This window comes from Rhopalosiphum padi, chromosome 1, assembly GCF_020882245.1.
Source record: "Rhopalosiphum padi isolate XX-2018 chromosome 1, ASM2088224v1, whole genome shotgun sequence".
Taxonomy (NCBI): Eukaryota; Metazoa; Arthropoda; class Insecta; order Hemiptera; family Aphididae; genus Rhopalosiphum; species Rhopalosiphum padi.
This window is the reverse complement of record NC_083597.1, coordinates 91,619,034-91,691,122: the sequence shown is the minus strand read 5'-3', so window position 1 is coordinate 91,691,122 and position 72,089 is coordinate 91,619,034. Positions and strand designations below refer to the sequence as shown.

At 25.8% G+C, this 72,089-nt stretch overlaps 4 protein-coding genes across 10 annotated transcripts; 2 read left to right on the top strand and 2 right to left on the bottom strand.

Annotated features, from left to right (window-relative positions):
- Positions 1-25,779: 25,779 nt before the first annotated feature.
- LOC132927458 (tigger transposable element-derived protein 4-like) lies at positions 25,780-28,104 on the top strand. Its single transcript, XM_060992000.1, has 3 exons — positions 25,780-26,729; positions 27,144-27,449; positions 28,085-28,104. The coding sequence occupies exons 1-3, from the start codon at positions 26,048-26,050 to the stop codon at positions 28,102-28,104; spliced, it is 1,008 nt and encodes a 335-aa protein (XP_060847983.1). The 5' UTR covers positions 25,780-26,047.
- Positions 28,105-32,764: 4,660 nt separating this feature from the next.
- Positions 32,765-44,396, bottom strand: LOC132917255 (bumetanide-sensitive sodium-(potassium)-chloride cotransporter-like). Of its 2 annotated transcripts, XM_060977902.1 has the most exons (17): positions 44,311-44,396; positions 43,434-43,695; positions 41,614-41,864; positions 41,441-41,555; positions 41,227-41,366; positions 40,977-41,171; positions 40,660-40,891; positions 37,072-37,193; positions 36,298-36,433; positions 36,008-36,219; positions 35,703-35,941; positions 35,464-35,631; positions 34,760-34,863; positions 34,534-34,648; positions 33,341-33,465; positions 32,988-33,093; positions 32,765-32,924 (listed from the first exon to the last, which is right to left on the bottom strand). In XM_060977902.1, exons 1-17 carry the CDS (start codon positions 44,359-44,361, stop codon positions 32,795-32,797), a joined length of 2,703 nt encoding a protein of 900 aa, XP_060833885.1. In that variant the 5' UTR covers positions 44,362-44,396; the 3' UTR covers positions 32,765-32,794. The 2 variants fall into 2 exon arrangements, with proteins under 2 accessions (XP_060833885.1, XP_060833886.1); XM_060977903.1 differs by lacking the exons at positions 43,434-43,695; positions 44,311-44,396 and adding an exon at positions 43,125-43,240.
- A 4,028-nt stretch (positions 44,397-48,424) lies between these two features.
- On the bottom strand, positions 48,425-67,740 carry LOC132932121 (bumetanide-sensitive sodium-(potassium)-chloride cotransporter-like). 5 transcript variants are annotated; one of them, XM_060998342.1, is made up of 18 exons: positions 67,548-67,740; positions 61,478-61,541; positions 57,762-58,023; positions 55,463-55,713; positions 55,281-55,395; positions 55,078-55,205; positions 54,814-55,008; positions 54,383-54,614; positions 54,054-54,175; positions 52,954-53,089; positions 52,619-52,830; positions 51,276-51,514; positions 51,040-51,210; positions 50,850-50,950; positions 50,662-50,776; positions 49,650-49,777; positions 48,803-48,911; positions 48,425-48,718 (listed from the first exon to the last, which is right to left on the bottom strand). In XM_060998342.1, the coding sequence occupies exons 2-18, from the start codon at positions 61,526-61,528 to the stop codon at positions 48,589-48,591; spliced, it is 2,697 nt and encodes an 898-aa protein (XP_060854325.1). In that variant the 5' UTR covers positions 61,529-61,541; positions 67,548-67,740; the 3' UTR covers positions 48,425-48,588. The 5 variants fall into 5 exon arrangements, with proteins under 5 accessions (XP_060854325.1, XP_060854327.1, XP_060854326.1 ...); XM_060998344.1 differs by lacking the exon at positions 67,548-67,740 and adding an exon at positions 62,153-62,241; XM_060998343.1 differs by lacking the exon at positions 67,548-67,740 and adding an exon at positions 62,077-62,217.
- LOC132932123 (katanin p60 ATPase-containing subunit A-like 2) lies at positions 62,264-70,220 on the top strand. 2 transcript variants are annotated; one of them, XM_060998346.1, is made up of 7 exons: positions 62,264-62,369; positions 64,201-64,271; positions 65,783-66,170; positions 66,235-66,403; positions 66,492-66,792; positions 69,684-69,843; positions 69,904-70,220. In XM_060998346.1, exons 1-7 carry the CDS (start codon positions 62,319-62,321, stop codon positions 70,129-70,131), a joined length of 1,368 nt encoding a protein of 455 aa, XP_060854329.1. In that variant the 5' UTR covers positions 62,264-62,318; the 3' UTR covers positions 70,132-70,220. The 2 variants fall into 2 exon arrangements, with proteins under 2 accessions (XP_060854329.1, XP_060854330.1); XM_060998347.1 differs by lacking the exon at positions 64,201-64,271 and having other exon boundaries at positions 62,281-62,369.
- The last annotated feature ends 1,869 nt before the right edge of the window (positions 70,221-72,089 follow it).

Below are 72,089 nucleotides of genomic sequence, written 5' to 3'. Positions count from 1 at the left end.
TCATTTCAAAAACAAAGTTGTTTATATTACCACATTCAGGATACACCTTAAGTAGTATTGCTAATCACAATGACTCAAGTACAAATGTATTATCCAAACGACATTTTATTCCAATAAACTTAGACGTTTGAGTGGGATAATATTATATTTTATAATATAATTCTCTCTCTATATCTTTCTGTTTGTGCCACCACGAGACGTGATGGTTATCCGTGGGCGTCGGCGGGCGCCCAGACACAGTGGTTGCAACAGCAGATGTAATATTATATTAATCTGTTGGCCACGAGAACAACGTGAAAAGTCTCGTTGAAACACTTGCGAAGTAATCGGTAATGTTGCCTATAAAATATAAATGTATATTGTATATATAATATTAAAACAATACGTGTAGGCTTAAATGAAGGTGAAATGATTGCGAATTATACTGCATTACAATATATATATGTATGTTGACTCACCAAGCATGTTCACCTCCCCCTTAATTATTTTCCTTTAATATTTTGAAATTTTTAATGTATTTATATAGTTCAGGAATCTCGAGGGATTTTGTACTACTTAAGTAGAGACCTATAGCAATACAAATTTCTGTTTTTCAAACAAGAACCTTGCCTTTTTCTATAAATTATTTAGTAATTAGTAGATATTTTTTTTTAAATACCTAATTCAAAATTTGAACGATTAGTTATATCAGTTATTAGTTTTATCATATTAATAAACTCATACTATGGAAAATAGACCTTCAAAATGGTTTTACAAAAAAATAAAACAAATCATGTTATATCGGATCTAGTATTTATTATAATTGACCATTTTTATAATTATAATTTTCAAATTACCATATAAGCACCTATACAATATCAAACGTATTATATAGTGGACCTATTATTCTTAGACTCTTCAGTAAATAAAATTTAATAATTAAAAATTATATTCGTATTTTGCTTTTAATACATAAACACGCTTAGAAGAAAATATCCCCTTAATAATTTACAGTAAAAAATAATGTGGTTGTCATTTTTAAAGTTTGTATCTCTATGGGAACTTTAAGTATTTCGAGAAATCTCAAGAATTTTAAAATATGATCATTAACTATACTTGAAAATTCCAAAAATTCGATTTTGAACAACTACATTATTGAAGAAAACTGATGGTGAGCGTGCTTGGAGAATCACTTTGTCTGTATACATAAATATATGTTATTATAAAGGGTGTTCTTTTCGATTTTATCGTGCTAATTTTAGATTTTGGAAATTGGATAGATGGATAGTTAAGACACAAAAATTCATAGGGAAATATGTAAAAAAAATTACAAGTAGCCAAAAGGGAAAGTTTCTATTTTTGTAAGAGAAAAAAAAGTAATATTGCGTACAACCATAACTAATCGACAATAAAATTATTCAGATAATAGTGATAATACGGAAATGTATATGACTGTATGTATAATAGCAACTAACTAAAAAACAAATTAATATTAGGTAGTACACGGCTCTGCACAAATATATTAGTGTTTTTAATTGGATAGCGTTTACACACTTTTTATTTATGTATATACGACATAATATTATTGTCGGATGTGCCGATTACCGAAAGTAAAATCTACTGCTTTACCCATAATATAGGTCATGTATAATACATACTATGTGATATGCCATATAGAATTGTTATAGATTTGTATCGATGGTTAAACATTAATAGTAGGCATTTAGATTAACATATGTTATAAGACAGTAAAGTGATTCTATTTATACGGAGCCACGTAGATACCTATTTAATATTATTATTATAGTTGTTGTTGGTAAACGTAATATTCGGTATCCTACTGTCACAGGATTCAGATCTTCACAATTGAATATACTGAAATAATAAAACACCGTCGCTGCAGCCACTCTGGTGAGTATCAAATGGGTTCTACACACGGTAAATAGTTTGAGTATCGATCGGCAATTAAAAATGTAATACAAGTATAATACCGTTGTTACTAGTTACTATGTATATATATATATATTGCTCCATTTAACCATTATCAAACGCACGTGTGTACAGCGTATACACGTATATCATACCGTATAATATAATATATTATATATATTGTAAACAGACGCACTAGATACGACGTGTCATACTGTCATAACGTTATGACAACTCGGGATTAAATACTTAAATTATTCTGGTCGTAAAAATGCTCAACGACACGCGACGCGTCGCCTCCGATCGTTTGGTCTCGACTCGCTTTTCACGGCGTCTCGACGCTCCGTATCGTTTTCCACGTGCGCGCCATTTATGCCGTCGTTATAATATTATCATCATACTACGAATACTTAAAACTTAATCGGCACATAAATGCATACGGTGCACCGTATTGTGTTTGACGACGAGTTGCGCGAATAACGTTTTAAACCCGCGTATATTTGTGCACGACGTGCATTAAATGCCAAAAAGTATAGGTATATTATAACAGCTGTCGAACAGAAATATAAAAACAGTATAATACACGTATATGTTATAATATTATATTGTATGCTGCAGGTTTTTTACACGTGCATAATATGAATATGACAATATTTGGGCATTAGCATTCGTTGATAAGCCTTGTCCGAATGACAAATAATAACAATGACACGTTACTGCAGTTGCAGTGAAAACCGTGCGACGAACGAATACAGAAAAGCACACACTCTATACTTTATATATATACACACGATAGCGCTGTAAACTATTGTATTGTATTGAGGTGTTCTCGGTGTATGCATAGGTAATTTATGGGTTTAAGTATGAAATATAACCAAATACCAACACTGAAATATTCATATCTATACAGTAGAACATCGTATATACGCGTTATAGTAGGTAATAGTTGTATAGTTGTATGATACAGCTTGTATCGTTTAATCTATTTCGAACATATTACGTTCGATTTGACATTATATTTATTATAAAATATAAAAACATCACATGACAAATACTGACAGCGGCTATTATATATCTAAAATAATATGTATGCGAATATTCTGTATTTCTGTAGTAATAAGTGTAAGGAATATTTGCCAATAGTTTAAGATTTAACGAATTTATTGTAACGTTAATACAGCAATGTATTTTTAATTTTCAGAAAAACACGGTAATATCTCACTTTTACAAGTGTATTATATTATAGACGATGTTACTGCCTACTTGGTACTTCGTGAACTAGAATTTTTTCTTTTACAATTTACAGCGAAATTTGTATAGTAATTGCAACTACTATTTGCGATAGAACGATATAAGAGCTAACAGTCATAAAATATATTTTTAATATAGAGCGGCCTTAAACTGAAGTAAAGCGTTATATGTGTTACACTTCAAATTTCAAATTATTAAAGTTTCATACTAGGAGGTCGGAGAATATGCATCAATGATTAGTTTGATAATACACATTCGAAAATAAAAAAGGTTTACACAGATAGATGGTGAATAATTATAATTATACGTCTATCCTGTGTATTCCGATTTGTGATAACCTGTCTCATTCCGAGCAAATAATAATCATTTGTATAATACTTATTCTTATTATTAATTAAAACGTCGATTTGTTATGTCATTGGGTTGCATAGTACAGGTCAAGCTATATCATTTCCATTAAACTTAAGTGATAAATTACGATATCCGCGTGTCTGTTGACCGAAGAGTCAATAGGATAACAAATCTGTATCTGTATATTGTAGATAATTAATGCTCATCACTTTTATAAATCCAATTATATTGAATCACCTCATCTTAATTTGGTTTTAATATTGGTCTGTCATCGATAAAAATCAAATTCAATGCCATGATCGTCTAAATAAATCACAAACACGTTGAATTTAAATCTTGTAGTAAAAATTAACAACCGCAAAGTATATGTGTTGTAATTGTTTTCACATGAAAATTATAAAAAGTTTTAATTCGAAAGTGTGAAACAATTAAAATTCACACACGTTTAAATACATATAATTTATCATCATTTTTTTTTATATAGATTAAAATAGTACTAAAAAACTTGTTTTTTTTCAATAAAAACTAAAAGTTAACACTTAATAACAAATCTAAATAAATCATGAACGATACATAATAATTATAAATATGGTAGTTTACCTTTAAATCTTCATACATCCTTACAGTATTATAGTAGTATTACTATAGTATTATACCTACATATCAGTGAAAAAGTAAAAAATAGAATGCAAAATATACGCATCATTGAAATCTGATAAGGTTATGATTGAATTTCAAAAGGTAAATAAAAATATTAATTTACCGTATCAAATTATAACGTTTGTAGATATATATTGAATGTATAAATATATTTTAACATTGAATAAGGTAAAAAAATGCAATCATCTAACTATGTATTGACAATATTGAATATACCTACGTAGTAATGCAGTGCATTATGTATTATTGTATTACAAGTTGTTATTGTTAAATAATATTTGAATATGAATAAAATTAAAACAACAATTTTTGAAATTAATATATTTATATGGTAACTTCAAACATATAAGTGAACATTACCACTGAAAAATATTAATAATAAATAATAAATATTAATAAGTATATAATAGTTAAAAATTATTATATGCGATATTGCCATGTTTTAGTGTTTAGTCTAATTCTGAACTCATATTGTATTATTAGATAATAAGTATGATTATTATTTATTAGTAATTACTCTATTACTCATTTAAAATTAGAGAAACGGTATAAATGCTTAGCTTTTAAATTTTATGCAACGAATAGGTTCAAAAACGATTAAAGATTTTTTTGGGATCCACATAAATAACAGGGGGTATAGAATTCCGAAAATGTTTTTAAATGTTCCTGATAGGAGATTTTGAAGAAATTCTTAACTTATTCCGTGGTATAAAAAATACCATCAAAATAATTTATCCTTCTAAAGTATGTATATAATGTAATATTGATGAGTTATGAATGATATGTTAGTTCAAAATATGAGTTTATTTCTCAAACTGTATGTGAGGTAAATTTTGGAATCTTATTGTATATATATAACTATTTATGTAAAATATATGTGGTTTTATTTGATTGAAAATTTATTTAGAATATTATCACAGTCTATATCATTGGATACATTTCTCTTCATATGTAGAATAATATATCAAGAATAAAGTCAAGTTTTTACCAGTCTCATATAATATTCATGATCACTGAAAGAACATTCGCATGCAGCTGAACTGATGAGGATTTAGGTGATATAGGTTAGGTTAGGTTCTGAGCTCTATTTTAAAAGACTAAATAACTTATCTTAGTTTATGTTAATAACTTAAAACTACTATAAAAAAGATAAAAATACATAATCAAGAAAAAAAAATCACTTATACATTTTTTATACACGCAGTTTGATAATAATTATTGGATTTATTTTCTAAATTACAAAAAAAAATTATAAATATAAATTACCTAATTTGGTAATGAGGACGCTAAGTCACATAATGGTTGATGGAACCACTCATATTTTTGTCAATGCTCGTGAAGTTTTACATTTGATCATCGAGACATATTATTACAAATATTTTTATTTTACCTAAATCGTTGATGTTTTCATAGTGTGTATGAACAAAGAAGAAATTTGCAACGTTTTTTTCTTTTTTTGGCTACCTTCAAGGTTGTTGGGCGTTTCCCCAAGTTCGAAAAATAGATAGATGAGAATAAAATACACAGCAAACGCTTTGAGACAACTTAACAAGTTAGAATGTCTGGTGGTATATATTTTTATAAAACTAAGAGTATATACAATATTACAAAACATATATGTACAAATATACAATATACATATACCTACATATACATTAAGCACACACAATTGTTTATGTATGTACGACCTTGGTAAGTTGGTGACATGGATTGCATGTTGCACATACGGCGTTGGGATAATTTTGTGTAAATTTTGTATTTTTACTATAATTATTTAAGTTGGATTTGAAAAGTAAATGAATGGCGATTGGCAGTTAATAAAATTTAACCTTTTCCCTGGGATTTTCAGTGATATACGTATAACATTTGGCATTACCTCTTCTATAATTTTTTATTTTTAAACCACATCAATTACGTGTAGTTAGTTCCTTGACGTCATGTTATTATAATATTGTTACTACTTTTTGCCCGTCGCTCTGCAGTTTTTTTTATTTATCATTACACGTTTTATTCATTGTGTTTTATCGCATTGTTGGTCTGTGGAAATGATTGTAAAAATTTCGCATCGGCGAACCGGGTCAAAAACCACGAGGAATGCATATCATTATGTGCATGCGTTTCTATATCTGCTCTGCAGCAGTGTGTATAATATAATAATATAATACGTGTGCACTGGCGGACCACATACATTTACGGTATACACACGCCAAGCTCTGCTATAGTTACATATAAACGACTGTTGCATTTTCGTGAGGAAATGTCCAACAGAAAATGGTCTATAAATAATATTGAAAAAGAAAACAGACTTATAAAGGTAAACAAAATAGGCATAAAAATTAGACGCTATAATAATAATAAATATAATTAAAGTATAAATTATAAATATACATTTAAATTACAATATACCCGATTATTTAGTATTTAATGCATTATACTTAATGGCTAATAATATATACGTAAGTATATAACATAATATTTAATCTGTGTATAGACTGTGATTATGAATTATGATTCAAAATGCAATACGCATGCATCTTATTTAAAATTCCAATATTGTGAATTAGAAATTTAATTTCCAAGTGCGTATCAGATTTCTTTATAATGCTATATAAAATTGTAAAATTATTTTAAAAACATACAATTTTTTTAAATAACACTCTTTTACTTTCAAATAAATTTCTATTTGTTTTATTCACTGATGACAGATAATCATATGCAAGTCTTTACATAAAAACTGTATTTGTGGTGGCTTACGATCTGAATATAATAAAAAATTTTACCTATATTTATATACAACGTATGAAGCCAATTGTAAATTAAGTTTTTTTTATGTGATTATTTCAATTTAAATAGTTATTATATACCTGTGAAGATTAGTTTATATTGTTGTACGAAGAAAATAACCGTGTTATAAAAATTTAAAAAAAAATGATTTAACTCTAACTTCTATTTTAGTTTTGTTTAATTATTCACAAATAATAATAACTAGGACAAAAATGTGAACAATACAATTGATTAAATTTCTGCTTGATAAAATTACATTATTAAATTTACTAGCTTCAGTACGTATTATACGTTTCAACTCACAATGATGTTCCATTATACAATATGATGTTTTCGATTATTCATTAAAACTTAATCCACGTTTAAATATTCCATATACTTGGATATACCCATTTTGTATTATGCAAAACATTAAAAATAGTGTTTAATAATGTTCTTCGCCAATCAAAGAAGATAAAGATAATACATAAAAAATTAATTATAGAGTTGTTATTTTCATCATTATCATTTAAGTAGAAATAAGTACCTATATAATTTCCATTGTATCGGTTTAGTGTACATCGTACACATAGGGCAGGTTATCATCGTTGTACAACCCTTATCAGGTAAGGTAATATGGTGTAAACATATAAGACCGTGTACATTATCTATAGCTATTAACATTTAACTGGTCGGTCAAGTCAGATCAAAATGTTTTTACCTAAAATTAGTCATATTAATGATATTGACAGATGCCAAATATTGCAATATTGTAATCATAAGGAAAATTTAGAGCGTATCGTGTAGGCAGTAAACACCATATCTATTATTAGGGTGCAGGTCATCCAATATGGTTATCATGGTGTAAACTATTAACTAGGTCATTTTTTTGTTTTTATGCTCTTTGAAAGTAATCGGTAATTCGATACAATTACATTATAATTTTTATATTTTAATGATAATTAATTTCGAAATCTGAACGTCGTAAATAAAATCTATAATGTTTCAATGATGTAGGTACCTACTGATAGCCGATAGGTTATTCAATATGATTTATTATTGAATAGTAGTATACAAGTCAATATATATAATTATATAAATATATAATATATATAGAATGATTCACTGACTACTGAACATGATGTTCACTGATCAGTGTTTACCCCCCTCCCCCCTTTTTACTTTTAATAATGCCTTATTTTAAATTCCTATTTTTGAAATTTGTAAGTGTACATATTTCAAAATATTTAAATATTTTATAACATTTAAAATGCTTTGGCATAGCAGTGTATTCATTTATCAAATGAGAACCAACCTTTTAATTGTAATTATTAATTATTAATTTTTAATTTATTTAATTTTAAAGCAGTTGAATCTTTTTAAAATGCTGTATTTTAATCAAATTTTGAACGTGTAATTTTTGAGTTATTAAAATATAGGTATGTTTTGACTAAGGATAATGGTTTTACGAAAATATAAAATAGATTTACCATTGGATCTAATATTTATTATATTAGAAAACTTTTACAGACTATACAATGTTTATAGATTAAATATTAATTACTAAATTCTCAAATCATCTTAGTCTTTATATCTTCCAAACTAATTATCATTAAATAGTCATTATAGACTTATTGTTCATACCTACTATTAATTAACGTTAAATAACTCAACAACTACTTGTTCAAATTTCGATTTAGCTGTATAAATATTCTTAAAAAAGTTATCTGCTTCAAAACTTACAGGAAATTGGGCGTTCTTTCTCTGAAAATGAAGTTGGCGTCTCCACAAAATATAAATTATAATATGGTATAAAAAATCTAAGTAAATATTTAAAAGATGGTCCCTATATATGATTAAGAATTTCAAAAATCATAATTTCGATACACTCATTATTGTATGGCTGTAGCTGTATAGGTGAATGGTGAATAGTTAACGATAGTTCTCGGCGCTTATATAGATATTACCAATAAGAGTTCAATAATCTTATATTATACTATAACTGTAATATAAGTCATTTGAGAGGATTAAAGTGTCATTAAAAACATCTTGTATGTATCGTGTTATAGTTTTATTTATATACGGTTAGTTATTATTATTATTATTATTGTTATAAGGAAATAATAATATGTACAATACTTGAAATGTTTTATTTTAAGTTTTCATCCCACGATTCCCACATGCGTTGGTATTCGATGTAAGTCGATTTCGAATTATCACGAAAACTTACAAGTATTATATGTCGGTCCCTAAATATTTTTGTACACAATGCGCGTGTTAACAATAACTGTTTATCCGAATGGCATGTTATAAGTTTTAATGTATATCGTTTCCATTCCATCTGTATTAATGTCATAAATATATTATGCGTCATGCAATATATAAATATGTATACATATATTATAACGGGGATTATAGAATAGTAAAAATGTCAAAATATTATCGAGTGTAAAATAATATAAATTATAACGGAAACGCATAATATTATGATGTCTGAAGTTACGTAGTGCCTGCATGTTTATGCACGCCGGTTGTTCAATTATTATAGTATTTTATTCCATATTATTACCTTGTGTACCGTGGCGGGTAATTTACAACATTGCATCACTTCAATCCAAATATCCAATATATTAACAATCGTCCAACACGCATCATAACATAATATAGTAGTTATATACGCGAAAAGATACACCAAAGCTTGGTGGTATCATATAATCAACCTGCACGCACATCTCAAGACTCGAACATATACATATAGAATTATTGGTATATACTAAACACCTATACATGACACATGGCTACGTTGTAAGTATACATATACACTTGCAACCTGTTAATATTGGAGGTTATCGTAATATTGCTGCAGTTTAGGTAGTTATATGTAATATGTACAGATAATTTACAGGAACAGAAAATATGAAGTCATCATAACAAGACTCAGAATCGGACACACTCAAATCTCCCATTGCTTCTTAATGCGGGTAAAGAAGAACCCCCAACCTGTACAGCCTGTGGTGTCCAAGTCTCTATCAACCACATTCTTACTGAATGCCGAATTTAGCATAATTTAAGAACAAGTAACAACCTGCCGGAAACATTAGGTGTAATTCTCCACAATCATCCTCAGTCAATATCCAACACCATCAATTTCATCATAGCCGCCAAACTTCAAAACAAAAATTAAACAATTAGAATAATTAAAATAAGTAGACAATACGTACGACAATACGACAATACGTATAATAACATGTAATAATTAAACTATATTTCAACCCAATGGCCTATGTCACCGAGGGTCTTAATAAAAAAAAAAAAATTACAGGAATTCGAATGCTCGCACAGACCAGGTGTAGCCGTAAAGATAATAGGATGTAAAAATAGTTTCGAAGCTAATACGCCATGTCCATTGATCAGAGACACAACTATAGTGGTGAAACACAGTGAGTTAGGGATGATGGTCGAGAGGGTGTCTATTATAAACGGTTTTACTTACTTACAGTTATACATAATTAGTATTTAACTAATGGTATATAAACTATATTTTATAATATCATAATGAGCGTATAGTGATAACTGATAATGAATAGAACTTGATTTTGATGTGAGATAGGTATATAATATTGATACACCAACCTCCTGCAGTCCTGCCTGTAATATTTTACAATATTAAAAAATTAAAAACAGCTCTCTTTTTTAGTGTGTATCACATATTCACATATTAGACGAGTTAAATTTATATAGTATATTATGATTTAATGATTATATGACGTACACATTTTAGCCATCGATACTATATAATATATAATATCGTCAATATCGATACTATTATATTATATTATAATCGGTGGCAAATGATAAAATGATATACAATAAAACAACTTCACTCTATACCTACGTCGGCGAACACTGTTAATAAGCCTTAGTATATATAATATAATATGTGTAATTTATGTTGTAAAGGGTAAAATTATTTAATGAATTTATGTGTACATTATAGCCATATAGCCATATAGGTATGACGCCAATGTATACGCGGAAAATAATAATCGTATCATATATAATATATTATAACATCATAATATTAAAACGAGATAATATATTACACTGATTAAAAAGTATTAAGTAGAACCTACGCGGCTACGCGTTATATATCACCGGGACTGATAAAATGTTTTATGATATTATAAAAAAAAAAAAACGTTTTGTTTGATGTGGCATAATACGGGCATCGAATAGAGGAAAAATAGCGGGAAAAAACAATTCCCAACCCGTTAGATAGATCTTCTAGAATATACGCGAAGAAATGAGCGAAAATGTAATCACAGTACCCGTATGTATAACGTGTGCGCGTGTGTGTAATATAAAGAATACTCATATACCGAGAGTGATTAGACGAACTTCTAGCGATTTCGCAGAACTTAAAGTTTCGTATGTGCCTGCAGCAATATTTAATATAATAGTAATATAATATATCTCCATGTATCCGGCATCTGCGCCGACAGCTGATGATGTCTATTGCAGAATCTTATCTTTATATTGTATTGTAGTGTACCACGACGATGAAGTCGACGGTGATAATAATATTGTCGTACATTATAGTGTATAATAATATATATATATATATATATATATAGTCGCACTTTCTCCGGTTCGCTTTCTATATACGCGTACGGGAATCAGCCCGAAAGACGGACACAATAATTATTATATTATATATTATTACGAAGAAAAAACACCGCGTAAAAAAAAAAATTGCGTCGGAATGGAGTATAACATACGTTATATGTATAGCTACTACACACGCCGGTTTACTGAGGTGTACGTCGGGTCGTTGGACGTGAAATTGTATTTCTCGGCGCGTTTTTTCGGGATTGTGGACGGAATACGACGTGGATGTCATGCAACGATCAAGATACGATGGTGCGTCGTCGCGGCTATCGAGTTTAATATTATTTTAAACATTATAATAATATACAAAAACCCACATAAAGTGTAACGTATAATGCGATCGGTATAATGTCGTTGTATCAATAATAATAATAATAACTGTCTTTCACAATATTGGCCACCGCAGTAAGTTGTTGCCGAGGGTTATGTTAAAATGTAAGAAAATTAAAAAAACATTTATTATTATCAGCATCGACGGGGACCTACGTGATCGGATGCACGTCATATGAATATAATGCAATATACGCGCGTCTGCTTAATTTTTATTTTTATTTTTTTTTTTCGTTGCCGTCTGCGCCGACAAACGAGTATACTCTGTCTATCATCTGCCGTCCCCTCTCTTCGTGGCGTCTGCGCTTTTAGCGCTTTACCACGAACTAAGGAGCGCCTTCGTAAAATACGGCCAAAAGAAATAACACGCGCGCATTATATTATCGTTATAATATATTGTTATCGTCATCGTCATTATTATTACTATTACTATTATTATTATTATTATGCGCCGGAAAAGAAGAATTCACGTTCACGGTGCAGGTGCATTGCTGCCGTTATTAACTAGTGCATCGATGCGATCATCGCCGGTGTACAGTGGTATAATAACTATGATAATGTCGCACAGAACGTTTATCATTGTATCGAACAGGTACTGTATACAAGTAACAGTAACAGTATGGTAACAGCGCCATGTAAATTAAAGTTATGTGCAATATCCTGTATCTATAAAGGAGGGGCTCGGATGTATATTGTATATACTCGTACCTATCTATGTAATGGTCTTCTTTATAAGAGTACACCTAAGTATAATCTCCAGGCGCACCGCCATTCAGCCATTGCGAATTGTGATAGTTTCCTTTTCTTCAAAACGTCATTGTATTACATTTTTGTACATAATATATATAAATAGCATGTAACATTTTATGGTTATTATTTTATTAGTTTTTGATATTTGATTCTTTATATCAAAGTAAATAACGATTTCCCGTTAGTACAATTAATAGTGTAAGTCCTACAAACAGGAATTAAGAGTGAGGACCATTTCTATTTCCTATCCTATATATGTAGGTGGTAATTGGTGTAACAAAAATTGTACATAGTATGTGAAATGTGCATGCAATTCAATTATATGATATATGTATACGCGAGCGTGACGTTAATACATTTTAAAAACTATTGCAATAAGGAAATGTTGTCTTTTTATATAGATAAATGCAGGTGCAAACGACAATATGATTAAATTATTATTACTGACCGTATTATCACTGATAATAAATTATGTATATATATTTTCTATTAAATTAAGTGAAAATGTATTTACGATAAATAAGTTGTGTACCAACCTACAAGGCATTAATTTTATAATTTTATGTGTCAGTGTCCTATATCCGTTTAAATGAATTCTTAAAATAAATAAATAATTTTCGTGTTAATGTCTATTCACCTAAATATACTATAATAATTGTAAATGTCCAATAAAGAAAATAATTGTGAATAATATGGTAAATACTAAATTGGCTAAGCAAAACTATACGATGAACTCATTCACTAGATCGATATATTATGCCAAAACGAATGACAATAAAAGTCCATTCAAAATCAAAACAATTTTTTTTATTTACTTCTGTGAGCATAAACTAAAATTGTATTAATAATGATAAGATTGTTTCCTAAATGTGAGAGGGTTTATTGTTGAATCTCTGTACATGCAAACAACAGCAAAAACACTGCATAAGTGCACAATACAAAACTGAAAAAGCGAAAACGATGTATACATAAAATGCATCCATTAATTGTTAGAATAAGAATACAAGTGAATACTAAGTCTGATATAGTGAGATACGTGTATTGCCAATTTGCCATATACAGAATAAAACTAAATAACGACTAAAATATAAAAGTTGAATACATTTCTCGGATGCCTTAGGGCTTAGATAAAGTTGAGTTAAGTGATTTGAAATTCGACATTTTTCTTGAACTATCGAGAATGTGATAATTAATTTTCTGTATACATTTTCAAATGAAAATTAATTATAAAACAATTATTAATGAATATTGCACGTTTTTTTTAAAATGACGTATACGGTGATCTTGATGTATGATATAATAATTTAATATACTAATAAAAACAAAAATGATAGCCTCACAATCTAATTCACGCCTTTATTTACAATATAATTTTTTTAATATTATAATGATAAGCCTTTTGACAATATATACGATTATAGGAAAACTATTGTTGTATTTTTATAGTTTTTAATAGTATTATTTCAAGGACATTTACTGATTTGGAAAAATAATAAAACTTAAAAGATTAAAAAAAAATAAAAACCCTATGTAACTATGTATCATAGTCACATATTATTAATCAATAATCACTAATGAAAATGGACATATTATAATCACGAAGAAACACAACATTTTATTGTATCATTAAGATTATATATATTTTGTATTTTTACATTTTAATTAATATTTTATTTTGATAATATGGATATAAAATGTAAATACTGATAGGTACATCGTAATATAATATAGGCATATTAGCTGTGTAATATTTTATACTAGTTATTACTTATTACTGAGTTCTTATATAACATTTTACCTTGGTCCTTGATTGTTATTTGTTAATTAGGTTATTTATAAATATTATGTTTTTAGATTACAATTATTGGTCGTTATTATTAATTAGTTATTACTTATTACATTAAAACCTATACTGGTTAGGTAAATTCAACGTAAAAAGAAAAGCATTATTCTTCTTTTTATCTGCCCTTCGCTCATAACTTAATAGGGTCGATCAAGTAAGAAGAGAATTAATATTATTTATTTAAAAATAATAAATTTAAGGTAAATTTACAATTTAAATTTGCTAATGGTGAATTGTAAGATAATATATATTACACAAAATAAGTACTAGGCTTTGAAAAAAAAATCTACTGAAATACATTTAAAAATATCAGTTAATGAAAACAAACAAACACATATAAGTTCTTTACCAATTTGTTTATAATATTAAAGTTAATTGGAGTCTAAATAATATGAAAAAAATTCCTTTTAGTATAACAAATTCAAGATTTATTTTATTTGATTATATATTTATATAAAATCTGTTCAGTGTTCTCTATAAATCTAAGTTGGTAATTAGTAATAACTAATTATCTATTAGTCATTACTATTATACAGCATACAGATATTATAATAAGCAAGGTATATTATGTACGTATATATACCTAACTATGTAAGTGCACATTAAAACATTTAAAACACTGGCAATTTAAATAATAGTTGATAAGTAAAAATAGTTTCTTATACGTAATTAGCATTATAACTTGATTTAAAAATAGATTTTAAGATGTTTACATAAAAGATTCGTGTACATTTTTATAGTAATGTTTAATTAACATTTGATAAAATGTATAAATTAATAATTATAACCTATAATCGAATAACTGTAAATTAGTTGAATTAGTTCTAAACTTCTAAATACTTAAACTTACTCCTTCCAAGTCATAATTTCTATTTCCTAATGATTAACGTGGATAATAATTTTAAAGTACCTAGTATTAGTATATTTAATGAGAATAATAAAATATAACAAATTCACCTTGTTAAATTTTAATTTTGTATTCAACGCAAAATAAATCATTAGTCATTACTCATTAAAATTAGTCATTTATGGTTATAACTGTTTAATAACTTGAAATATTCAATTAATTTTATTTATCGAATTGCACGCTTTATCATCGTGAATAATTATAAATATATAAATATAAAATAACTAATTAAATCTATTGGTAGTTCCACTATATAACTGTAATAATGTATAATTAAATATGTATTTTACAAAAACTTTTCCTATGACTTTTTTTTTAAAAATAGTTAATAATAATATATGTATTATATTATTATTTAAAAATCATTGTCAACTTAATTTGAAAACGACTAAAATGGTTTTGGTCGAAACGGGTAAGGTTGATTTTTGGGGAAACAGGTGCCGCCCGTCAAAATATTATTTTGCAGAAACAATAGTATTATATACCTACTTATTCATATTTTAATACTATTTTGACTTGAGGAGTATCTCTACTCTGAAACACCAATGGGCAATGACCCATATATACGTTTATATTTTAAATATTTTAGTAAGCAATTAAACAAGTTAACTAATTGTGTATCTATCAACTTATTTATTTAACTTAAGTGTTATTAGAATTATCTATTAATTTATTATCTTTATGTTTGATGTTTTACTTTTAAATTATTTGGTGTTCAAAATTAATTTATCAAATGTATTGAACAATAATTCTTACTTAGGTATATCCCTACTATTATCATAATTTATTACTTAACCCGTTATTGTTTGTACGTGAAAATGTAATACTAAATATATTAATATTATGTTGTATACAAATATGAAATAGTTAGATTATTCCAAATATACTTTTATAAATAATATAATAATAATTGATAATACATTATGTCGATTATGATACAGTTTTTATAAATTCAAATCTTTAAATATTAAATTACTTAAATTAGGAATAGCCGCATAGCCGCATAGGTGACCGTAATTTAATCATAAACATCAAGTTATTTTATTTTTAGAATCTAATCTATAATTTGTTATATTATACACATTACCTTTGTATTATATTAATATCTAATATTATATACTTATTATTAATATTTAGTTAGATATTATTATATTAAACACATACACATTAATACATTATTATTTATTACATTAGCGATTAGGTAATAATTAATATAAGATAATGAAAATATATTTTAGATGTATTGATAATTTATAATACACTATATACTTATATTTAATATGTAAAATTGTATTAATATATTTTAGATTTGTATGATTTTATTTAGAATATTATACAATATATAATACCTATATAATTTTACATATCATAATATGTTGTATATTGTATAATATATTGTATTATACTTTATACACAATATATAAAATTATAAATTTGTGTTAATTTTAACAAATGAATCAATAATTCCTTTTATGGTTTTATACCTCAACATTTGTAATTTCCACTAGGATAACCTACTAAATTTTATCACATGCAGATTATAATACGCTAGAATGCTAGATTAATGACAGTATACATTGAGCCAGGCACGTATACAGTAGGGGGTCGGAGTTCAACCCCTCCTTTCCCCCCCGAAAATATTTTTGTATACGTGCCTGCATTGAGCCATTAATATTAAATAAAGAATGCTCAAATAACCTTTTTCAAAAATATGTCCTATAAATTGTAACATGGCCTTAAATATCAAAAAATACCATACGCTAAAATATTCAATAAAATTACAAAAAACTTGTAAGTAGGTACCTAACTAATAAAGGCCGGGTACTACTGAACTAGAGTAATATTTTAATTAGTGAGTTTTTTTAACTGTCGATATCCACAGCATCAGCATATAGGTTGGTTATTAATAGTTCAACAAATAATAAAAGTTTTAAAGAATATAATATAATATTGTATTATACCATATTATTATTGTACAGGTATGCGAAAAACATAAATATTTATAATATTAGAAATACACAATCAACCATAAAATCAATTATTGAATCAAAAACCATTAATAAAAATAATTTAATCACTAAATATCTCAAAATCAATAATTTATATTATTTTATTTGTAAAATAGTAAACCTACTAATAAATTAAAATAGATATATATATTTACATTAAACTAGGTAATAACTATTAAGATAATAAGGTCAATAATATTGTGACATATAGGTAAATCAAAAATAATCAAATTTATTCTTATAAATTATAATTTAATCAATCCAAAACTATTACATTTCTTAAAAATGCTTTGTTTGATATTCTAGAAATATAATGTATATTATGATAAATAAAATTCTGCTGTAGTTTAATTTTAATATAATAATTTTGAAGTTCTATTTTTATGAGTAGTATACACTAATTAATAAATTAAGCTACTAATACCTACTATATTTAAGTCTAAAAAACTCGTATTACGGTTTGGTTTATTTTAACTACTATAGTTAAGTTATGATTAAGAAATTGTATTGTAATTTGTAAGTACTCATCCATCGAGAAATTTCATTTAAAGAGATGATTTTATCTATATATGAGAGTTGAATATTCATACATTTTTTCAAGTATTAATGATTTTAAAACGAAAATAATCAATGTTTACAGCGTCAATAGATTTACTTGGGTATAACCTATTACTTAAATGAAATATTCAACAAAATTCATTAAAATTGTTTTTTTTTTTTGTTATACCTAATTCAAAAATGAATAGATCCTAAAATGTTCAATAAATATTTATACTGGCATTCACAATTTCCAGGTATAATATAATTTTTCCATTTTCTTACTATAGATAGATAATATAGACATTAATTTTTTTTCTAATTATAGGTAATGTTACCGTTTTTGTTTGTCGGCCAAAAAATCGGTTGATAGCTTGAACATTTTATAAGATTATTTTACACAATTTTGAAAATACTGAAATACAAAGGCACAAATATTTTCATAGACATTTTAAGTTTTAATTTTAATATATATAAAACAAGTACAGCTAAATGATAAAAAAATATTGATAATAAAAATTTAAGATTTTCACCATTTTGTATATATTGTTATTTTTATACACAATAATATTTTCAAAGTATAGATTCAATTCTCAATTTACTCAGGAAGTTAGATAGTTAATTGTTCGTGTTTTTTTCATCAACTTGAGTACTTGACCTCGCAAAATTTTTATTATATAATAAATAATAATTAGAACAGTTATTACAAAATAATCCATCATGAAAAAGTATTCGTTAAGACTTAAGTACTTATATATTTACTTCGTAACAATAAATTGTAATTGTAATATTCATAGATATATATTATATTATATGCACTATTATATTATATTCTACATTTCTGCCAGTTCAGATACTATACACTTTGATTTATTTTTTAATGGTCACATACTCACGTACAATAATATACAGTTTTTTATTCAATGATCAGATAATAGACGTCTAAATAAATATTATGATTGTTAGCTCAAATGCTCAATGATGATATTGTTAGTGGAAAAGGTATTAGTAGAAAACTTATACTTAAATTTGTATTGTATGGTATTTTTTTTAACAAAATTCAAAATCCAATTAGGTAAAGCTAAGTGGATAGCTTTTTATACATAATAAATCATAATATTATAATATAATGGTAACATGTACGATGTTACATTGTTATATTATGTTAGTGTTGGTGTATGAAAATGAAAAAGAAACTGTTGCTTAAACTTAAAATTTTAAACTTGCGAGTTAAATGCAACCTGTGTTATTGTATATATATTATTATCAAGTCATAGAGAAACACATAAAAAGTATATTTATCTAGAAAATTTTCTTCCAAGTTCCAATAAATTTTAATGAAGTTTAAACTTAGTCTAACATGTTAACATAGTTGTACGAAATTCAAATAATACAATAATATAAACATATTATATTATAAGTAATAAATAAAATTAATTCTGTATTTTCTACTCGTATGGAAAAATTCTTTAAACATATGAATTAATATATGTAACACTTTAAATAAGCCATCTTAGGTTTTCATTCTGCTCTTTTGCAAGGTAGTTTCTTCTGCAGTATCCCAATTATTCCTAGATAACGTCCAACATTTTTATTTGGACACCTTCCAACGTCGCATTTAAAAAAATTAGATTCGAGCCGTAATAAAAAATTTATGTTTTACTCGACACTATATGTAATTGGATTGTAAAAAAACATATTTTCACAGATTATATTTTTTATACAGGCGCCAAAGTACCTGTGTATAATTAAGCTATTTTGTTTTGTAATATTTCGGTTGCAGAGATCGGTATGATGATCAGTGCCAAAACGTCACACTGAATAACCCCTATGAAATATAAATTAAACATCGTGAGCATCGTTTCTTGCTGGTATTTTTTATAGATTTATGATGGTCCCATCCATTGATAGTTGATCTGCAAGTGGGAACGTACGCCTAAAAAATAGTATCATTATTTTTTTTTTTTATTATATCAACTACATAATAGATACGTAGGTACGTATTATAATAATGAGGCGGCGCTGACACCATTGACCTACAAAACTCCATAAACGGTTATCACCGGTTTATCGTCCGTGGCTTAAAAATAGAAATACATTCAACAATAATAACAATCAAAAGTAATAATAGCTCGTTATCTATAGTAGGTAAATGATTGTGGTTCAACTCTGATACTGTAGAATTCGGATGGAAAATGGTATAGATGTATATTGTGTACGTATTATACATAAAAACACATTTTATCGCTGATGACCGTTAATAAAAACTAACATTCACATGGAAACGAGGACGCCAAAGGCCAAAACATCATTATATAGTTTATACCAACGACAATGGTTAAGGGTTACTGTTAAACTGTGCTACAACCCCCGGTCCAAAATACTGTGGTAATAAAACATTCATTGACTATTCAATTATTCAATGTACATTACATAATAATATATTAATATCATCAGTTTAAATAAGACTGAACGATCGTTTTACAAATATTTTATATTTTTCGATAATTGATAAACCGATTATATTATATATTTTATTAGTTAATATAACACTGTAAAAGAATGAAACATAATATGAAAAAAATAAAGTCTTATATTTCGAGTGGTCCTATTTCATTCATAATATTATTATTGTATTTAATTTTGTCACTCCTTAATAAACAAATGTGATGCAACAAATCTCATCAGTGAACAGAACGCAGTAGAAGTCGTCTTTTAGATGACGCACGCAAGTTCGGCCATCCAAAACAATTGAAATTAATTTGACTATTGAAAACTACAGAGTACATAGGCTCGCCAGTCATCAGTCGCCATTGCTATATTGTAACTAATGAAACAATTTGTAATAACTAACATATATTTTAAGGAATATTATCGCGAGAAACTCGTGAACAGTTTAATATAATAATAATAATTAATAATATAACAGTCATAGCCAGATCGTAGCTATTATAGCGCCTATAGCCCGACGCAGGTGCAGGGTCATCTGCGGTATGTTACTATATATAAGAATACTAGATAATTACAGGTAGGCACATGATCGTGATGAGAATAAAATATAAATATGTATACAAATATTACACTAAATCTTATATAATCTTAAATAAAGACATAAAGTGATATTTCACCATAATTCAACCAAAGTATATTTTATGGATTGGCGTTTCTAAGTATAAAGATGAATTCACGCGTCGTTTTTTCTAAACATTTCATTGTGTACTTATATGGAATCTACATCGCATGATGAATATTATCATTATTCATTATTATTATTCGAATTGATAGAATAATCCACAAGAATAAATAAAAATGCAATTGTTGTGAATATTTTAACAATAGTATTTGTCAGTGTTTCTAAAAAGGTAACGGTAAATTTAAGTTATAACATTTAAGGTAATGTTGAATTGTATAAGTGGTACATCAGGCTATAAATTCGATCGTTATAATATATGTGTGTATAAATATGTATATATTTTGGTCATTCGTTTTAGGGTCGTAAGTAAGTCAATGAAAGTAGGACATATTTGTTTTACTGACCTCGCAATAACAAAAACGCACTAAATTGTAAGAAATACATTTTATACGAACATAAATATTAAATTCCGCATTTTCCTGCAAGGACATAATTTTATGTTGGATAACAATGTTAAACATGTTTGACTTATTACGTGGAAATATAGGTATTTCATTTAGCTTAATTTAACTCTTCTAAGTATAAATTACAATTTTATTGAAATCCAATGTATAACAATTAACAGTAAAACTAATAATATAATATATACATAACAATAACCTGGTGCTCGAGAACATTTGAATTTTGTTAATACCAATAATATACACACAGTAATTGCCAATTAATTGGTAGTATGAAATAACGTTTGATTAAATTGGTAAAATGTAAAAAAGTATTTATGTATTTTTATAGTGTTTGATCGGTTTGAACATTTTTATCTGCGATGTCTATCTTGAATATTTAAACTTTATGGCGTATATTTAACTATACGAATCAATCAATTTAAATAATTTAATACAATACATCAATATAATATATGTAATATATGTATACATTGACTAAACACATGTATATCGTATTAATAACTTATTATTAAGCTGATTATAATTTTGGAAACGAAGATTTAAGTTTTAACAAAAAAAAAAAAAAAATGAAAACTGTTTAATACAATTTTTGGTGATCTCATAACTGAAAATATTCAATCATGACACCTTATATATTAGCTCGATTGCACTTATTATTGAAATTAAGCAAATAACACCAAGCATTAATATTTACCTAATCAAAAGAATTTTGCCTAAATGGATATGAATTAAATTAAATGCATAATTACTATAAATAAAATCTTTGGCCCCTGGTTTTTTTTTATAAAGGAATAACATTCAAAGCATTTAAAACAATTCATGTTTTATTGGAAAAATGTTCAGTGACAGTTTTCATATTTATTCCGAACACTCGACTTTTGTGACTAGGTACACTGGTTAATAGATCCTCCTGTAATTCTGCGAACAGCTATTTTCTAAATTAAACATTGTAAAACCAAACTGAAAAGTAAGTAGACAGTAATATAATATGAAAAAAAACGGAGAAAAATCTTGCAAATATTTCATCGAAATTTAAGAAAATAATAATAAAATATTAAAATCAAATTGAAGTTTTGAGTTAACAATTTAGGGAATGAATACACACATATTGTACTTGTACTTCTTGCTATAAATGTCTAAGTAGTATGAATTTGTATGTTTACTGACCTTTTTTGCAGAGATTTTTTAGTTTAAGTGGGAATGTTCTTTTCAAAACTATTTATTTTAGTACCTTTTTATTTTTTACACTGTGTTTGATCGTGAACTTATCGTTCACTCAAAAATATTTATTTCGTATAAACTTCTAATTTCTTATTGATTTATTTAAACAACTTATTTTATTACTTTAAATAATTATTACAGTTTTTATGAGAAAAAAAACAGAAGTTTACAAAATTAAATAGGTTGGTACACTTATATTATATTTTATACTATAATATGCTGAGTAATTTATTTATTCATTTGAGTTTTCTATTATTATTATTATTATTATATTTTTTTTATGAATATGAATGGTCAAAAAGTTTCCTTTGTTAGAAAAATTGTAAAAAGAACGAGAAAAAAAGATTGAATATATGGAAACTTACATAATCAGCTAATATTATAAGATTTTAACGTATTCAATCCATTCAAATTTATGAATTCAATGAATTTCAACACTGAGGTATGTAAATCGAGAAACCCTATTATTAATTATTTTGTCCTATTTTGATAAGAAAAAATGTTATATCAATCCGGTTTACTAATAAGCATCTTATTTGTTAATTCAAACACTTACAAAAAAAAAGTAAGATTCAATAATTATACTGCACTATTTTATAAAATGTAATTTTACAACAAATTCTTTTTATAAAAAAATACTAAAATTTGAGATTTAAATTTGAAATGATTTTTTAGTTAAATCATAGCTCTGAGCTCTAGAAACTGGACAGGTTGTATACTGTGTTATGTATTACTTCAATATTTATTTGCGTAATAACTACTAATAAGTAATAACATTATTTTATAATAATAACTCATATGGTAACTTTATTTTTCTTATCGTATATAACACGAAAAACTGCATAATTATACTTACATATAGTAATGTTGTCAATTAAAGATATAAATCTTTACAATATTAAAGTCGTAGTTTAATTTTTATTTTAAAATATTTTTTTTTTATGAATAAATAAAAGATATACTGCAGTAGTACAGTACATGATATGTATTTTGTACGGTGCTTGTATATATATATATATGGGGTATGAATATTAAATATATTTTTATGTATATTTTATATGGTTAGGTTCTATATCAACTTAGGTTTAGTATAATAGTCGTAACGCGTAGGTATTGTTTCTGAAGTAAATATTGTAATCGTGCGGTATGAATTTGAAATAAATATTGTTCATAAAATAATAAATGTACATAAATAGTTATACCTTTCTCTATTGATAGGTATTATTTTAGGTTACCTAATAAGTAATAACAATTTAAAATCCATCTAGTTGAAGTATGATAAAATAAATGTTATTAATAGTATAGTTATTTGGTAAGTACCTACTTTTAGTACTTCTTATGTAAAATCACAAATTACAAGAATTTTTTTAAAATTGTACTTGGTTAATTAAATATTTAAGCTTGAAGATTTGCAATTTTTTTAAATTTTTACAATATTTATTGTAATTTAGATTAAAAAACTTAAAAATGTGGCTCGATCATTCCCTCGTATGTATTGCGGAGAATTAGAATATTTTTTCAGAATGAAAATTGTGATAATTGTCGACACATATTGTTGGAATTAGAAACAGTAGTTTTTGACAAAAAAACTTTGTGGTGAAGAGGTCCCTTTATGTGTAAATGTCTATTACATACAATTTAAATTTTAAACTATTATTTTCTGGTATAAAAAGTAAATCTAAAAATAATATGTCCAAAAATAGGTTATAATTATATATAGATATATACGTATATATAAAAACAATATTCCGTTGTGCCTAATAATAATTTGTATTAAAATAAGACGTAGTTTAAAACTCAGTTACGACATGTTTGGTAAAGAATCTGTAGAGTAAAAGGGTGACTACGCAGTTAGAGCACAGAATAGATTAAATGGTTATAGACGTTATAGTTCCCTACGGGTTTAGATGTAGGTGAGTCACAGTTCACAGAACACTAATTTAAAATATTTCGACTGTAACAGTTACATTAATTATTATAATGATGTAATACTGTATTGAATCTCTAGTACTAAAAAATATTGTATAAATAAATAATAAATAAGAATAATATAATGTAAATATTATTTATATTATTTTTAATGTACTTATTGTACACAAAGACTTGATTTAATTTATCTATAGATGTAGAAAATGTAGAAATTTAATATAGCTCAATGGTTAATGGTTATATATAGGTACATTAAACATTTAAAAGTATGAAATCTTTAGAACTTTATAAATGCACTCTTTGATATTTCTATTAGAATTTCTAAAATGCGATCATAAACTAGTAGGTACAAAGGCAATAATCATTGTAAAATAGAAAAATCAAATGCTTTACTTAAAATTATAAATTAAAAAAATACATTCACAATGGACACAATATATATTAAATTTATATAGATGTAATGGTATTATACAATCTATTAATTTACATATGAAGTCGGGTACTATTAATTTTATATTATTTAGATTTGTTATTATGTATATTTAATTCAATTTACTCAGTAACTACACCGAGTCATGTTTTAAAATATTTTTATGTATATATTTTATTTATTTTACAATTATTTGCGTATTTGTGTCTATGTACACGATAAGTAGTGGAAAAAATGTTTCAATTCTCAATTTTGAGGGTGGTTTTAGATAGAAAATTGAATCCAGTTTGTATTTTGAAGAGATAAAATTTAAATTCCTAGTATTTATTAAAATAACTGAGGGAAAAAAATTTAGAAAAAATGAGAAATTAATCTTGGGATTCTACACGTATGTAAGCTATACAAAGAATATTATATTTATATAATTTTGGCAATGTATTGTGATGTGTAGGTATATTATTCAAAAATTAATGATAAATTTTTATATAAAATAATAATACATCATAAAAAATAGTTAAATTGGTTAAATATATAAATATAAATATATAATATAATATAATATAATATAATACAGTCGACTCTCGGTAACTCGAACCTCGATAACTCGAAATTCTTGATATCTCGAAAAAATAAAATTCCCCTTCAAATAACAATAACATTTAATGTTTAAATAATCTTGTTAACTCGAAAATTAATTTGACAAGTTTTTGATATCTCGAATTTTCTTATCCAAATTTAGTACTAAAAATAGTTTATTAAGGCGATTATTTTTCGTAAAACCCGACCGTAATTTAACTCTTGATAACTTTGATACAATCAGTTTTAGTTCTGCCGTCTGTTCGTTCGTTTAATCGTTTATCGTGTGAGTGTGACAGTGTTAATCAGTGGTTATTATGGCTCAAAAAAGAAAATTAACAACATTATCACTGGCAGAAAAAGTGAACTTGCTTAAAATTATTGAAAAAGGCGAAAAAAAAAAACAAGACATAGCCAAAGATTTTGGAATTCCGGCGAGTACGTTATCTACAATAATAAAAAATAAAGATGTAATTTTAAAAAACTTTAACAAAAACTCGGCAACTAGAAAAAAAATGAAACTAGGAGAATACTCTGACATAGAATCATGTTTATTAAAATGGTTTCAACAATGTCTTGACAAAAAAATTCCAATTAATGGACCTATTCTACGAGAAAAAGCTGAAGAGTTTGGACATAAGTTAGGGCATGAACATTTTAAAGCTAGCAGTGGATGGTTAACAAATTGGAAAATCAGAAATAGCGTTGTATTTAAACAAGTTTGTGGTGAAAGTGGCGCTGTAGATGTACAAAAATGTTCCGTATGGATAAATAATTTACCGAAACTCATCGAAAATTATTCACCAGACGATATTTTTAATGTAGATGAAACAGGATTATTTTTCAAATGTTTACCTGACAAAACATTCATATTTAAAGGCCAATCTTGTTCAGGTGGAAAACATAGTAAAGAAAGAGTAACACTTCTGTTAGGGGCAAATATGTCGGGCACAGAAAAATTAAGACCACTTCTGATTGGTAAGTCGAAAAAACCACGATGTTTTAAACAAATTAAATCATTACCATTAGATTATTATGCGAACAAAAAATCCTGGATGACGTCTGAAATTTTTAATTTGTGGTTAATTAAATTAGATAAAAAAATGGTCTCCGAAAAAAGAAAAATCTTACTTTTTATTGATAATTGTACTGCACACAATTTAACCTCGACTTTTAATGCTATTAAAGTGCAGTTTTTACCTCCTAATACTACGTCTGTATTACAACCATTAGACCAAGGCATAATATATAATTTTAAAATATTTTACAGAAAAGAAATGGTAAAAAAAATTGTATCGGCTATAAATGATACCAATCAAATTGTAATAAACATATTGGATGCTATACGGCTATGCGATAAAGCATGGCGACACGTAAAAAAAGAAACGATCGTAAACTGTTTTACAAAATCAGGTTTTAGAACTTCGACTGAAAATATTCCAGATGAACCTTCTGATGATAATAACGATGAATGGGATCAATTAAATATTAATGAAACTTTTACGTCATACGTCAATGTCGATGAAAATTTGGAGATTTGTGGAGAATGGACTGAGAACGATATTATCTCCGATATATTGGACGAAGATAACGAAGAAGAAATTGAAGACCAACAAATACAATCCACCATTACAAATAAAGACGCGAAACTTGCATTAGAAACATTACGTAAATATATTGAAGGCAATGAAGGTATGGAAGATTTATTTAAACCACTAGGTACTTTAGAAAATAAAATTGAGAACAATGTTTTAAATAAACAAAAACAATTAACATTACACCAATTTTTTAAAAATGATAATATGTAAGCAGGAATGTAAGAAAACATTTTTTTTATTTCTTTAATGTATAATACTTAATTTAAAAATAAACATATTTTTTAAAAGTTTTTGATAACTCGAAATTTTTAGTAAGTCGAATTTTTTTTTTTCCCCTTGAACTTCGAGTTACCGAGAGTCGACTGTATATATAAATATATAGACGGTAGACAATAGTGCATAGCATATATATGTATTACTTATTTATTTATTGTTAATATACAAAAAATATAATATAATAAATTTTTATTTTAAAAGCTTAAGTTCCCATTTAAATAACTACAATATTAAGTTTTGTGAAAAGAAATGCGAAAGGTGGGCCTATTTCCCTACGCACTATTCCATTTATTTATTTGACATCTATTACTATAAATGTCCAACAGTTACTATCATACAACCATTGTTTACTACACACCTCCTTCGGCTCTCATTATACCCTTCTAAATTTTCGTCCCCCCCCCCCCGTAATTAATTTCATGTCAACAAATCCTAATTTAAATAGTTAATTCTCTTTCTCTTGATTTTTTTTTTTTAAAGGTGAAAGCAGTCTTTTCTAATTTACGATTCAACTATGAAAACATTAATATATACTTAGTTAAATTGATTTTTAATGAAAATACAGCATGTACCATAATTTATATTATATGTATTTTACTTCATAAAAAAAAAACAATTAAACTTACTTACGTTTTAAGTGACATGGTTTATTTACATTTTTAGTATCTTATAATTGTTATAATTTTTAACCATAGTTGTTTTACATTTGATTTAATTTCAACAATGTAATTTCATTCACTTGTATTCAGTAAGTAATAAAACGTTTTTTGGTAATTTTTGTTTCATGTATTTCTACATTTAAGTTTAGCATTACTTTTCCGTTGTGACAGTCGTGCTGCATAATATATTGCTTCGAGAAGATCCTTTATAATCCATTTAGATTAACAATAATACAATTGTAGTTCAGCCCGTTTAGGATATAATATATACATGCGCGTAACGCTGGACAGACGTACAAATTAAACAGAATGACATTTATATTACCCGCGTCCCGCACCACGAATTATAAAAAACAATAAAAGAATGTCTAGCGATTTAGCACGATGGATATTTCAGTTTTTACCTAACAATAGAGATTTAAAATCGCAGAAAAATTAAACAGATTTTACATTTTAAAAAATATTGTTTTCGTTTGAAATAATTTTAAAATTATAAATCATATAAGTGTATTATAATTTATATTGAAGTATAACGCACGGGGTCAGTTGATCCGTTTGGCTTTCTTATCTGATAAAAAATGATAGAACATCTATACCCAAAGGGTTGTAATATATTGTTCTACCTTTTATAATTTAATTTTTGATTTTATTTGAAAACACATACTGTTTAAATAAATGCTGAATATCAAACGTGTTTGCTACATTATGTCTCAATGTCAAACGCATTTTTCTTCGAACCAAACTGAGGCTACAGTTGAGTTATAGTTAACGAGCCATTGGGATTTCGCGATCGTAACGTCGTATAAAAAGTATATTATTATGGCGGTTAGAACAAATACATGAATAATATTATAATTTTAATGTGCACTAATAAAACGGACCTTCGCGTATTTATAGGACGGCGCCGACGTCGTGATGATAAAATTAATATAGTAGATACTAAGAAAGTAACAACTACTATTTATTTTCTACTTCGGTGCCTACTGCTACTACTCATAAGCGGAGATCATGTAAAATATTTCGGGGAGTTAAGTAAAACAGATCCGTATTGCGGAACTTGCCCCTATATGGCTATATCCTCATCTGTCTTACTGTTCTAATATTTTTTACTTTTTTTATGGAACTTTTCGTTATATTAACAATAAAAATAAATAAAATATTTTACTGAAATTAACATGTCGTAGTTGTTCAATTCGAACCAAACTAAACATCTAAAGTCCAAAACATTCCAACCATTCTGAACTTAACGTCTAAAGTTTAAGTCAGCTGTTTAAAATGATATTATAGATTTTTTATATTTTCAATATTTTGGACATTTGTTGATAAGTATTAAAATGTCAAGTCTATTGACCATTGTTTTTGGAGTTACGACTATAAATAATGAATATGAATGTCACGATTCCGTGTCTATGGATGGTACTACCGTGTCTAACTATTACTGTCGTAAACTTTCAACGCCGTCTACTGTCTATACTTTAACCGTTTACTGCTAACACCTTTGCGTATTTGTCTGACTGCGTTCTAAAACACACTATTATCGTTATACTCTTTAGGTATATACTAAACATGTAGATACTGTGGTCCGAAATTAGACCGACCACGCGCGGCACTATATAGAGGAGACACTGCAGGTATTGTAGGAAGGAAAAGCGCTTGCCTATTGAACTAGTAGTCGTGGAACATACAATTATTGCACATGCGGTCTAAACTTGGCATGTCGGACGTGTATATATAGATCGCGTGCGGAACGTACACAATACACAAGTCTGCACGACTGCACAGTAAGTGTATTATTACGTTATTATTATACGTATTTCTGTACAGCATGGACACCATGAAATATGTATACACATTACACGTTTTAAGAGCGATATACGAAGTCAGCGTGCGCAAGAGTGAGAATTACGAGGTTGAGTGCTGGTCATAGGAGAGCGACAATGACAGTGACAAGTTGTTGGAATGAGGGGGGTACTAGGGGTATGGACCACAACGGGGGTCACCGCGCGAGACGTCTGAAGAGCCACGGGCCACAGAACATAATAATAATAATAATAATAATAATAATAATAATATGGTTTACGCGACGGTGAGTAATGTTGTTTACTGTTTTCTCACGATGGTTAACGGCGCAAGGTCAACAGGATGTTTATTTTTAGAACAATCTCATTTTTGCTCTCTACACTTATACCGCCCGTCCGCGTCGTAACGGATAATGTTGATATGATGACGATGATGGTATGTCCGAACGTACCCGTTTAAACGTTTACAACGAACACATTAAAATATTTAATAAAAATAAAGGTTAATAATTAATATTAAGTATTTATATGTATTGTATAATGTACCTGTTATCCATACGACCATACATATCCACGGGGAATGGGATCTGATTAATTTTGGTTATCATGAATTACCACAATTACCGATGTAGCCATGTAGGTACTTAGTGATAATGCGGTGATAATATCTGACGATTTTTAAGAGTTATTTAAATTGATGTTTAGTTTGTTGAGATAATTATTAAAAATAATAATAATATTTTGATAATAGTAATATTAAACACATATAAAACATATTTTAAAACACCGCTAAACAGGTGCTTCCATCTACTGTTGGGAATGAGCTTTTGTGTTTATAATTATAGTCCAGCAAAGTGCGCCGTATAATACGCATCAGAGAAAATCAACAATAATTTTAATAGATTGACAGATTGTCTATTATCTATTTATTTCAACGTTATAGTATTTTACTCAGTAGCACTATATTATTGATTAAAAACTAGGAAGTATTAATTTTTCTTAAAGTTTTTTAATTTATAACATTTTAAAATAGGTTCATTACGGTTACCACCGTTGCATTTTAATACCAATTATGCAGCAAAACGGAAGCCGTTTGATTATTACTGAATGTCAAATTTGATACGAAGGCATTTTTATATATTTTGGTCAGATTTGTGTCCGAAATCAATTTTTGTAGTCAATACTTTTATATAATATTATAATAGTTCGTTTTCAATTAAATTATCATTGAAAATCATAAATAAGTAGGTACCTACCTATCTACGTTTGAATATTTAAAAAATATGTATAACATACGACATAATCACCAAACTCAATTCTCTTAAAAAATAACATTCATCACCTGAAACACTAAAAATACATTTGAGAAAAACACCAGAAGGTATATAGAACATTTATGCGGATGCACCCAATAAGAGGTATAGTGATTGTGGGAATATGAAATAACTTCCAAATCAATAAATCACTAATAACTAATAAGAGTTCTATATTTTTCTTTTTATACTTAACAGATAAGAACGTGTAGCCGTATAGGAGAGGAGTACGTTGTTCTGTTTTGTGGTATCTCATAAGTTATAATTATTATTTTATTACAGTCCAACAGATGAGGCTATCATTACGCCGTCATAATCAAAGGATGGTAAAGCACTTATTGGATCTTCGTAGTTTATCAACATTATTATACGTCATGATCAAACTGTTAAAACGTGATGTATCTATTATCTAGTCGAAACCATAATTTAAGATATACAACTAGGTAAGATTTAAGATATAAGTATATTATCTTAAATTGTGCTATCTACGAATGCGAACTCCGATAATTATTAATAATTAAAGACCAGAGCCATAATTAAACTTGGTTTATATCTTAATAAAATAAGTAATAATAAAAACAATATATATATTACATATTTTTATGTTAAGATAATTATATTAATGCACAAAATGAGAGTCTATAAATTACAATATATATTTAGTATTAAAACGTGCGATTATAAGATAAATATATTTAACGGTGCATCTCAATTATACTTGCAATAGTTGTAATATTAAAGAACACAATTACACAAATAAGTGTTGCTATGCTAATTTTTGTAAAATTATACTATAATACATTAATACATATTATTATATATGATAAATATGTAAGAGGTATGTAATAAATATTACTTTTTATCATGAATATTTCATTTTAAAAATAGAATTTCTAATTATTATAATATGGTAATGAATAATGAAAGAAATATGTTTTATTTTATGAATGTTAAGGTAAAATAACGGGTTATGTGAATAAAATAATTAATAACTTTTTATAATATACTAATTTCTTGCAGGTATGCTAAATCGGTGGTTTAATAAAGTCCTATGGACAGATTTAGGTTAAATATTTAGATCTGGAGCACATTTAATTTCTCTGCGATGTTTCATTTTTGATATTTTTGATTTATTCAATACAGATAAATGCAAATGCGAATGTAAAAGTAATTTTTCGAGTTTCTGACATCATGTCTATATTATATAATAAAACACCAATTATGAAATTGTTTAAGGGACTTTGCGTATGAAACCAGAGATTGGAACTTAATGTTCTCAGTTGAATCCAGCCCCAACTGGGCTAAAAAATAAATAAATAATAAATAACTATCTACATAAATATGAAAAGAAATTGAAGAGTACGTGATTGTAGATAAACTAATATAAAATAAAATGTGTGCATTATATATATTTATGGCTTAAGCATTGACGGTAATAACTGATTCTGTGCTTCCATTGATGATAATACACGGTGGTAACCCTCTAGAAATCGTTTCTATCCAACACATGAATAATATATTGATTTCCTCATTATTTTTTGGAGTAGTTCTGTAATTATTTTTTTTTTTAAATCAATGTTTCTTATAAAAAAATAAACTTTACCATACTTACAAGATGATAAGATCAGAATTAAACGAATGCAGTTCAATTAAATCTCTTAAAAATAATGTTTCGGAAATATACTCTTTTTGTAAATTGTACTCATCAAATTGATTCTCTAGAAAATAAATTAAAGTTAAAATAATAAGTTTTTATTGCTTTTTGGATAGTTGATTATTTAATTACATAACACCGAAAAGATAAAAAATAATGATTTATTAGTTAAAATATATGCAATATATACTATTTTTTTTATGTTATTTATAAATATATGGGTCGTGGATAAAGAGTTTTGTAGCAATGTTACATATGTATATATAATAGAATTAGTAGATAATTGCACATATAACTTAATTGTATGTTACCTTTGGAAGATGCGCGTTCAAATAAAGAATTAAAATATGTCATTGTGGTAGGATCAGTGGTGTTTGATAAAATTATATCCAAGTAGTCGAAATCAATACGATACAATGATAGCAATTGTTTTAATCTGAAAAATATATGTTCATATATTAATTTTTTTTGTCTTTATATTTATCAAGCATATTGTATAAATTAAAAATATTCTATCATATCATATCACCACAATTTCGTGTTGAATATAATATTATTATTTTTTAGACGTTTTAGGTAGGTATGTAGTGAATAATTTTCCAACAGCTTGCATTGTTAATACTTGGAAAGAAAAATATATTAAATTAGAATATTAAAAAAAAAATTATACGTTAAGTCCAAATTTATATTAGTCATTACAACTTACATAATATGATAATATCGCTACGATCCCTATTAGTTTAGCCCACTAGTGAAAAACTAGTTTGGTTTCTACAAACTTTTGAAATGTTAAAAATTACTTCCTATTCCAAGTTTATTAGACTTTTAGACTTGCACATACATTAGATATCTCAAAAAAATGTTTGTAGTTACATTTTATGATACATAAATATAAAATAAATGCAGGAAAAACGGAAATCATTTTCTAATATTATATTTTGATCTTGAGTTTTGGTTACAACATTATTCCAGAAAATGTTCCCTAAAATATAATAAAAAGTGGTGCAAAGATTTAAATTCTAGACGAAGAAGATATTATGTAGGTACGTCTTATTTAATTACTTATTCTAAGAAAAAAAATTAATCTATAAATAAGTCAGTTTATAAAATGACACTTCCAGAAATAACATACTAGATACTGATACTATAGAGGTGAGAGCCATTTTTCAATTTTATAGAAATACATTTTCATGGAGGGTAACATATTTTTGAGAGGAGGGATCGCTTATTTATCCTCCCCCCTCCCGTGTATACAAAATTGTGGATTATTGTAAATATTAAATTTACTGATTGTGTATAAATAAAAAAAAAAAATGAACTAAAAACTAAAATATATAATAGGTACATAGTTACTGTAAAAACAATGTATCTCTATTTTAGTTGGAGTATACCTACATAATATATAAATACATACTACTATTATTATTTATTTGATATTTCTAATTTAATAATTTTTTTATTAAACTAAAAATAAAAAAATAAAAATGATAACTATAGTTTTTACTTGTTTTTTTCTTCAGACAAACATTCAACTTTGTTAGTTACACCAAATATTCGAAATTTACAATTTTTCCACGTAATGCTATGTTTTAATATATATGAAATGATCAACGATAAACCTAAATCAAAATTAAAAACAGTTTTATTATAACCAATAAATAGTAAGCTTAATAGTATAGCTAAGCTTTCTAAGATAATTTACTATAAGTATAATAGTAATCTTATCTAACCTCCATCACTGTACAACCACCACACATCGACTGTCCCATGATTTGGTTTCTTCTTTTCAAATGAAAATTCCTTGATCTTTATTTTCACAAAGCAATCTGCCACCCTACAATTATTTTCTATATTATACACTAATCATAAGTTAGGAAAGCCAACCATTGTGTGAATATGTTAAATACCCGGTTTAAAAATGTATTTATAGTATTAAACTATAGTTTTATAAACAATTAAAAAAATATTTGTTTAATTTATTATGGTAGGTAGGTGTATAATGAAATATATTTATTTTTTATTTTTAAGAGTAAAAAACCAAATTAATTAAATCGTTTGTTAATAATTTACAGGATATTTTTAAAATTCTCAATGTAAGCATTAATATTTTGGTATTTTTAAAAAAAAATATCTTAAGATGAATTTTTATTAATTTTTTTCGAAAACAAACACTATAGGTACATTTTGTTTATTTAATCCATTTCATATTAATTTAAATTTTTACCATAGGTATTTTCTGTTTATTGAGTTATAAATTTTAATAACAAATCAATTGTAAATATTGATATTGGTAACCACGGGAACGTATCGATTAAATGGTCAGACATACAAACATGCTTATACATCGGGGATATAAAGTGTTTCTATACTTATAATTAAAAACCTAAATAACTAATACAATATTAAAATAAATAATAACATAAATTATTTATACTTTTGTTGATTTCGAATACTCGTATTTTGAACTGATTGCGTTTTGTACAGAATTTCTTCCTTTTTACTTAAGTGCTTAAAATCTTGGACTAATAAATTTTGATCTTCAAAACTTTCAGTTGATGATATACGAACCATGATTGTTGACATTCCATTTATATTTGCCACACTAATACGGAAATATTAATTATACATATAGTCATAATTAAGTTAATATGGAATATTTAAAATTATATCTACTTGAAAATATTTAAATAAGTTTGAAGATCTTGATACGGGCAATTTAGCCAATCAGATTTGTATCCAACCATTACTATATTTGGTTTAAACTGTCCATGTCCACAGCTATATACCATATGAGTTGCTAAATCCAATCCAATGTTATCAATGACAACATATAAGGATTTGATTCCAGAATTTCTTAACCATTGAATTCCTTTGTCAAGGCGTATTTTCTTTTGTCTTGGTGTAAGTGACATCTTTTTAAAAATATATCAATCATTTTAGTATTTATATGAAACTGTTACATATTTTTTATAGCCAACCTTTTCAATATTGACACACAGTTGTATACCATAATTCTTAGTAATCAAATGAGCTAAAGAAACTAATTTTTTTCTCGACTCAGGGTTTCCAGAAAATACAATTAAATTAGGTAAATAGTTTTTAACATGATATTGAATAGTATTGGACTTGTACACGGCTTTTATAAATGTTTTTATGTGTCGTGTTTGCTTAGAAGATCCCCAATTTATCACTTTATTTAAATATAATTTTTAATAATACAAAATTCGGTTAGTTCATTAGTTTGGCAATTACAAGCAATTTAACATACCTTCTTTTTTTCTAGCAGCAATTCTATATAAAACACATACAGCACAACCAACAATTGCAGACATTTTTTTATCGATGAATATCATTACTAAAATACAGATAATAGCTGCAGCAAGACTTAACCATTTGTTATAAAACTAAAATCATAATTAAAATTAATTAATATTTTATTGTTATAAAATATAATTGTATATAGTTGGTTACTCGTATATACAGAATTTATTTTTATGAGCCTCATCCCCTCAATAATCCATCAATAGGCCAATCTATCACATGTTTCTAATACTTTTAGTCTTAAGCCTAATAATTTACCTTAAAATCTCAACATTAAATTATTATTATCGAAATTTCTATTCAATATAACCAGGCATGTATACAGGGGGGTTCACCCCCCCCCCCCCCCCCCCGAAATAATTTCGAGTAACGAGAAAAAAATTGTTTTATTTTGTTGTGGTACAATTTGTATTGCTATATTTTGTAAACCCCCACCCTAGAAATTTTTTTTGTATATGTGCCAGAATTTTACTACTGCTGTTATTAAATCCAATCTCGCCAATCACCACTCCATATAATACTCAATTATTTCATAATCGATTGTCAATAATAAACACTCTATGTAATATTTTTATTTATTTATTTTTCTATCCTGTTTATTGTATAAATATAATTATAATCTGTAATTACTGAGCTAAATTAATTTCTTATAAAATTCTTATACAAATACATATTATAAACTCGAGTATATACATATATAAATTGTCATATTGACGAGTACCTTGTATGTCGGCCTCCAACCCAAAGGATTAAAATATGCAATATGAAATGTACATAAATTTAACATAGCATATGCAGATAAGTAAATAGTTGAGATCAATGAGGCAATATTATTTAATTCACCTGAAAAATACATATTAAATAATTTTAGATGATTTCGAAAAAAAAATTGAATTAACGTTAACGATTTTATTTAGTTTTGTTTATTCAAATAAATTTTATTATTTTTATTTTTGTTAAGTTGAGAGAATGAAATTAAATTCATTATATAATTTTATTATATATAATTTATTTTTTATTGTATAGTACATATAACCTATTGTCCTATTATAAATAAACGATCAAAAATATCGAACCCTATTAAATCATGTGTAATATAGTATAATATAGTTTTACAAAAAAAATAAAAATTGTTATTCAAACATTGAGTATTAATTTGTATAGCTTTAATAAATAAAGATAAATTTAAAGGCTTACAATATACTAGACTTGTTATAAGAGTAATTTACATTGGTAATGATGCAAATTGCAATTTGTAATGTAGTTATCACATCATAATACATTATGCAGGTAATATATAAAGAACATTTAATTAACTAAGTACCTCTACCTACTATCTAGCTCAGAGGTTCCCAAACTTTTTATTGTACGACCCATTTTGAAAATTTTTTAAAATATGGCGACCCACAATATCAATGAATGACCTTTTTTTTTTTTTACCATACAACAGAAAATTAAACTATTTTATAAAATTTTATGTAATTACGAAAAAAAAGTATAATAAGTATAATATATTAGTAAAATTTAATAAGTATATAATTTTAATGTGAAGGATGTAATTGTTTCCTATTTTTTTTCATCACATCATCGATATCCACTTCAGCATTGGTTAGCTTGAGACGCAGTGAGTTTGAAAGTTTCAATTTGCTCCGTAATTTGGTTTTAATAGCAACCATTGCCGAAAAACCAACCTCACAATTATATGATGAAATGAATGGGAGTAGCATCTTTACAGCTTCATTGGAAACAGTTGGATAATTTTCTTGAACTGATAACCAGAAACTTATTAATTTTTTTCGATTGAAATTCATTTTAAACACACTATCTTCAAATAGTTCGATTAATTCTTCTTTAGCTCTTATTGATAACCCACTTGTCATGTCATGTTCTTGAAAAGGATTTGAAATCCATTTCATTTGTTGATAGTTCTCCATTTCACTCAGAAAATATGAATCAAAATTATCTTTTAGTGTTTGTAAATGATCAGAAATAGATGTAATAATGCTATCATCAACTTCTATTTGATTTTCAATTATGAAATTAGAAAATGATTCAAAACAGTCAAACATTTTGTTTTCAATATTATTTTTCCACAACAAAAGTTTTTTCATAAATGCTCGAATTTTGTCGTGAACTGAAAATATATCTCCGCCTATACCTTGCAAATATAAATTAAGTTCATTTAATTTAGAAAATATATCTGCTAAGTATGTAAGCTTTAAAATAAACTTCACATCACGTAAGAATTTTACGTAATCATTTTTTTCGTCCAAATAATAAGTGACTTCTTCGCGAAGTTCGACAAGTCTTGTAAGAACTTTCCCCCTCGATAGCCAACGTACCTCAGTGTGAAGGAGAAGTGATTTGTGAATACTGCCCATTTCTTCGCAAAGCTTCTCAAATAAACGGGACTGTAACGGCCTTGCCTTAATAAAATTTACTATTTTTACAGACGTGTTTAATACACTTCTAAAATCATCTGACAAAGATTTTGATACTAATGCCTCCCTATGGATATTGCAGTGCATCCATGGCACATTAGGGTTAATTTCACGAATTTTAGTAATAACACTACTGTTCTTACCACACAATGCTCGGGCGCCGTCCGTACATAACCCGACACATTTCGTCCATTCAATTCCTTTCGCTGTTATATAGGTATTAAGAGTATTAAAAATTTCATCACTTGTACCTCGAATAATCGGTTCACAGCACAAAAAATCCTCGTGAGATTCATTCATCCATATGTAACGTACGAAAACAATCATCTGAGATAAGCCTTGGATATCTGTGGACTCGTCTAGCTGTAATGAAAACCATCTACTCAATTTAACTCTTTCAATCAGTTTATTTTCTACCCATTCAGAAATTTCATCGATTCTACGCGACACTGTATTATTTGAAAGCGATAACTTTTCAACTTCTTTTAAACATTTTTGATCAAACAAGATTCCGACTGCGTCTTTGATTGCTGGTAAAATTAAAGACTCACCAATTGTGTGAGGCTTACCAGTTTGAGCAATTCGTAAACATATTTTATATGAAGCGTACGTAGCTTTTTGGGTAGTTGCAGTAAAATTAAAAATATTATTTTTGGATGTTTTTAGAGATTCTAGTTTTTTTTTATAAAAATCGAGTGGTTTACCTTTCATTTCTGGATGGTTCGTATCGATATGTCGATGTAATTTGTTTGGTCGCATACTCTCATTTGCAAGTATACATCCACAAATAACACATTGTGGTCGTGGATTTTCTTCGTCTCCGTTCCACGTAAATCCAATTTGCAAATATTCCGGACAATATTTTCTGCAAGTTTTTTTTTGTTTTAATTCCGAAGAACTTGTTGAAGGCTCATCGTAATTTAATTTTCTTTTTTTGACTGTTGACACAGATATTGTCTCCATTTTTTCTTGACTTTGACTCATTGACTTTTTGTTTAACCAATTGTCCATAGTACAAAAAATGAATTTATTTAAAACAAAAAGTACTATTTAATATAAAACTGCGTACGTGTATCGTATTCGATGTGCCGCGTGTTACTGAAAATAATCAAAAGTTTTGAACGTCAAGCGACATTCACGTATCTACTAATTTGTTTCAGATAGGTAAATCGTTATATTTACAATAACTATTCTTTATTAATCTGATTGTGTCGATTTGACACGGCCGCTGGTAAACTCGTAATTGTCACACTCACAGATAAGGATTGACGATAAAACTGAATTTGAACTTTGAACATCAACGAAAAGTAATAGATGATTATATTTTTGTATTATTTAAAAAAATAGCGCGACCCACCAAAAGTATAATCGCGACCCACTTTTGGGTCGCGACCCACAGTTTGGGAACCTCTGATCTAGCTAACTATCTTGTAATTATCAAAATATATATTTTTTTAAATAATGTATTTAATAGTATTGTATAAAATGTAACAGAGTCACAAAGGTATAATATATATTATATATCGCAAAAAGTAAGAACATGACTTCGGTTCAGGATTGTGATATAATATATTTTATGGTATTCAATCCAAGTTATAAATCCGTATAACAAAAATGATTTTTCTAGAAATGATAAAATATTTTTATACTTTTTAAGTATTTATTAGGCATAATAATTATGCTATTATTGTAACAAATTTCACTTTTATTACTTATTAGTCAATATTTTGATAGAAATGTAGGATCTTTATTTAATAAAATATTAGTTTCTCTTGTAATTTAACTTATAATCATTAATAATCACTAAAAATTAAAATAATTTTGAATAAAATGTTATAACGTATAAATGTAAACTATCGTTTTATTACCTATGATAAGTAATACTGATGACACAACCATGGCAAAAATATGTGCACGATAAGGTTCTTTACTTTTTCCATAGCCTTTTGCTAAATATTTAAGATATGGATAAATATCATCTTGTCCCATTCTTTGCAACAACTTTGGAACGGATATTAAAGCAGTTAAAGCAGTACTAATAGTAGCTCCAAAACAACCGAAATATATAGTAATTGGCCACAGCGAAATTGACTGCATTAACTAAAAAACATTAAAAAATAAATGTTAATTTACACGCATAACAGATATGCACCTTAATTATAATAATAAATAATAATTAACTAACATTGTCGTCTTTGTATAATCCTTTAGTGCAATTTCTAAAAGAACAATTTAAATAAAATTCATCTTGAAGTTCGTTTTCATAACCACTCGCTTCTCTTAATTGGACCGATCCAGGTACTACTATTAATACAATGTACGAAGTTATAGTAATTAAAATCGATAATAATGTTCCTTTTGGTATTGAAGCACTAGGATCCTAAAAAAATATTGAGTATATATTATATATATAGGATTAATACTGTCATGTGTACTTTTAAATCCCCCGATATATTTGCTCCAGCTTGTATACCAGTTACGGATGGAAAAAAAACTGAGAAAATTGTAAAAAAAGATTGTTGAATATTATTTTCAATCCTATAGTCTGGATACCAGTTTTGTTTGAAGGTTTTCACTGAAATGTAATGTGAACTCATTTAAATTTTGATTAACAATTAAATATTAATAAATAGTATTGAAATATATTACTGCTAAATCCAGTGAAGCCTGATGCTTTTGCCGCATTACTTTTTGGTCCATTATATGAGCCAATAATTACATTAAAAATACCGACAATTATCGCTATAAGAAGAGCATTTTGTACCTGAAATAAAAACATTTTATAAAGATTTTGATAATGTATAAAATATTTGTATACAGACTTCAGCTTCTCTATCCATGCCGATACAACAAAGTATACTCATTATTATTATAGAGACTACTCCTAATGCTCTGAAATTTAAATTTGAATCTATAACGTGTATATCATTTTGTTGTAGTAATGATCTTAATGATATACAAAATCCAATAGTGTTCATCGCCGCAGAAATTGTGTTGGCAAATGCTAATAGGATACCAATTGACGCTCCAAATTCCGGACCAATTGATCGGGAAATAATGAAATAAAGACCCCCTATAGATAAATGAAATAATAATAAATAAATCAATAAGTCCAACTTAAATATAATATATTTTTACTAAAAAAAAAAGACAAAGGTGATGGGCGGAAAGCAAATATTGTGCCTATGTATTTTCAATATTTTTAATTTTCATCAACTTGTAATCAACCTTAAATTCAATTTTCAAGCTTTTTGATACTAAAAAAAATGAGAAACTGAAAAATTAAGATTCTAAAGTAATTGGTGAACATTGGTTTTACAACAATGTGTTATTTCGTACTTATAATCTGAATGTGTAGTTGTATAGTAATTAAGAATTATTTAAATATTCTTCGATTATGACAGCAGTTCTTGAGTGTATCCAAAAAACGTGGAAATAGTTTTACGTTAACATACAGAATCTGTTTTAAACTAACACCGGAAATAATTCAAAATATGTTTTTTATATTTTTATGGTGGGTTTCAGATGGGTTTCATAGTCAAACAATGAGAAAAAAATCTGTATATCTACAGTTCGTTAAAATACGATATTGATAATAATTCATTTATTTATTTTTAATTGTGTATTAATAATTATCTTAATAGTTATTTTCTTTCCTAGTCTAACACATATAATAATGCTTAAAAAATATTGGGGCTTTTTTCGTATAATTTTTAATACAATCTATCTTGGCTATTATCTAGTCTGGAAAATTTGTTCTAATTAGCTAAAGTAAGAATAGTACTTAAATTTACTATTACTAAATTTAATAGTTACTTAAAAAGTCTAGAAATGTAGTAACTTAGATTATAATTAATTTAACCGATTAAAATACCAAAAAATTTAGCTAAAAATGAAAAACAAATTATTATTACTCAAATAGGTTATATATAAAAAGAATAAATGTTATAAATATTTTTCTATGTCATTATTCATTACTTTAGTTATTATTTATTTTAACAAAAGAAAATATATTGCATTTTAATTATAGTGTTTTAATGTTTGACAAATAATGTTGTATATAAAAATAAATTTAAATTTATTTTTTTAGATTATTAAAAATACTTAATTAAATTGCTCAACAAATAGGTACATGAAAAATATAATTTACTAAGTAACTTCTTACTTCTTAATGAACAATGTGACTAGTTAAGTTAGAATTTATCAATAAAAATAAACTTTAAACTTTCTAATTAGTTGGTGCTAATCTATTAGGGTATCCGTATAGGACTATATACGGTATACCCAAGACCTATAAACATGCATATTTTTCGAATATTTTTGAAAAATTTACCAGCGACATTAAAACGTTTTAAAACTTTTTTTGAATATTTTGGAAATATTATCATTACTATAAATACCCACTATCTCCGGTGCATCCAAATAATCATAATAATTCGACATCTGAATTCTGTCTGAATTTTTTTAGGTAAACACTAAACAAGTATAAAAAGTATGTTTAATTATAAATAGAATACATTGCGATTTATCAATATATATTATTGTTGTTGAATAAATTGGATTATATAAAATAATATAATATGTATCATTATTATTATGCAATTTTAACTAAATTTTTTTTTTTTATTAAATAAAATAATACCTCCTTTTACTTTTCCATTTGTACTGATCGCAGACAGTGAAAAAGTGGTGATTAGAATAATAACCAGTGCAATAAGAATAATAATAATTGAATGAAATATTCCAGCTTGTCCTAAAATCCACGGCATCCTCAAGAAAAGCATCACACCCCAGATACTGAGTAGACATGGAACCAGCACGCCTTTGATCCATCCCAGTTTTATTCCTGGGTTCACTTCTACTTTGTTTTCTTCTTCGTGGTATAATTCATTGAATGATTGAATCTTTAAGTATAGTAAGATCTATTATTGTATAAATAAGCTCAAAAGTAAATATAATAAATCGATATGACTTTTAAATTTATTTAAATAAATTATATAAGTCTTTTTCATATTCTGGAAAAAAAGTTTTATTAATATCTTTATTAATAAAACGTAAAATATAATTAGTACAAACACTAAAAATGTATCTAGTACCTATAGTTAGTTTACTAACATATAATAATTTTGAGTTTAAATAAAAATAGTAAAGTATAGGTACGTTATTTAATTAATTTTATTAAAAAAAATTAATGTATGAAATTTTAATAATATTGTTGCTTTTTAATAATATTAAAAATCCAAAGAGATCACTGTGATAAAAAACCGCATTTTTCGTAAAAATTATAATAGAATAAGTACTTTAAATCACATATAATACAAATAGTGTTTAAAAAAAAATTGACTGTGAAGATAAATATATCTTAATTTCAATAAGATCACTCATAAATCATAATTAGCATAGCTAGGGAAACGTTTTGTGTGTTAAATTTGTAATATATAAAAAATGTAATTTATAGTGCACAGCTATTACAAACAATAAAATTAAATAAATATAATAAAGTTTTTTAATACATGTACCTGATCAATCCACGGACGATTGTTACTTTTAATTTCTTCGTGTTCTGACATGTTTTCAAGCTTTCAAAATTATAACTGCTACATTAAAAAAAATGGAGCTTTATATTATGTATAGTAATTGAGTTATTATTTTAATTAATTAAATGACTCGTACAAAAACATTGGGAATAATAATATTATTCTGTAAAAGTTCACGAGATCTTTACAATAGATAAAAACAATGGAATATTTTACTAGGTATACATGTCTCTAGAGGCTATAATAATTAAAATTTTAACACAGATGAACAAAACGAACTATCCATAAAATGTACAATTATTGTACGTGTGATAAGAAAGTTAATTGTTATTATTTTTTTATATTTTAAATTGTAAATATTAATTGAATATTTTAATAATAACATATGATATAAGTAACCAACTGACAAATAAATGAAATGAGTGAAAATGAAAGTATTATATTCAAATAATACTGCAGCCACTGCGCATGACAATAAATTAATTTCTTTAAAATAGTGAACAAGTATATTATAGTATTATACAGCTATTGGCTAATCAATATTTGATCATAATAAAAATTAAAGCTGAAAACTAAAGGTGGATCTAAAAAAAAGTTTTATGCGCTAAAAGGAAATGGACAATGTACTAACAATCTATAGTTATACTACTGATTATAGTGAGAAATAATAAATTTAATTAAAAACTAGTAGGTATTACGAATTACGATATCAATAAAATCAAAAATAACCAGGAAAGCACAAACAACGACTGTTTCTTATACGCTCCAATTGCTTTTTTCAGTAGGTGTTATAACTGAAATACAGAGAACTGGACATCAAACTTTTTCATTATATACCTATATATTATGTATTTATTATATACACATATATATTTTTAATTTTTATAAAAGCCAGAAGCCATCTTTTTTATTTGTAATCATGTAATTTTACGCACATTTTATCAAGTATTTTAATATGATTTATATACACATTTTATTTTTACACAAAGCACTCGTTATTTGTATTTAATTTTGCGCTTTTAAAAATTATTAAATTAGTGAACTATTGATTTTCGTGTATTTTTTATAATTTGATAGGATTTAAAGAAGAGTATAGTTGCACCCTGCTAATTTGTAGTGTATAACTTTAGCCATCTAAACTTAAGGTTTAATTTTTTATTAATAAAAAATTAAGTTTATTCGATTATTCGATATAACAAAGTATTTTTATTCGGTATATAAAGTTAAAGTTGTGTATAAATAAAAAAATAGTAAATAAATTTGGTTTGTTTTATTAAAAAATTGATAAATAAATTAAATTATAGATATTTAAGAGTAACAATATAATATTAGACTCAGAAAACGAGTACCTACATATTATCTTACGTTCAACATCATTCTGTATATTATGACAATGAAATAATTATTTTTAGACCATGCATATTGTAATTATGTTGATATTAGGCAGAACTGATTAAAAAATAATAATGCTATAATTTATTTTTCTGGTTACGTCATAAAACACAAACATGTATTTACATAAACTATTAAAAATAATACATAATAAGATTAAAACTACGATTATTGATAGACATCGAGCACTTAGTATTATTGTTGTAATCCGAGGTTGGAAATTTATAGTAGGATAAATGAAATATAGATATTGAGATGGATGTTTTAGCTCCATCATAAATAGTATTTTTATACTAAATGTAATTTTATTTAAATACTACTATTTATAATTTATTATTATTTTGTTTATTGTTTGGTTCATATACTTGTTTTTAACACCATTTATAATAGTCACCAGAGTGTTAAGAAATTAAAATTCAATAGATCGAAAAAACACGGGGGTAAACGTATTTTAATTGACATGTCAACATTTATTTATTTTATAATTTTAGGTAATAACTTTTATAAAGTATGGTAGTGATACTTGATATTCATTAAAATCGTTTATAATAAAGACAGTGTCTGCTTAGTACAAGAAAAAACCCTGGAGCATTTGTTAAGATGTATCAAAGAACAAAGAACATTTTCACCAAGTGTTTATATTGTCATTATTTGTTTATTTAATTTTTTTGTGCTATTTAATATTTACAGATAATTAAAATATTTGGCTTTTTTTCTAAAAATGGCAATAAAAAGATATTCGAAGGGTTAAAGTTCTTGAAAATTTAATACAAATTTCCGTGTACGATATTCTAATACCTGTATTAAAATAATTAAAAATCAAAGGTATAATTTTTTTGTATGCGTATTTGAAGTTTACATTTTTATAAAATCACGAAAAACTATAAGTATTTTTAATTTTGTAGTAAGAAGAATTATAAATCGTTAATTTTTAATTGAAGTTATAAGTATCAGGGGAACTAAACGATCTAAAAAATATACTAACACAATTATTTTTTATAGACACTCAAAATATGTTCAAATTAGAACAAAATTATGTATTTTAACGATGAATTAAATGATTTTAAATGATTTTATGATTTTTGATGTTAAAAATTTCATCTTTTTATATTATTATAAATTTTATCATAGGCAATGAAATTTTAGATTTATTTTAAAATATTATCTATGTTTAATGTTTTACGGTATTTACAGGAACATGTAATATTTTGTATTTTGTTTAGATACATGTTACAATAATAATAATTAGATATTAATAATATAATAAATGCAATAGTTATAGTAGAAAAAAATTATCAACCAATGATTAAACTAAAATTAAAATAATTTTTTTGATAGCAATATCAAAATAATATATTATGAAATATACTTGATGAATAATGATATAAGCTGATTAAGCTGATAGACCGTTTCCGCTGAGGATCGCTTTTCATATACCTACAATGATATATCATTGAATTCAAATTCAACACATCTGTAACAGTGACCCACTCGACACGTTATGTACAGCAGAACGGTACCCACTTGCTTACCTTTTTTGTTTATTTTATTATTAATATAAATAAAAAAAAATAAAGTAATATATATACTTAATAAAAACATTTTTCCCTTAAAAACTCATATTATATTAGAGGTGTAAAATAAAATAAGATTAAATGCTGGTTTTTATTATTATTTTAATATATCCGAAGCAACAGTGAATATTAGGTGATATTGACAAAACCAAAAAATAAATACCTAGATAATATAGAACTATATTATATAGAAGTATAACAACTAACAAGTAACGATACATAAATACTATTATAGATAAGGTTACTTAAATACTAGATGATACGGTAGGGAACTTATATCTTGTTGAATAAAATGATGGCGATTGAGGTGGAGATAAAGTTAGGGTCTAGTTAAGTGTTAAATACATATAAAGTACTTAGTATCAAATTATAAATAATAATACAATTAATTATAATTATTCTTCATATATATATATGAGGATTTTTAGATTCTGAGGCAAGCAATATGAATGTATTGATTGACTATGATGTGTGTGTCTGTTTTTCGTGTATTTGTACACGATAAGTAATCGATAAATACTTTGATTTTCAAAAGTGGCTCTGGTAGCAAAATGGTTCTAATTTGTACTTGCCCCTCTTTGGCTATTCAGAAATTTTTTTTAATTGAAAGTATTGAGATAAATGACTATACAACAAATTGAAAGTGGTAATATAAATAAAAGGTCACTATTATAAAAACATTAAATTAGGTTACTAGAACAGTCTATTGATCATTTCCTATATGTATCTATACTAGCAAAAATTGTAACTTAATAAAAAATATTTAATAATAATGGTTGTTGTTTTAAAATAGTAAAGTTATAATATTTCTTCTCAAATCTTAGTATTGTCCACCTCTGGAAAAATTGTCGCGGGCACCTACGACCATGCCAACACTTTAACTATTTATTACAAGTTTACTATTTATTATTATGAATATGATTCATGAATAAGATAGAATCAGCATAACAAACTTTATAGTTAACTGAAGAGCCGCAAAATTAAATTATATTGACTGAGCTCGGATCCATTGCTATAACCTCAATTCATGTAAAATAGGAATAATTCATATTTTTTTGGAAAATGCATGTAATATTTTGAACAATGACCTATATAAGCTTATATAGCTTGTAAAATTACTCATGCATACATATGATATATGACAAATGTATTTCAATTTAATAATCTATTATCATTGCGTATACAAGATAGTATAGAGATATTACATAATAACTAAGGAAAATATAATATTCTAATGTTAGACAGATTTTAATACTTAAAAAAATATAATAAGACAGATGATAATTATTCAAATTTAAGCACTAGCTGTAACAGTTTGAATTGTATTTCCGTGAATTATAATACAAGGTGGTAATTCTCTAGTTATCACTTCCATCCAATACATGTGTATTTGATCTAATTTCTCGGTAGTTTTGGACGATGATCTAAAATTAATACAAAACATGTTTTTACTAAAATAATTGTAATTAAATATTCTTAAATCAATTGTAATATACGTGTTTTCTTACAAAATGATCAAATTCGATTGCATTGAATAGGTTTCCAATAAATCTTTTACGTATAATGTATCAATCACAGCTTGTTCATTGTATTTTTCATTATCCTGTTGCTGGCTTTCTAAATTAAATATTAAGAGGTGCATGAGTAAATGTTAATGGTTTGTTTTCACTTATCATCCAATTTTGATGTGGTAAAAAATAATGATTAACTAGTCAAACATATGGATAGACTACAGTAATTACCATTTACTAAAGACTTATGGAACCTACATATCACAGTTTATATTTACATGAAACATAGTTATACAATGCATATTTGTGTTTTATTTAAATAAAGTATTGAAATAAATTTGACAGGGTGACAAATTAGTACTGAATTAGTTTTAATACTAATAAACTATCAATTAAATTAACTAGATTTAAATTAAATGCAATGATTTTAACTTATAGTTGCTGAAAAATAAATTTGGTATTCAAGATTATACATTTATCCGCAATCATTTGGAATATTTCGATAAAAACGTAGGTCACAATTAAGGAACATTTATCATACTAGACACTAGTCATTAGGACTAGTTAATAATGGTGCTCATTATTTGGGTTGGTAAATATTATGATGTGGAAATTTATTCAAGAGATTTTAAGGGATACCAACTTCAATAAATTATAGTTTTACGAATTAAACAACGACATATATTTTTATTCTGTAACCTAATGTACTTATAGTATCGTATGTTGCCATGTAGATAGACAATAGACATGCTGAAATATAGCTATAATTTTATAAATTAGATTGATAAATCACAATCAAAACGGAATAAAAGTGTAGAATTAAAAAATAATAAACTATTTTTACTTTGATTAATAAATTGTTGATTCCATAAAGTTGTGAAATTGGCCATAGTTTTAAGGCTAGTTTCTTTTGCTAATACGACGTCTACAAAATCAAATTGAATCCGATACATTGATAGTAGCTGTTTTAATCTGAAAATTATAATTTGCTTTATATTTATTGGTAGGTATAGCATTTATTTCATTCCCTAATTATCAAAGTGTAACAAGAATAATAATTATTTTGCGACACAATAAATTGAAGTTTGAATTATTAAGTTATGAATTCCCCTGACACGTTCGTGATGTTTTTTTGTGTATAGAATTATGTTATCCTATCTCATGTTACACAGTAGTCTACATAATACAATATATATAATTGCACATAACCATATAGGTATTGTTAAAATATTATAACTTTGATGAAAAAATAAAAATATTTATAATATATCTATATAAACCTATTATAAAAACAAATAAAAATTAATATACATATAGAAGAGAGCAGATTAATTAATTTGTTTTATCGCGATTAGTAGGATAAAGTTTAACTACTAAAATTTGAGTTGATACTAATTTTAAAATGAAATAAATCTGTAACAATACAAACTGTAAATGGCGTTGACAATGAACAAATTAATTGTAAAATGGTACATAATATATAATTTAATTATTATGTATATAAATTAATTTAAAATATACAAATATACAGTGTTAAGTATATTTTTACCTATTAGTTATTATCTAAATGTCCTATATACCTATGCGTGTATTTTTTTGTAAAATAAATGTATGTATGCATCTAGCCCAATTAATTTAACAGCTGTATTTTATTTATACATATTTTTATCATACAATGTCGAATTCTTGAGTGTTATGTTATTAACTATAATATGGTACGTCCCACTTTAATTTAAGCGGCATATTGTGAATTCTATAATAGCCTGTAAGTTACGCATATTTCCATCGTCCAAAATGTGTCAAAGGTAAACTAATCAACTAAATAACGTTTTAATTATTATTGTTGTTATTATTACTTATTTTTCTCCGTGTCTATGTTGTTCAATTGATCCGTAACACCGAATATTCGAAACTTGCATTTTTTCCAGGTATCGCATGATTTAAATATGTGTGCAATAATCAACGCCAAACCTATAAAATTCAGTTTTATAGTAAATATATTTTAAGTATATGTAAATATTTAAATTATTTCATTTCAACACACCACCATCGTCGAACAGCCACCATACATCCACTGTCCCATTATTTCGTTTTGTAACAAACGAAAATTCATTATCGTGCATTTTTACAGAACAATCAAATTCCCTGAGTTTAAAGTAATTTGATTATCTTAGACTATGTGAATTAAATAAATAAATAATAAAAAAAATCCAAATCGAAAATATATTATTTACTTGGCTTGATATTTTTCTTCTTCGTTAATTAATGCTTTACTGTTTACGTTTTCATCTTCGTAAAACCGTATTTGTTTGTTATTAGTTAAATTGCTATCTTCGCTTTCAAAGGTTGTGTCGGTCTTCGGTAGCCGAACAATTATAGTTGCAATTCCATCCATATTTGATAAACTTTTTAATACAAACACAATCTTTTTAAGTACGTGCTTTTTTTAATTAATTATAAAAATGTATACTTTAATATATTTAAATATGTTTGAATATCATCATCCGTGCACTTAAACCAGCCATGCTTATAACCAATTACAATAATATTAGGTTTAAGAATGCCATGACCACAACTATTTATTATATGAACACCAATATCCAAATCAATATTATCAAGTACATTATACAAAGATTTGATTCCAGTTTGATTTAACCAATTTGCTCCTTTTTCTAGTAATTCTTTTTTTTGTTTCTGTATTAATGGATTCTACAAGAAAATTTAATGTATAAATTGTCTGCTAAAATTTTAAATAATAATATAATATATACATTTAGATAATTTTTATAAAATTAAATTTTATTAAACAGTGATTTAAAAATAAAACTGTCCATAAGTTATATTATTAGTTTAATTGTATAAATTTAACTAGATAAACAGCAATAATATATAAAATAAAAACATGACGATAAAACTTTATATTTGTAGATTATTAAGATATTCCATTGAAATATGTAATATTTAATAGAAAATGTATTAAAGTAAAAAACTGAATTCTAAGTCAGATTTATAAACATTACTGCGCTTCAATAGGCTACAAGGTACCTACTATAGCCAATCTGGTACATTCTGACAACTACTAGTTAATATTATTTACCTTATGTAATTTATACCATTGTGTATTTATAAACATCGCATATAATTTTTTTTTTTTTAACAAGCAAATCAATTGACGAATAATACAAATAACAGTAAAATCCTGTTACAACGAACTCCAGGTGACCGAATTGTTTTTCGTTATAACGGAAATTTCGTTGTAACGAAAATTTGAATAATATCTTTATAAGCCCTGCTTTTGACTTCTATGACTTTCGTTACGGGATTTTTCGTTGTATTGGTATTTGTTGCAATGGGAATTTACTGTATTATAACTTGAATAATTTTCTTGGGTCTTAATTTTTAGTATACTGAATAATAAAAATTATAAAAAAATTTAATACATTTTTCAGCGATTCATATAGTCCAGTCATTTAACGATGAATAAAATTGCACATAAAATCGAATAGGTAGATGGCAAACACTTCTGGTTCTTGGAGCGATAGCGAATTTTTTTGGTTAATCAGTAACCCATAACCAAACTTTTTGGAAAGTTTCAAAACGTTCTGATTTAATTCCACAAAACGCCATTTTCGGAGCTTAAATGACTGGACTCTGGACTAATATTATTATAACTTACGATATAATATTGAATTAAAAATAATTATCAATAATATTTTAATCTTAATTAAAGTTAATTTAATTTTATACTTTATATTTTTACAATAATTATTATAAGTAGATATAATTTAAATGTTTAAAGTGGAAAAAACGTACCTTTATTATATTAATACACGTTTGTAAACCATTATTTTTAGTTATTATATGAGCTAAATAGACCAATTCTTTTCTTGATTCAGGCTCACCAGAAAGTACCATAATATTAGGTACATAATTTTTAACATGCTGTTGAATGGTGTCAGCCATGTACACATTATTTATAACGGTTTTGATTTGTTGTATTTGTTTTGAGGATCCCCAATTTATATCTACAATTATTAAAAAAAAAAAAATGATTTATTAAAGTAAATTATATAATTCATGTAACAATAATTTAAAGAATTAACAGTAAATAAGATTGCAAATTACAAAATGTATAACTAATTTCATACCATCTTTCTTTTCAGCTGCAATTATATATAAAATCCATATAATACATCCAACAATTACTGACATTTGTTTGTCAATAAGGATCATTACCAAAAAACAAATAATAGCTCCAGCAAGACTTAACCATTTGTTATAAAACTATAAAAATAATTAATTTATATTAATGTTGGTGCATCCGAATTGCATGCCAAAAAAAATAAACATAAATTAGAATGTCCAAATTGCATGTCAACCATTAGTGGGGTTTGTCCGAATTGCATTCCGTGTACCTACAAGTTTATCTTTATTTATTACGCACTTACGTGCACAACTTAAACTTTATTTTTTATTTTTCTATTTTTATTTTTTTTTTAAAAGCATGAATTGAAACTAGAAACTGATTAGTTTCTAGATTGAAATATTTTTATATTCGAGTAAACATTTTACCAAATTGGAGAAGATAACACTGTAAATATTAAATAAAACGATTGTAGTTTAAAGTAATCAAGTGAATGTATTTTACATTTTTACATGGCATTTCAAATAAATAATAATATTATAAAATTTGGTGGTTTTTTTTTGACAATAAACAATATAGTATAAGTACAATGTACATATATAATAATAATAGTAATAGGGTTTTGTAAAACAGTTAATATTAAAAAGGGAATATAAAATGTTTACTCGGATAAAAAGATATTTCAATCTAGAAACTAATCAGTTGTAACAATCATATCAAAAAGCATTTTTCTTCATGACTTTTTTTAAAAACAAAATAGAAAAAATAAGTTTAAATTGTTAGTTTACAAAGTGTCTTCCCTGGAAGACTTCTTAAATCTATCCTTTCCTTAAGCCACTTATTCAATTATCTATTTTACTTATTGTTCATTTTATGTAACAGATTGTAAATAAAAATTAAATAAAAAAAAAAAAAAAAAATTGTGCACATAAGTGCATCGTGCATGATAAATAAACTTGTGGATACAAGGCATGACATTTGGACATACTCCTCTAAGAGGTGGCATGCAATTCGGATGCATCCATTATCCATTAATGTTATATTATTTGTCTAGTATTATATATACTAGTATTTATAATGATATAATATAGTATTAGTAAATACCTCGTATGATGGCCTCCAACCTAATGGTTGAAAATGTGCAACATGAAATGTACATAAATTTAACAAAGCGTATGCACACAAATAAATCGTTGAGATGAATGATGCGATCTCATTCAATTCACCTGTAAAACAATATAGGCGAATATACCAAAAAAGTTTAAAATTTGTTTATATAAGCCTTTCATTATTGTATAGGCATATGCAAAAAATTACAGCTATACCTACTAAAAATGCACTATTATAATAGATATCCTAATTTTTTATAATGAAATACAATGATTTGGTTTTTAATGAACAATTATTTTATATTAATCAATTGTATTAAATACCAATTAAAAGAAATATCGACGATATTACAATAGCTAGGACGTGAGCTCGATAAGGTTCATTCGATTTTCCATAACCCTTTGATAAGTATTTAAGAAATGGATAAATATCATCTTGACCCATCCTTTGTAATATTTTAGGAACAGCAATTAAGGCGGTTAAAGCGGTGCTTAAGGTAGCTGCAAAACAACCAAGGTATATAAGATACGGCCATAAAGATATTGTTTGCATTACCTGTAACAATATTAAAATTTAATAGTCAATTAGTAACATATATTATATAGTAAGTAGTAGGTTTACATTTTCAGATGATTAATAATAACACTGAATCATTGGTATCAGTTTATTATGTTTTATTATAGAGCCATCTAGATATTATTTAATTAATTACCTACCTATATAAATATATCATGATAAATACAAATATTATTACATTTTCGTTATTGTGTAATCCTTGAGTACAATTTCTAAATGAACAATTTAAATAAAATCCATTAAGTAATTCGTTTGGATTACCACTTGCATCTCTTAATTGAACCGCTCCGGGTACTAATACTAAAACAATATATGAAGTAATGGTAATGAGAATCGATAATAGAGTTCCCTTCGGTATTGAAGCACTTGGATCCTACAAAATCGTCATATTTATAATTATAGCCAAAAATAATATTTGATATTCTTAATTATAAGTACATGCCTTAAGATCTCCAGATATATTTGCCCCAGCTTGTATACCTGTAACAGACGGGAAAAAAACGGCAAAAATTGTAAAAAATGATTGCTCGGTCGTGTAATCTGAATACCAATTTTCTTTGAATGTCTTCACTGAAAAATAATGATCATTTCTGTAACTAAATACTATAATGATAACCATAATTGTTAAAGTTAAAATAAATTTACTGCTAAGTCCAGTGAAGCCTGAAGCTATTGCAACATCAGTAGTTGGTCCTAAAAATGATCCGATTAAGACGTCAACAATTGCTCCAACAATAAAAATTAGCAATATATTTTGAATCTAGAAAAATAATTACATTTTAAAAAGAATATTAACTGCCTATAATACTGTCGTTAACATTACTAACTTTAGCTTCATCGTCCATGCCTACACAACACAATATTCCCATAATAAGTATCGCTATAAACCCCGTTAGTATAAATACAAAATTGGAATCCATTGCATGTATATTAAACGTATGCAATAGTGATTTTAATGATAAACAAAATCCAATTGTGTTCAACGCTACTAAAATGGTATTGGCTAATGCCAATAGGATTCCAATAGACGCACCGAATTCCGGCCCAATCGATCTGGAAATAATAAAATATAAACCCCCTAAAGGATTATAATATTAGTTTTCAACTATAAATCAAGTTAAATATAGATTCTATACACTATTAGCATAATGGATTTTTAAATCTCTTTTCCTTATTATCCTTTCAATTATTATCTGGAACAAGCGCATAATAATTTTTACAAATGGAATTGTGTGACATTAAAATGCTAAATATTAGCCTTAAATTATAAATCATTGACTAATATTTAAATTTGTATATATCTATGCAATTTTAAATTTATATTATGTACCTAGTTTCAATAATATACATAAGTATATATTTTTATTTTATGAGTGTGTATAGCGTCTGTAGCCCACAAAATTATTTTACAATTATGAGCGTAAACAATTTTAAAAGGTTAAGAACCACTGCTAAACTATACATAAAGTAGGTTTCATATCCGTAATGTGAATTCCCAAGATGTCACATCGGATCCAAACCGGGCCAATAATTTTTCAACTTAATATTTTTTATATGAAATAAATTATACTAGGATGTAGACAACGCATATAACTGGATCCCGATCTATTAATATTCGAATTATGATATAAATATATATATATATATATATATTAATTAAGGTAACAAATTATAAAACATTGTAAAATATTAACATTGATTTAGAACTGATACATTCGCTAGGTGGGTGGGTTATGTGAAATTGGGCCACCATCTGTTAAAACTTGTACTATGGTGAAAATATTAGGTAGTAAATTAAAAACCTTTAGTTACAAAAAGTTGCATTTATGTAATAAAATATTGGCACCATCAGTTTCCAGATGATATGGCTCCCTGTAATGGATAGCCCCTTAATCCGACTATTTTATTTTTTGTGAAAAATACATTAAGTTTCAAATTTTACAAATACAAAGTTATAAATATTAGCATAAATAATAATTTCGTATAGGTTTAGGCTTTAAACCTCGTCAATGAGTAAATCACTACTTCACTAGTGTCTATTTTGAATACGAAAAACAATTCTGAGTTTAATTATGCCTGAGACTCAATTCATAAGAATATTATAAAATTTACTGTAATTTTCGCTGTAATACTATAAGTAACTTCTATGTCTATTAGTTATACGGTAGGTTATATGAATTTTTAACGAAATCATCGCATATAGGTAATACGCATTAATATATTATAAATTATTATACATATATATATGTAAATAAACATTATAAGCATTGCTTATATAACAATTATTATAATATTGTATTAAATTATTATAATCAAAAAAAAGTGTTAATTAAAAATAAATAAAAACTAACGTATTGTATAGAATGATGTAAATAATAGTTCTATGTTGCAAATATAAATAGCTTAAAAATACAATTAATATTTTGAAAATGATATATTATTTATAAAAAATAATACACATAATATTGAAAAGTTTCTTTTTAATAATTTTTTTTATTTACAGCAAAATATTAAAATTGTTATATACCAATTTAATTGAACTTCAAATGTAAATAAAAAATAAATTAAAGATAAATATTTTGGATTTTTTTAATTTCTGAAAGAGCTACTTATAAGGAACCTTGAATTAAATTGTTAAAGATGTTGTACTAAGAAAAAAAAGTTTTCAATAAAAATAGAAAAAACCTAGAATAAAATTTAAAATGTCTATGAGTATAGATAAACAAAATAGTATTTTTAAAATTGTATTATATTTAGAAAACTCTATTATACATTTTAATTCCCTATAGTTATACCTATTAGAATTACAATAAAAAACAAATTTAATGTTGTTATAAACTGGTTTATTGTGTTAATTTTCATGTTTTCTGTTGTTTATTGTTAGTTTTCTCAATTGTTTTAAAATATACAGGTAATTTTTTAATTTTTATTCCCCAGAATAGGTACCAAAAATATCTAATTGTCATTCAGAAACCACTTTCAGTATCAAAGTTTTTATTTTTGTTATTAAAAACATCTTTAAATAAAAAAACATACAGTAGAAATTCAATACATTCATAACTTTGCTCTAAATCTTAAACTATTTATATTAGCTATTGAATAAATATATAATATTATATACGATACCTCCTTTAACTCTTCCATTAGTACTGATGGCTGACAATGAAAATGTAGTGATAATTATTATTATAAGTGATATAAAAATAATCAAAATTGAATCAAATATGCCAGCTTGTCCAACAATCCAGGGCATTCGCAAGAAAAGCATAACACCCCAAATACTGAGTAAACATGGGTTCAGCACACCTTCGACCCATCCTAATTTTATTCCTTCGTTTACATTTAATTTACTTTCTTCATCACGAACCAATTTATCATAGGATTGTATCTATAAAATTGTATTGTAATATATATATTATGAAAAATAATAGTACGAGTATAATAGTTATTTATAGTTAAAGTATTTACATTATTTAGTACAACGAGTAGTTAAGACAACATAAAAACCAATAACTTGCATGATTGAATTAGGAAAGCATTCAGTATTGCTATCAAATGACAAAGGAGTTAACCTGATCAGTTTAATTATTTGAACATGGTTATTTTCAGTGGAAGCAGGTCATCTAACCCGGGGCTAAATAGGGTTTATATGAACCTTAGGTATATCTACGTAAAATAAAATGAAAATTGTATTTGTGTCAATGTGTCAGTTGGTTTATATGATTTTATTAAACGTTTTTATCCCTTCTACGTCCCTTTACATCACAATAACAGTTATTATAGCCGATATCACCCGATCCACCGAGTACGTCTAACGAGAATCTCTCTTTAACCTATATTATGTTCTTCATATGTATAACATTAACTTACAATGTTTCTTTTTTTTAAAATGATGTATAACATTATGTTGTAATATATTATGTACCTAATTTTATTTTATTTTCAAGCAACTGTACTTTGGGCAGCCACCCGTAATGTATAGGTATGTAAAAATAAAAATATTGTATGCAGATTATTATTAATAAATAATATAATACTGCCAGTAGCTAATACCATTTAAAAACATGAAATTGAATTGAAATTTTTTAATTTACTTATATAAACATATATACTACTCGTATATATAATATATAATATTTATAAATAGAATAAGAATAAATAGCTATATACCCATTAGCCCTGAAAATTGTTTAATCATTAAGGACTATAGGAGTTGAATACTACACCTTTGTCTACAAACGATTTATTTTCATATTATTACAATGTAATCATGATGTCATCACTTATCATGATATACTTGATACTTCTAATATAATATTAAATATTTACGCAAATAGATAAAGTCTATTATACAAAAAATGTTCAATGCTTCATATAAAACCGATATAGGTCATAAAGTTGTATAGTAATTATATAGGAGTGATCATCCGTTCATAGCTTGGTACTTTGTTGGGTACCTAATACGTAATAAGTATATTTAATCAATGCTAATACCCATCTAAGCTGTGAAAGAAAACTTGTTTAAATAACGACTTAAATTAAGAATATCTGTACAGTTATTTTAATAACAAATAACAAAATTTGAGACAAAACATAGATTAATGGGTATGAAACTTAAAACGAAATAATAGTTTTCATTACAATTATATATAGGTAAGTGGAAAAGATCAATACTTAAAAAAATGATTTATTTACAATTTTATTAAGTACGCTAACTTGCTAACCTAAAAAATGAGAACTCTATGTTTTAATATCAAAAATATATTCTATACTGATTGGATCTTTAAACTATTGGTGTACCTATACTGCTATCACTCAATCACTGTAGTGAGTATAAGTTCCGTATCTATTTAAATATTCTATAAACATATAGCAGTATCTTATTAATACCATTGCAAATAAGATATATCTACGTCCTACATATATATATCACCTAACTCATAATTATATAGCAAGGTTATACGGACATATAGTGGTAACCAAAATAATATAGTCTTAACCTAAATGAATATGTATAATTCTATCAACATCGTTTTGTTGTTAGAAACTTTAGGGTTGTTGTAACACCACTTTTAAGCGTAGTAGCCCGGGTAAGTTTTACTAATTAAACCGCTGTGTAAAAGCGAAAAAAAAGCCAATTATAGCTTCATGTTTATTGATTGTTTTCCAATTTAAAATTAATGGGAAAATAATGGTTATCTTTAAGTCATCTCCACAACTGTCTGTACAGGCACATTGCCAAGATTGGAGTGAGAGCCAGGTCACCTAAGAAAACTCCGAGGCCCCTCAATAAAAGCCGGTTTTTTATTATTAATATACCGCTCGATGGACGATGATCATGTCTTATGATTATGAATTATAAATAATAACATGTAACATCTTTAATAGCTATTTGTGAAGTTCAATATTTTTAGTTGCCATAAATAGTACTATATATAATATATAAACGAAAATATTATTGCTACATCGACAAAATAAATTACATCCAAATAATAGGTATAGTTCAAAAATAAAATTTCGCTTGTGTTTTCTCCGTCCTGCAAAGATTCAACATAGCAAATTGAAAGAAATTCTTCTTAAAATTCTTCGATTTAAAGTTTTTAAGTTCTAAGACAGTAATTTATTTACTGACTTATTTTGCTATTATACATAGTATGCATTAGTATCAGTATGTGTTGTCGGGTCGATATCTACCATGAATTAAGATAATATCTTTTTTTTATGATATCTTAATTCGTGATATCTACAATAAAAATAAAATATTTAAATCAAAATCCTTAGATTACAAGCACCTTTTCCATTCGTATTATTATTATAAGTTGGTTAATTTGGTATCCATACCCATTGAACACTAAAAATAAAATCATCAAAACTTTAGATGTAAACCTTTGTCGATTTATATTATGCTTATCATTGATATTATGAAAATAAATTACGCATCCGAAAATAAAAAAATGAAATTAATGCAACTTAATTAGTAATATATATTAATGAATTGTTATTGTTGATTTATTGTAGGGGAGGAATCAAATAAATATGACCAATTTATGGAAAAAATCCTTACTCTATGTTTAAGCGTATTGTGCATTTATAATTAGAAATAATTTATCATTACTCATAAGTTCTCAGTAAATAATAAATGATTTTTAAAGTGACAAGATTTTTACAATTCAAGCACTGTGTAATTAACCTAAATATAATACCTCCTTCAATACAATTCTATTAAGTATTATACCTACAATAAATCAAAGCCATCCGCAGTTCAACACATAATACAATCTCAAATATAAACTAACAATGGACTATACAACTTTAAATGATTTTATGACTTGGGCTTTACCTATAAAAAATTTTAATTTACTTATTTAGGCACACTAAAAAGAACCATTTAAGAGTTTATATTATAGTCATAACTCATAATCGTACAGCTTTCGCACGAAGTATAATATATATTGGTTTTAAAAAAGTTTAAAATGTATTAAAATATAAATCATTGATTGTTTTTATAATTTAATTTTAATAAATCGAGATAGTTACCTAACTAATGGTTATACTAACTATAAATATGTTTTTTCCGGTACAAACAGTTTATGGAAAATTAACACTATAAACAATTTTCCAAAGAAATTATCCATAAGTTAATACTTAACAATGGAAAATCAGTAAAATTATGGTTATATTAAAAAATAATTGGTATTCTCAAAAAATGCGAAAAACTCAAAAAATAAGCAAACAAAAATGTTATTAATATAATATTGATTAGAAGTTATTAAATGTAACTTGGTTAGATTTCATATTAAAATTAAGTTAAATACCTATATTAATTAAATTTATTTATTTACCTGATTTTTCCAATGGCACGTTTTTAGTTTAACATCCACCTGTTCAGTCATACTTGTCAACTGGCTACATAAATAATAACGACTAAATTAATAAAATTTTCATAAAACAAAATTCTGTTGATAAATATTTACATTTTTGTAATTGAGTATTTGATGTGTGTACAAAATAGCTTAATTGAAAATTCCGTGAAAAAGAAGTATTAATACTTAATATGTTTTAAAAAATATATATTATTACTATTTATTATTAGATAAAGAGTATAATTTTTTTTTATATTAATAAATATTAATACATTTACAAAATCACAAGTATCTGAGTATCTAACTATCTAAGTATACAAAAATTATAATGTGATAAACTGATAACTGCTGCAGTAGAAACTGAACCGGTTTATACTGAGTATAAATACTCGTATATTATTTTTAGTAGGCGGGGGCTTCATAAAAAAAGTAGTACGTTGTTTAAAAGAACATGGTTATAATGACAAATAATTGAACCCAATTTAGCAAATATTTAAAAAAATATTCAAAATTTTTAGTTAAATATATTTATGTTTATAGAAAATAATATTAAAAAAAAAAAAATCATTTTCATTTACCTATAATTACCTATATATTATATAAATAAATAAAAAGATGTAAGTATTATTTATTTAAATATTTTAATAGACGCACACGAATTCATGATGCAAATTGTTGCTATGGAAATAATATTATAGTTTATATGTTATTAACTGTGAGTGATCGATGGTATGAAGTATTCATAAAATAGTAGTATGTTGAGAAAAAAACAATTCACGTTCTTTCATTATAAAAAGAAAATAACTAAAGTTTTGTAACAATGATAAGATGCGATTCATTAAACAACAGTACGCATCAAGGACGCGATTATGTGAGTTTTATTAAACTTATACTTATTAGTTATTACCTTTATCATTATAAATGTATGTAAATAATACTATGAAGATTACAAATTAAAAATAATCAGTGTTATTTAACCAAATAATATACTGGGTGTTTCTTTTAAATGATTACAACACCAACATTTGTTTTTTTTGCCAATCTTGCATGTTGTATAACAATATTTATAATAATTAATTGTATACAAATTCTACCAATGTTTAAGTAATATTTAAAAATAAGTTAATAAATAAATAATAATAATATAAAAGGTAGGTATATTCCGTTCTTCCACTATTACTACTCTCTGATTCAGTTACATTTTATAAAGAATGATATTTCCTGTTAGTGTCGGTCTGGTTTATGGTTGATTTTTAGTGAGTCATTACGGTGCGTAGTATTAATATGAGGCATACTAATTTAAAAAAAAAAATTATTTTGCCTTTTAATACATTACAATAAAATTGTTAGTTATTAATTTATTATATAATTATTATTTAAAAATATATATATGATCAATATTTTAGGTATTTTTAGATTATTAGCGGAGCGATGAATGTATTAATTTCACAATGATGTACTGTTTTTTGTTTTTCTGTGTATGGTGTATACGTGTATGATAAGTATTCGATAAAATGCTTCAATTTTTAACTTTGAGGGTAATTTTGAATAGAAAAATGAATATAGTTTGTACTTTAGAGTGGTTAAAATTAAAATCCTAGTATGTATTTTTTTATAATCGGGATAAACAAATAAATAAATAAGATAAAACAGGAATTTTTACGCAGATCCAATTTTTAACAAAATCAATTTTTTTTTTTTTTTACAAACATATCATGAAATATACTTAATTATATAGGCTGGTAGTGGTAGAATGTTTCCGCTCAGAATTGTTTCTAAAATTGTGGTAGATTCTAAAATATTGAAAAAGATGTATTATAATTTATAATTATAAATATTTTATACGTATATGACTATATGAGCTAATTTTTAGCTTATACACACTAATAAGTATTAAGTAATAACCATTGAGTCGAAATAAGTTGAGCTTATACTTAAGTTGACATGGTATAGCTTTGGTTAAAAGGTACAATCTTTTTTATCGCTATTCGCACATATTTATTAGTTATAAATCTATAATAAAATGTAATACTGCTATACAACTACATTACTAATAATTAATATTATACTCTTTAAATATTATAACAATAATAATAATAATAATAATAATAATAATGTATAATATTATACTTATTAAATATTAATTATTATTGTTGAAATTTTATTATTATGTCATGTTTCGAAATATTATAAGTTATAATTAAAAATACTTTATATAGGTATTAGCCATTAGGTATGTAATATTTAACTTATAATATAATTTAATTCCCATTCATTTAAGTGGGCTATAAATTACGACTAATAATATACCTAAATGTGAACACCGACGAAACGTTTTTAAAACGTATAATAATATCGCATTTCACGCGTGTATAGTTTAATAACTAACAATTAATTTTCAGTGACAGTTTAAAGTTAAACTTTATTATAATATGTACATTGTACATAAAAATATATAATTGTTTCAATTATAGAGAAGTTATTTTTCTTTTATGACGTTCTACTTGCCCCTAATATATTTCTCAACAATCTTGTACAGTTGTATAATAAAATCGCATGCGGAATAATCATTAATAATAAATTAATAACTACTCGTATAAACCTATTTTTATATAGTTAATACTTGTGTTCAGGAATTTTGCTAACAGATCTTATATGTAAGCACAATTTTAACCAAGTTTTGTATAAAAATATATTCACAGGAAAAAAAGAAGAAACAAGAAAGAAAAAAGTCAATCCTTTATTTGATAGAGAATTTTTTAAGATTCGAAGGGTATGAATAGTCAAGTATACATCTAATTGTTTATATATACGTACCAGTGGTAGTTGTAAAAAAAGTAAACAATTAATAAATAAGATTATGAGGTACTTAGCAACCTCTTTAATACTTATATGTATTATAAAAAATATATAAAAGTACTAAATATAAATATATATTTAGAACTTATATTATAATTATTTTTGTATTTTAATTTTAAATATTTACCTATTTATGTATTATGTATGTAGGTATATATATTATGTAAACACACGCCATATTATTGATCGGGACCTCCATATTCCCTAGCAGATGTATGTACTAATTATTAGTAATATAATGGGATAATGAAATCTCTTTTATTTTTTCATTATAAAATTGTATACCAAATTAAAACTCACTGTATATATTATATTTTAACAAGAAGTAAATAATCAGCAATTCTTAAATAATATATATGTTTATGGTTTACCGTAATTGGATTGTTTTGATACCGCATTGTTTGTTGTTGATTAGTTCTTAAGTATTGAGAATTTATTAGAATACTAAAGTCTAGAAATATCTAATCAAGTTATTAGTATTGAAATAGCATGTCTGAAAATATTTAAGAATATTCGTTGTATAGTTAAAAATTTAAATAAAAATCGTTAATTACACTCTAGCTCATAATTAATATTAAGTGAAGTATAGTAGTACTAATTTATAAATTGAATATTTGTTAGGCCATTTACAAAGGAATAATTAAAAATTAATATAGATACATAGTCACAAGTCTCAACAATAGGGTAGGTACCTACCTAATAAACAAATAATTTTTTATGCTTATTTTTGTGGTTTAAAAATAATATTTTATCTTCTTTTTTATAATATAAAACATAAAAGTGTATTTTATGGACTACTTATAAAGTATTATTGGTATTGACTAATGAACTATATGTCTACATAGATTATAGATACCTATAGTTTAATATTTTAAATTATAAATGTTAATGTATTTTATCTGCATAAAATATGTTTTTGAAAAAAAGTAGAACCGCAGAAGACTATTTTTTATCAGTAGGTAGGTAGGTACCCTATAGCCTTAGGTTCAAAAAACTTGTTATGATACTATAAGTATTTGTACTATATCATTATCCATTATTCATGCAACCGTTAATAAATTGACTTTTCTATATTTATTTATTTATTTCAACTATTTTATATATACATATATTACTACATTAGTAATTTCATAGATTAGAAGTTAGATTGCATCTGTATCTGCTTTATGTATCACTGTAAAATTGTCTTTTAAGGCTCAGTCTATTTTTGATATAAATAAATAACTAAGGTAGGTACCTACCTAGTGGCTAGTACCTACTCCTTTTTCATAAGCATACTAAGGCCGAAATCCTCCGAAAAAAAATTATTCCTTGTAAAACAGCTATATATTATAATAATTTTGAATATCATGAGAAATATTGAAGCATTAATTATTATTCGTTAATATATTTGAATACTCATTACATATAGTTTTTATAAATTAGGTACATAAAAACGGCATCGACATTAGTAGAAGAAGCTTGTTTAAATACAAGTCATCATGCGGTTTGTGATAACATAGACTTAGATACTATTCTTATAGAATACGAAAATTATTATTTTTTACGTTATCAGAAAAAGCCACAAATTAGTAAATCGTTGGATATTGCAAAATCTGATATTCACAATGCTACCAGAAATAAAACCAAAACTTGTAAAAAATCAAATACAAATCAACATTCACAAGATACTCAATCAATAGACACAACTTTTATTACAGTAACTCCTATAAATATTTGTAATGAATCTTTGGAGGATGAATATTGTTTGCCTTCTATTGATCTCGGATATTGGAAGGACGAATGGCGAGTATACGCTGAAATGATATCAAAAGTAATAATTAAAAATTCACTTACTACGAGTCTTATAAAGAATAACCAAACAAAATATTTTAAAGGAAATTTTAGTCACTAATCCAAATGTGAGATGGTCAGATATTAAAGGACTTTCGATGCCTAAGAAGTTATTAGATGAGGCTATCGTACTACCAACAAAATATCCTGACTTATTTACTGGACTTTGTACTCCGTGGACGGCAATGTTATTTTATGGTCCTCCTGGTACAGGTGATTATATTATATACATATTTAATAAATTACTATTTTTTAATATGTATATACATATGTAAATATTAAAAATAAACACTATTTTCAGGAAAAACATTGCTTGCTAAAGCGGTAGCGACTGAATGTAAAACGACATTTTTTAATATCACACCTAGTACACTTGTTGCTAAATGGAGAGGGGATTCTGAAAAGCTTATTAAAGTAATGTTTGAAATGGCAGAACAAATGTCACCAAGTACAATATTTATTGACGAGTTAGATACAATTGCATCGAAGCGTATTGACCACGAAGCTTCACGTAGACTAACATCTGAAATATTAATACATATGGATGGTCTCCTGCGTTCAGAAAAACGAATATTTTTGTTGGCAACGTCAAACCATCCGTGGTAAAATCATAATTCATAATCATATATATTTAGACAGTAACATAAAACAAATAGCATAAAAAATAATCACAATCCTAAATTCTTATATAAAGAAGAAAACTTAACAATTGTTTTTCTAGTTGTGCTTAACCCTTAACCTATATAGAAATTTCAAGTTCAAATTTGGACAAAACCTAGATATTTAAACGAAGGATATAACGATTATAGTTATTTTATTATTGTTTAAAAATATTATTTGAGGGTACTTGAAACTTTTAAAGTTTTAACATAGGTTCCTATGTTATTATGTTCTATAGACAGAACGGCATTTTCAAATGCAACGTTTTTGGTAAAAATAAATTCAACTAACTAGCAATATGAATAATTTACAATACGTAATATTTAGTATTATAGGCTGACAGATCTTCGTTCAGAATAGTTTTTAATTCAAATTTAACACATACATAAATACATTATAGTAACTAATAACTATAACTCCTCAATAACAATGCTCATTCAACATCTACTGTACAGCAGAGCGGTTACATACTTCCTCTTTTTTATTGTAGTGATGCAAAAATAGGGTGCGTGTGCGTAATTTATATTCCTTTATTTATAGTTTTTAATCATTTATAGTTTATCATTTGTGTATTATATATAATATATATATATATATAAATACCACGCATACACTCCAGTTTACTACATTATCATATATATATATATTATACATACACAAATATATATGAGGATTTATATATGACAAATTTACTTACCCTAATCCAAAAGGAGGCTTACCAATTATTATAGTTGAACCAAAGGGTAAGAAATAGGCTAAATATATTAATAGTTTAATATTAATTAAGAACACACTTGATATATTTAAAACACTTAAAGATTATTTTTATTATTTGAAATATAACATATTATAATGAACCTATCACTCGTCACACATGACCACCGACGGAGGCATACGCCGAGAGAGTGTCGTTGTAGGGATCCGGTCGATGGTCAATGGGTACGACGGTTCGAGTAAATAGCACAGTTTTGTTTATAAAAGACATAACGCTATATTAGTCAGAGATGACTATTTTATAATGTAGGAAATTGTGTGAATAATTGAATATGTATAGAATAACATACATTTATATATACACTGAGATTCTAATGATGACACTCTTTTTAGCCATTGACTACAATGGGGAGCCATCGTTACATTATTCAATTATTTAAATCCTTTAATTATAATTTTGAAAAGGGCCTAATATTAATTTAGGAAAGTCCTTTAGGGCCACATACATTTTTATATTAAAGATTTAACATAATGATAATAATCAATTAAAATAATTATTATGGGCGGTTGTACCTACACATTCACGAGTATTATTATACTTATATAGTTATATATAATAGCATGTATATTTAAAATTATACGATGTAGGTATATGTATATTGAAATTTAGATTTGGAAAGGAACAACGAGAAAGGCAATATAGGCGTATACGAGAAAAAATTAACAAATCCAATTATTCAAGTACAACAATATAAGTAGATAAGTAGGCAGAAATGCAGGATGACTTCTTCTCTTTTTTTAAATTATAACTAATTTAGGTGTTATAATGTATAACTTTATAATACTATACCATATACTTATTTATACCTATATAGTATATATATTCTATTTATGTGATATGGGTCATAGATTGCTTATTGTGTTTTATACAAAGAGCAAGGGAAAAAAGAGGAAATAATTATTAATTACATATGTACATATTATATAGATAATACATTTTAAACTTTTATAATGATATTTTAATATAAAATAATAATTATGATCTATAGAATATTTTAATATTTTATGTACTTACAATGTGCATAACTACCTATACCTAGTAAATGTAGGTATTGAATTTTAACTTTTTTTAAAAAAAGACGTACCTCGTACCAACAGTAACCAATAATCAAATAAACAAATTTAGGTACTTCCTCTGGAATAGCCAATAGGTATAGAAAATGTAGCTTTACATTGTACTAAAAAATTTCTATTTAAACACAATAATAATAATATAAGCATCTAGAAAAACCCTAGGGTTTGATTCAAATAGGTACCTACCAGTGGCGGTTTTGGTTGTATTTTTTTATTTTTTTTAGTGAGGCGAATTATGTATACCCCACCGACCACCCCCCTATCATTACAAAAATTAAACAGTTTGAATGGAATTTAAAAATATAAAAATAGTTATTATATATAGTTATAGTAACATATACATATGTATTACAACAATAACAATTGATTGTTTAGTTTTTTATTGAACGTGCCGCAGTGCCCGTAGTCGTGGCTGTGGGATGACTATAATAGTAGATCTATTTTCAGTACATATTATATAAAACCCTCTCTGACGTCATTGGAAATACGCTGAAATACCGGCGTTCGTTTACGTACTAATTATTTCGTGTATTTCTTATCGGTTTATTGATATTTTTCAATAATAAACATGGAAATATGGAATGATAGGTACAATAATTTAATAAATAATAATTCATATTAAAGTGAAATGAAGAAGATTTTTACTCAAATAAAATCATAAATATGTTAAAAATTATTAGCGAAATATGTGCTATTAATAAACCAAGAAGTTCTCATTTTAAGTATTATTTACCACAACATTTTAGGTGAGGCGCTTTGCCTCACCCTCAAAACCGCCATTGATAGGTATTCCAAGTTATAATATATATTCGAATTACAATTTTCGTGGTGTATCCTTGGCTATATACCTATTGAGTATTGACATATATAAAATACCTATAGGTATATAATAAATATACAGTAAAGTACCTACATAGTAAAAATCCATGTATTATATACACTTATTCTTAATGTTTTTATACATACGCTATTATTATTATCAAAGGGAACTAGATCCTGCAATTTTTCGTCGTCTTGAAAAACGTATTTTTGTTGACTTGCCAGATGTTCAAGCTAGAAAAGATATGTTTGTATACTATCTATCGGAAATGTTACAAAAACATAAGTATATCAAATGTGATATTGATAGTGATAGTCTTGCTCAAGTATGTTATAAAGAATTGCTACAATAATAGTATACAATATAATTCCTATATTTTTTTTAGGAAACTAATGGTTATTCTGGTTCAGATATAAGACTTGTATGTAAAGAAACAGCAATGCAGGCTATGCGTTCAATATTCCAAGTTTTAGAAAAAAAAACCGGTAATAATATAAATTTTACAATAACGACTAAAGAAGTCAAGAATGCAATTTCAATAACTAAACCATCAACAAGTGAGACAGATAATAATAAATATAAAATTTGGCAATCACAATATTCATCATGTTAATTTCAAGATTAATTATTTAAATCTAGTCAATCTAGGTAGTATTAAAGTACAGACATTTTTGTTTTTTATAATTTTAAAATAATTATCGATACAAAGAACCTATTTGGAAATGTATGATTTTAATTTTAATTATACCTATATAATTATACATATAATATAAAATATAAAATTACTATTTATAATATACATTTTTATATGAATATAAATAATTAAGAAACATTTTATTCTTATTAAGTACATATTCCCTGGCGCACATACGTGAATTTATATAATTTATGTTTTTTTAATCAATAATCATAATATAATACAGGGTGATTGATTAATCTGATAGGTAATATTCATTATTTCATAATCAATTAACGTTTTTTAAAATATTTTTCTTGTGTAATTTATAGTTGAAATAAAATAACATTATTATCGTTATAATTAAGTAGGTATACTTTTCTGAATAACGACATAATTTTTATATCCATATTTTAGAGCAAAGTATTTTCCCTAGTATTTCAATAAATAAAAACCAAAATTCAAACGAGTGTTACCCCGCAAAATGTTGGTCTACTAATCTACTTACCATACTTTAAATACCTAGATACTTATAACTTTTTTATAAATTTTTAAGTATCGAAATAGGTATTTAGAACAATTATATTTTGCTCTAGAATATGAATAAAATATTAAACTTTTAAGTCAATATAATAATGTAGTTATATGTCTATAAATGGCAGTTAAACTAAGTTCTCCTCATCCGCTCATCCAGATAGGTACCTAATAGTCATAGACTTCTTACTTTTTTTATACATACCAACAGGCTAGATTATAAAAAATGCTTATATATAAACATTTGATTGAGAGATTTAACCGTTTCCGAGAGTAGGAGCGGGTATACAATTATTTTGGGTCCTTAATTTAATACCTTGTAAATTTGTGATTTTATATAATAAAAGTTTAATCACTACTGATGTGTAATTTGTAATTTTTAGCATATACGCGCGGTGGTTAAGTAATCTAACCTTCAGGGGCGGATCCAGACCAAGATAACAGAGTGGGAGAGGGAAATTTTTAAAGGGCACATATTAATTTTGATAAAGTATTTATTTAGGTACATGCATATGTTACTTTCCACAGTCTCGTACAGAACAAAAAAAATATTTTTTATAGTAATAAAAAAATATATCACTATAATTTTATTACCCTTGAAGTATATATAATTAAGTCAAAAAGTAAAATCAGGGACTTCAAACTATTTTTTTGAGAAAGAACGGGGGGGGGGGATTTATTAAGTACTTTATTTCTAATCTAATGAATACAAAAATATCCCTAGACATATTCTCAAACCCGCGTTATAGATGTTCCACATAAAATATATGTATTTATTTCAAAAAATTGTAAAAAATTACTTCTTTTTATAGTTTTAAATTGATATAATACCTATACCTAATAGGTATAAAGTTAAAATAGGTAACCTTAAAAAATATATTCTGTAATAGGATAAAATTGAATTGAGTCAGATTTCCAGTACATAACTATCTACAGGTGTTTATTATCTTAATAATATGTTATATTATATTCGTGAAAAATTAACGCCTTTCACAAGTGTACAAATATTTCGTGAATACACAGTTACAATATATGAATGCAAAATAATATTATGTCAAGTGAAAACAATTTTAAAGTTCATGGGCCAAGTTTATATTTCAAAAAATGTTGAATGATTAGGTTCAACGGAGGACTTATTGTAAAAACTCAAGTGAATTTTGAAATTATTTTCTAATAACGTAGGTAGGTACGGCAAACTAAAAAAACTAAAATGAACACAACCATGAAACGTTTAACAAAAAATTAGTAACATGTTAAAAGCAAAGCTATGGCCTATGGTATTTTTGATTGTTTAATAATAGTATATCAATCACATACCTTTTTTTGGGAGACTACTCTTCCAACTTCTTCGTGGTGTATCC

Coding starts and splice junctions, on each gene's coding strand:
- LOC132927458 (XM_060992000.1), top strand. CDS start 26,048: ATGGCTCAAAAAAGAAAATTAACAACATTATCACTGGCAGAAAAAGTG. Junction 26,730..27,143: donor TAAGTCGAAAAAACCACGAT/GTTTTAAACAAA, acceptor TTACAAAATCAG/GTTTTAGAACTTCGACTGAA. Junction 27,450..28,084: donor AGATTTATTTAAACCACTAG/GTACTTTAGAAA, acceptor TTTTTTTTAAAG/GTGAAAGCAGTCTTTTCTAA.
- LOC132917255 (XM_060977902.1), bottom strand. CDS start 44,361: ATGTCAGAACACGAAGAAATTAAAAGTAACAATCGTCCGTGGATTGAT. Junction 36,220..36,297: donor TGCTGCTAGAAAAAAAGAAG/GTATGTTAAATT, acceptor ATTTAAATAAAG/TGATAAATTGGGGATCTTCT. Junction 32,925..32,987: donor AATTCTGATCTTATCATCTT/GTAAGTATGGTA, acceptor AAATAATTACAG/AACTACTCCAAAAAATAATG.
- LOC132932121 (XM_060998342.1), bottom strand. CDS start 61,528: ATGACTGAACAGGTGGATGTTAAACTAAAAACGTGCCATTGGAAAAAT. Junction 53,090..54,053: donor GTTGGAGGCCATCATACGAG/GTATTTACTAAT, acceptor TTATTTTTATAG/TTTTATAACAAATGGTTAAG. Junction 50,777..50,849: donor GTGGCTGTTCGACGATGGTG/GTGTGTTGAAAT, acceptor TGAATTTTATAG/GTTTGGCGTTGATTATTGCA.
- LOC132932123 (XM_060998346.1), top strand. CDS start 62,319: ATGATAAGATGCGATTCATTAAACAACAGTACGCATCAAGGACGCGAT. Junction 66,793..69,683: donor GCAACGTCAAACCATCCGTG/GTAAAATCATAA, acceptor TTATTATCAAAG/GGAACTAGATCCTGCAATTT. Junction 69,844..69,903: donor ATAGTGATAGTCTTGCTCAA/GTATGTTATAAA, acceptor TATTTTTTTTAG/GAAACTAATGGTTATTCTGG.